Below are 60,948 nucleotides of genomic sequence, written 5' to 3' on the forward strand. Positions count from 1 at the left end.
TAGAGCTGCCTTCCTGTCTTCTTCCCAACTGAAATTACCAATTTTGAACATTTTAGAGTATATACACTTCAAAATAAAGGTTACAAACCTTACAAAAGGTTTTCACAACAATGCCATAAAAGATCCACTTTTGGTGAACTGTTCTTAAAAGAGCAATTATTTCTTAGACTGAGTAAAGAACATTTGAGTTAGGGCTGGACGATTAATCGAAAAATAATAAAAACCGAACAGCTGCAGTGTGGCACGAACACTCATATAAACCACGGGCGTAGATTTGGTTTGAACATTGGGGGGGTTGAAGTTTTGGTATGCCTTCTGATATTGTGATCATGGTATAAATATTGGGGGGGGGGGGGGGTTGTAATGCATAGATTTAAATATTGGGGGGGTTATCTCCCCCCTATCCCCCCCACAAACTACGCCCCTGATATAAACAGTAGCTGTGAAGATCGCGTGCACAGTGGAACACAGAAACTAGTTGTCAGCGCTGTCCTGTAGCGCACATGAAGCACAAGCGCGTGCATAGAGAGCAGCGGTCGGCTGTCGGCTGTCCGTTCTCGGACTGTTCTGTGTAGTTTAACTTTAGAAAAGGGTTGTTCCGAGTCGAAATTACGATACAGAAAACTACATCAGTATATCATCATAAACACAGCCGTTTTTGTCTTACGTGAACATAAACAGATGAGAAAGAAAACACACATGTAAAGTCGTGGCCAAATGTTTTGAGAATTACATAAATATTGTAAATTGGAAAAGTTGCTGCTTGAGTTTTTATAATAGCAATTTGCATATACTCCAAAATGTTATGAAGGGTGATCAGATGAATTGCATAGTCCTTCTTTTGCCATGAAAATTAACTTAATCCCAAAAAACCTTTCCACTGCATTTCATTGCTGTCATTAAAGGACCTGCTGAGATCATTTCAGTAATCGTCTTGTTAACTCAGGTGAGAATGTTGACGAGCACAAGGCTGGAGATCATTTTGTCAGGCTGATTGGGTTAGAATGGCAGACTTGACATGTTAAAAGGAGGGTGACGCTTGAAATCATTGTTCTTCCATTGTTAACCATGGTGACCTGCAAAGAAGTGAAGTGAAGTGACATTCAGCCAAGTATGGTAACCCATACTCAGAATTTGTGCTCTGCATTTAACCCATCCGAAAATGCACACACACAGAGCAGTGAACACACACACACACAGTGAGCAGTGGGCAGCCATTTATGCTGCAGCGCCCAGGGAGCAGTTGGGGGTTCGATGCCTTGCTCAAGGGCACCTAAGTCGTGGTATTGAGGGTGGAGAGAGAACTGTACATGCACTCCCCCCACCCATAATTCCTGCCGGCCCAGGACTCAAACTCACAACCTTTCGATTGGGAGTCCGACTCTCTAACCATTAGGCCACGACTTCCCAACATGGTTACCTGCAAAGAAACGCGTGCAGCCATCATTGCGTTGCATAAAAATGGCTTCACAGGCAAGGATATTGTGGCTACTAAGATTGCACCTAAATCAACAATTTATAGGATCATCAAGAACTTCAAGGAAAGAGGTTCAATTCTTGTAAAGAAGGCTTCAGGGCGTCCAAGAAAGTCCAGCAAGCGCCAGGATCGTCTCCTAAAGAAGATTCAGCTGCGGGATCGGAGTGCCACCAGTGCAGAGCTTGCTCAGGAATGGCAGCAGGCAGGTGTGAGCGCATCTGCACGCACAGTGAGGACAAGACTTCTGGAAGATGGCCTGGTGTCAAGAAGGGCAGCAAAGAAGCCATTTCTCTCCAAAAAAAACATCAGGGACAGATTGATCTTCTGCAGAAAGCATAGTGAATGGACTGCTGAGGACTGGGGCAAAGTCATATTCTCCGATGAAGCCCCTTTCCGATTGTTTGGGGCATCTGGAAAAAGTCTTGTCCGGAGAAGAAAAGGTGAGCGCTACCATCAGTCCTGGGTCATGCCAACAGTAAAGCATCCTGACACCATTCATGTGTGGGGTTGCTTCTCATCCAAGGGAGTGGGCTCACTCACAATTCTGCCCAAAAACACAGCCATGAATAAAGAATGGTACCAAAACACCCTCCAACAGCAACTTCTTCCAACAATCCAACAACAGTTTGGTGAAGAACAATGCATTTTCCAGCACGATGGAGCACCGTGCCATAAGGCAAAAGTGATAACAGTGGCTCAGGGACCAGAATGTTGAAATTTTGGAAACTCCCCAGATCTTAATCCCATTGAGAACTTGTGGTCAATCCTCAAGAGGCGGGTGGACAAACAAAAACCCACTAATTCTGACAAACTCCAAGAAGTGGTTATGAAAGAATGGGTTGCTATCAGTCAGGATTTGGCCCAGAAGTTGATTGAGAGCATGCCCAGTCCAATTGCAGAGGTCCTGAAAAAGAAGGGCCAACACTGCAAATACTGACTCTTTGCATAAATGTCATATAATTGTCGATAAAAGCCTTTGAAACATATGAAGTGCTTGTAATTATATTTCAGTACATCACAGAAACAACTGAAACAAAGATCTAAAAGCAGTGTAGCAGCAAACCTTTTGAAAACTAATATTTATGTAATTCTCAAAACTTTTGGCCACGACTGTACAGTATTTTTGATTAAAGAGACAACAGCCTAATAAACCCGCTGTCTGTCATTAATGTTAACCAAAGAACAAAAGAGAATCATTCACTGATCTTGACGGAATATATTTAATAACTTTACTTGATTAATCTTTATTTTATTTATAAAAGGAAACCTATGCAGTGTTTTAAACTTTTAATTACAGTTTCTGTACCTGAAATTTAGTTTAGTTTTATTTATGATATTGCTAATTGATTTGTTTGTTCCTATCTTTTTACTGACTGTTTACTTGTCTTTAACACTTTAATATTTGAAATTTATATTGATCTAGTTGTTTTTGCTATGGTATTTTTTTTTATAACAGGCAAAATTCCTCTTGCAGTGTTTTGTAGGCTGCTGATTTTTGCTCATGTTATTCAGCTGCAACAGAATGCTTTGTAAAAATGTTTGACATCTAAATGTTTGACTTTATTTTTTTTTATATTGGATTTTGTATCTTATTGAAATCGAAACTAGGAATCAATAAGAATCAGAATCTATAAAATTCAAACGATACCCAACCCCAGTAAGAAATGTTACGAACATAGATAAAATAACTGCTGATAGTCAATCATATTTACAGTACAAACCTTGTCAGTGAACTATGAGGGCAAAAAAAAAATGAAACAAAATAATCGTTCATTAATCTTAATCGATTTAAAATGTTCAATTAATCGAGGTTTTAATTTTAGGCCATAATCGTCCAGCCCTAATTTGAGTTATCTAAAGAAGCTTTTGTGGAATGGAATGTTTCCTTTGATGTTAAAGCGATAGTAACGGGGTGGTGTTAGCGCAGTGGATAAGACGCATGCCTGTGGTGTGGGAGACCCGGGTTCGAATCCACTGTGAACCGCCAGTGTGTCCCTGAGCAAGACACTTAACCCCTAGTTGCTCCAGAGGCGTGCGACCTCTGACATATATAGCAATTGTAAGTTGTTTTGGATAAAAGCGTCAGCTAAATGAATAAATGTAATGTAATGTAATGTAGTTCACCCAAAAACTATGGTCTTATTGGTTTGGAACAACATGAGGATAACTTTCATTTTTGGGTGAACTAAGCAATCGAATATTCCCACTGATGCCAATAAAGAGTCATGAGGATGAGTAATTAATGACAGAACTTTCATTTTTGGGGAACTAAGCCTTTAAAGATAATAAATAATATGCCAATAAAGAGTCTTTATTTTACAGTTTATGAAAGGCTGCCATAGAATTTGGCTGATTTATTGCTGTAGAATTATGCTTCCTATCTTTTAGAACAGCTTCTGTGTCGGATAGTGCATAGACAATGCCTTAAACTGCTTCCTACATGGGTAGCTCACTAGAAGATGGGCTTGTTTTGTAACGAATGTAAAAAGTACAGGAAGTACTCTTTGGTCTTGTATTGCAATGCACTGCTGTTTTGTTCCATAAGTGTTTTTTGAGTGTCCCTCTCAATCATTCTATTGGCTTGACTGAATTCTGGTTTATGACTGGCATGCTACAGACAGCTATTTTGGAAATGCAGGCAGCTGCCCAGTGATTCTGTTGGGCTGTATTAACTCACGCGGAGTGACTATAACAAGGCTGCCCCCTCTCCTGACCTTTACATACTGAGAGAGGCCTCTGATGAAAACCACACGGCTAAAAATCATGTCTAAAACAGGCACCTACCCACCAAAATGGCTACTGTAAAGTAAACCACATGTGTCTCTGTGTTACAGTTTAGTTGGTGATCTAAAGAGGATTACTCTTAAAAATAAAGTATACCTGAATGCACTAAACAATACTAAAGTACAAACAAGTACATTTGTGCTAAATAAAATTGTGAAAGCTAGACACTACAGAACTTCTGTGCACTTGAAAAAAGTATATTAAATACCACTGATATAGATTTTTGTGCATTGAAATAAAGTATACCACTACAAAAATCTACAGAGGAGTTTTATCAGTGTATTTCTTAAGTTTGCTCTGAATGCTTTAATAAATTATAAATTTAATAAAAATCAATTTAATTGTTAGTGCAAATTAATGCATTTATATTAAGTGTACTTAAGTACCACAGTTTACTTATGACTAGTACATTTTCCCAACTGTGGTACTTGAGTACACTTAATATAATATAACACTTGAATTGACTTTATGTGTAGTAAGATACTGTATACTAAATATATAGAAGTGTTTATGATGAGTATATTCAAAAGATGGGTTAATGTGTACACCAAATTCATTTTGAATACAGAGATAGTATGATAAAAGCGCATTTTAGTTCATACACATGCATCCATCCATCCATCTTCTACCGCTTATCCGGGGCCGGGTCGCGGGGGCAGCAGTCTAAGCAGAGAACCCCAGACTTCCCTCTCCCTAGACACTTCCTCCAGCTCTTCTGGGGGGACACCGAGGCGTTCCCAGGCCAGCCGGGAGACATAGTCTCTCCAGCGTGTCCTAGGTCTCCCCCGGGGTCTCCTCCCAGTGGGATGTGCCCGGAACACCTTCCCGGGAAGGCGTCCAGGAGGCATCCGGAACAGATGCCCGAGCCACCTCAGCTGACCCCTCTCAATGTGGAGGAGCAGCGGCTCTACTCTGAGCTCCTCCCGGGTGACTGAGCTTCTCACCCTATCTCTAAGGGATCGCCCAGCCACCCTGCGGAGAAAGCACATTTCGGCCGCCTGTATCCGGGATCTTGTCCTTTCGGTCATGACCCAAAGCTCATGACCATAGGTGAGAGTAGGAACGTAGATTGACCGGTAAATCGAGAGCTTCGCCTTGCGGCTCAGCTCTTTCTTCACCACGACAGACCGGTACATCGACCGCATTACTGCAGAAGCTGCACCGATCCGTCTGTCAATCTCCCGTTCCATCCTTCCCTCACTCGTGAACAAGACCCCAAGATACTTAAACTCCTCCACTTGAGGCAGGAGCTCTCCACCAACCTGAAGTGGGCAAGCCACCCTTTTCCGACTGATTCATACACATGGTCTCTCAAAATATCACAGTTGAGTACACTTTAAGATTAGCCTAAGTGTATTTTAGTGCACTTGTTTCACCTGGGTTGAAGAGTAAAACCGAAAGCAGACATCTTTTTCAGTACCAACTTTATCCAAATCACTATTTTATGTCTGTAATATGAGAAAGTAATCAAATATGCGCTTTTACCTCTCTTAAATATAACACTGGCAAGACTTTATATACTGAATTGGTTAATTTGGATGTTAAAGTGTACATTTTATCAGTCCAAGTTTAATGCTGTCACTTTAATCAAGATTCATTCATTCAAATCCATCGTTTCTGAGCGAGCTAAATACTTCTCTGATTAAATTATTAATTATATAGTCTTAAAGTTATGTTTTAAAAATATCACCCGTTTTAATTGCTTTAATGTACTTTTCTGCTTTTTGTTCGTAGCTTGTTGTGCATCTAACTGGTTTTTAATGAGTAGCTGCCCATCGATTAACTACTTTAAATCATGAGTTGCTTGTACAGTTTTAAAGTAGCTCGATCTGAAGTAGCTTTGAAAACCACGTTGCTGCACACCAGCTCTTTTGGTGAAATCATAAAAGGAAGGAAGGGGAAGGAAGTTCAATATTTCTTTCCATTCAGTGTGTGCATTTATCTCCATTGCAAACAGCAAAATGATGTTGAATTTGGGTTCTTGAGGCCCTTAAATAACCTCTCTTCACATTCAACTAAACTGTTGAGCAAAATAAGCTCAGAAAACATGGAAATGATGCGCTGTGAAAGACGAATGCACTGAGCGAAAACGGCGTTAAAGCCCATTTCCCAGTCCTTTAACAGCTTTTGACGTTCCAGAGCAGGGTTTGGGCGAATTATGAAACGCAAATATTGATTTCCTGTGGAAAATATAGTATCAAAATTGTTAACAAACATTAAGGCATAGATATGCCCTACAATAACAAATTAACGAGATCTTGGCAGATGTGTTGAAAGGTAATTTAACTGCTTGTGACTGAATATCTGGAGCATAACTTTTAATAGATTATGCAATGACATCTCAGTAGTTTATTCCACCGCGGCTTCATGCATAATGTATTAAAATTTGCATATTTTGCAAAATAGATTTCTTACCCAGCTCTTCTGAAGTACTCATTGTTTAATGCCGTTACTTCCTGTTGACAACATGTCTATGGGCTTCATCTGAGATTGCTTTTGAAAGAGTGACGATCCGTCATAAATGACAAAGTTAAATGCTTTTCAAACCTCAAATGTCATTTCAAAAAGACTTGTCAGTAATCGAAAGTAGTGGTTTATGTGATAGTATCAGTGGCAGTTGACAAGCATGTTTGGCTTTAATTATTCTCCTTGGTGGTGAATTATTAAAGTCAGAGATGGTTCTTTCCTTAGGTATGTTTTAAACAGAATAAGGTTTAGGAAGTGTGTTTTTCCAAAGGTTGTGTGTTTTTCCAGAGTATGTAGTGCATGGGGATTAACATATCAAGAACAACTTTTGAGGTCAACATATGACATGTTTTCTCATAAGTACGATTAAATATTATTATTATTTTGCAGATTTGTTGGCCAAGCTGTCATATGTCATTGCAAAATAATCAATAATTGTTAATAATTCAATGTTTACATGTACAAGGAAATAAAACCAATTTTTAGAGCGTTAAGATTTTTAAACTGACATTTTCGTGGAATTGAACATCTATTATAAGGAAAAATGTAGTAGTGCTTTTCAATTGGGCGGCACACCAAAACTGAAATGGGCATTATGTCAACAAAACTTCATCTCCAGCGTCCCAGAATTCAGTTCAAGGGCTCTAGAAGGTGTGAAATACCTTGATGTTTGTCTGAGGTAGTTACAAATATATTCCTCACTCCCTAAAGACTATTATTTGCTGTAATTTCAGGGCTGAAATGGTATTAGTTCATAACAAGAAAACACCCTTGAGGGCTCCTGTCTTTTTCGAATAGATGATTCCTTTCTCTGGTTGTCATCTTTCCAATTGTCCTTTTAAATTACTGAAATGAAAAGTGTTTCGGGCTGGTCTCTAGAGAGTGAGGTGCTATGGCGAAGACAGCCTTATTGTCACAGTGTCCATCAGCGGAGACGATTACTCTTGTCAATTATTCATTGCTATATTTCAGAAGATTTAAAGTTAATTTCAAAAGCTTCTGAATTATTTACATGATCAAAACTTTGAAAAACATTATTGATAGTCTTTTTCATCCAGTAAAAGCTCTTTTAGTGTAATTGTTTAGCTCATGCTTCAATTGTCTTTTTGCTCTCAAATCTTTGCTAATATTTATCAAGTCTCTCAATCATCATATCAAATCATGGATCATATCAAACTATATGAGCCATGAATGCCTGATGGATCAAATATGATAATCAACAAAAACATGTATGAAAATGTGAAAAATATTTTTTATATATTTCAGCATATAATCTCATATAGGCTTTACAGGGTAATAAATCTGAAACTACTTGTGTAAATCCTCCTATTTTTTAAGGCAGTAGAAAGAAAGGCAGCTTGCTAGGTTTTGAAAAAGAGCAACCGGAACATGTTTATAAAAAAAAAGGGTATTCATGTTGTAAAGTGATTTAGTCACATGTCTTGATCTTTTATTAAATGTAAATTGTATTGTCATGTCATCAGATTAATCAGACACGCTGATTAACTTTTAAAAACCACATTAGTCGAACTGGTCCAAATCATTAGCTCACTGTATAACCGATCAGTTCTGCAGTACTAAAATTGGTTCTTTTCCTCACAGTGCTCTGAATCCTAGGTTGTGAATTGAATAAATCATGAAAAAGAAGAGGCAGTCACACTGAGTGTGCATGGACTTTATTGAGTGCGATAGCTGGCAGGGATCCCTCCCAAACCAATTTATGACTCTGAACTATGGCTATTTTATGTGTCTCTCTCGTTTGACTTTAATCTTTCGTCTTATTCCATAGGTGAGGTACCGGGCCCAGCAGGGTGTCACTCGTCTGGCAGTGGTCAAGATGTTGGCGGTGTGGGTTTTGGCATTCCTCCTCTACGGACCAGCCATCATCTTCTGGGAACTAATGGTTGGAGAAAGCATCGTTCCGGAGGACGAATGTTTCGCCGAGTTCTACTGCACCTGGTACTTTCTGCTCTCCGCGTCTACCTTCGAGTTCTTCTCTCCATTCATCTCCGTGGCCTTCTTCAACTTCAGCATCTATCTCAACATCCAGCGGCGGAACCGGAGTCGCATGGCGCATGTGGAGGCAGAGAAAGAGGATGGCTGGAGGGTCATCGACGGACAGGCATCGTCCGTTTTCTTCGTCAAAACACGCAAGGTGTCTTCTAGCGAGCCAGCGACCGTTTCTGCCGTGATCAAAGATGACGAGGAGGTTTTGCCGTCGTCCAGTGGTGATCCCAGCAGCACCCACTCTGTGTCTTTGACAATGAAGACAACCGTTAAGAAGCGAGGGTTGCTCAGCAGATGGTTAAGGACGCACATAATACGAGCGCAGGAGGCATCAAATCCGTGCGCACCATGCAGAAGCGGAGGACAAGCGCGTCTCTTGAGAGATAAGAAGATTGCCAAGTCCTTGGCAGTCATAGTGTGCGTTTTTGGGGTGTGTTGGGCACCGTACACCCTCCTTATGATCATACGGGCAGCCTGCAGCGGTAGTTGTGTGGAACATCATTGGTACGAAGTCACTTTTTGGCTCCTTTGGCTCAACTCAGCCATCAACCCATTCCTCTACCCACTTTGCCACAGCAGCTTTCGCCGGGCCTTCGCCAAGATTTTGTGCCCCAAGCGGCAGTCTGTTCGGCCACACGAGGAAAGCCCTTCCTGCCAGTGACAATATGACAGCAGCTAAAGGGATTTTATACTTTCACACTGAGTATTGAAGGATGAAATAAAAGCACCAAGGCAAGATAGTGAAAAATTTCCACACAAGCAAATTCTGCAATGGAATTCCATTACTTGATGCATGTTTTATTCTTCTTTGATTAAACTTCCCAAAATAAGATTCTTTATGAAGATTTGACCTTTTATCGATGGATATAAACAGTGCAACTAACATTGCTGTTGTTATTTGTCTATCTTTTGTCTTGCAGTAACACAGGAATGGAGTTGTTTCACTCTTGTTAGCTAATATAAGTTGCATGTTCTTGGACATCTATGGTGAAAAAGTGATGCAGCTTGTGTTCAGAACATAGTCAGTTGACACATCACCCATATCAACATTATTGATTGACTGTACATTCTTCTCCATGGACACAGTTCAGTGATGAAGAGGTGATCTGTGAGATGGCATTACAACTCAAATGAGAATTGAAAAATATTAAGTGTTTTCTACCATTAAAAACATGAGCTTTACAGTCAGACTCTGAAATCAATATCACCTGCTATGAACAAGATTGAAACTAATAATGTTGTTGAATGGAAGTTTTGTGAAATGTGAATTAAGTTCTCATAATTTTTATAAGCTGATAATCTTGAAAATGTCAATCAATTCTTATATGAAAGAATTGGAATGTAGCAACTGTGTCATATGGACAATTTATACGGTGCTTTTTTTTGTTGTTGGTCATCAGCACTGATCCCTTTCTTTCAAGTGCTCTTTGGATTTCAACATCTTTTTTTGTGTTTCACATAGGAAAATCAGTCCTACAGCTTTGGAAGGACATACAATTTGACATTTGGGGCATATCTCTTTAAGAAGGAAATTTTTTTCTTCTTGACTAAATTCATGGTTACAGTGTCATTGTCGTCAACACTGAAATCTTTAAAATGGCTTTATGAGTATAACTGTATAACTTAGAATGTTTTAAAACTGGTTTACAATCATTGCAATGATTTTTTGTTGTTGTTGTTTTTTTTTGGGGGGGGGGGGGGGGTTATAAAATCAATGCACAAATATTTTGTGGTTTTGTATATGCCAAGTTTTGGAGCAGTCAGACATTCAATTCCAAAGTCGTCAAGAGACTTTCTAAATTATGTTCTTTATGGATTTAACCAAGTTATCCAACTGAGGCCAATTTCATATTTGTAGTTATGATTCAGTGCCTCCCAAGATCTTTGAGATTAATTTGACTGAATTTGTTCATATCACATGGATAATCTGCCAAAAACTCTAGAAAAAGTTTAACAAGATCCAAATGCACGGTTTTTGTTTCCCCCCAGAACAGGTAACAGAATTATATTTTATTTGATATTCAAACCATATTGGTCAATGATTATAGTCTGAATTAAAAAGGCCCAAAACACCTAGCAATCAAAATAGTATTTTGCATACACCTCTAAAAACTCAGGTCTTATCTCTGGAGCCACACTTCTGCGTCTCTGATCTGCTTTTTGCTTCAGTGAATTAGTATTTTTTTTTCATCCAGATGGCTTTGAGTGCACTCGATTTATCAGTGCTGTTTGGAGCTCAAGTTAATTAAACCCCAATAACAAGCATCCTCATCAGATCCTTGAATTTGAAAATCTAGAATCTCTTAACCAGGTGATGCTGTTGCACTATATGGTGTCTATGTAAAGTTAATGAGGGGACAGACATGGTTGTTTACATGATCAATTATTCGAGCATTAAGAGAGCAGCGTTTGAAGTGACTTCTTGATATTTTCTACTTGAGAGTTCAAGAAAAGATGCGGTTTAATGTATCATTCTTGCATGTTCCTTTTGTGGCTGTGCAGCAAATAAAAAAGCAGAAGAATGTCACAGCAGTTGGGAAGCGGCAATGTTGGTTTTAGATTATTAGGTATTGTGTATATGCACACAATTTTTTCAAAAACTATCAAAGAAAACTGCTGGGAACCATTGAAACAGATCAGCATGAACCTTCCCTCTAAGCATCCCATTGCTTACGGATGGTAACCTCCCACATAAATGTGTGGATGTCAGGCTGTCCTGAATTTACACTGATGGAATAAGACACACAGAAATACATTTGTGGCCAAACTCCTTTGAAGATGTTCCACTGAATTGCGGAAGTCTGACTGACTCTAGCTGTTAGCAGGAACCAAGCTTAAGGGTTTAACAGTACAATGCAATGTTGGGGACAAGTTTGATCAGGGGCTTATATCATAATTAACGCCCTTACAACTATAAGAAGGTAATTTACTTCACTGAAAAGACTAGCTTAGAACACTGCTCTTTAGGGGTGCAGGCTGGTTTATGCTAGTTTGGTGCTGGTCTAGGTATTGGAGCAACTGGATCAACCATGTTGATCACCTACAAAACTCATGTAAAACATACCAGCATGGTCTTTCTGATAAAGCTGATTTACCATGGTAGTTTTGTTGGCTATGCTAGTTCTGGCAAATGTTAATTCCAGCAAAACAGTCACCAGACAGAAGGAGATAAGTTAATATAAACCTCTCTCTGGTTTGATGGTTGGATGTACTTGATTATGCATTGGATTTGATCAAGGTTCATGTGTTTTTGACCATGATTTGCTGTCTTTAATGTGGTAAAATTTAACATCTTGAACCATTAAAATCACCTGCAAAACTTAACTGGTAAAACTTGTCTAACAGCATGTTTTTTCGAAAAAGAAGAAGCTAGTTGGCCATTTAAATCTGGCTGGCTATGCTAGATAGGTGTCTTGGGGTTCGATTTTTGTGGGTGATGTGCTCTGGCAAAACAGTCACCCAATAGAAGTATATTAATTAAAGTGAACCCATCAGGTAGCTTTTAATACTTGGTTAGGGTTAGGTTATATTTAGGTTTTTTGTGGGTAACTTGTGTAGTGTAATTAGATTAAACATATTTAGTTGATATAACCTGACTAGATGGGACTTAGGGGGTACATAGATCAAAACAGGTTGGGAAACACCGGACTAGATGCCTGTACTCAGATTACTAATACAAAAATGCTCAGTCCCTGGGCTTCCACAATCCCAAAGATTGTAACACCTAATTACCAGCAGCACCTGCAGCTCCTATAGATTATGACCCAGATTTTGTGAGACCTTTGCAGTGAATGTCACAGGCGTTCACCCCATTGTTCACCTTCCGGCACAGCAGGCACCACAACAGTCATTAAGGCTTACAGACAGCAGCATGATAAAGTCAGAGGCATGATAGGGCACTAAAGGACACAGTTTGCACCAATTTAAAATCATACACTCACAACAAACTCAACGGGAGAAAGCTGTCCTGCATAGCAACCTGCTGTGCTTAATGTGTTATCATTTTCATACCAATACATTATGCATTGTATTTTGTCAAGATGAATGTGTTTTTGACCGTAATGTTTTTTTTTTTTAATTAGAGCTTCTGAGCAGATGTGAGTTTCATTTTGGTGTCAGTTTGATTTCCTTCTGTCACGCAGTGTTTGCTGTGGTAAAATGCAAGTTTGATTAGATTCATGGTGGGTGATCGAGTTTTGCAAGTCTACACGTTTCAATTTCATCCCCCGAAAAACACATTTATGGAGTGTGGATCTTGTCAATGTGTGGCTATATTCCCCATCAAGAGAATTGCTTTTTAAGTTAAGCTCCAAAAATTAGAAATCACAGAAGTGCTCCAGATGTCTTACACTGTATTAAAACCATTCTTCAACTTTATGGCAGTGCACTAACGTCGTATTTTGAATGAATTCTAATGCAAAAAATGCAGATTGACACCATGGTAAGTAAATGTCAGAATTGTTGGATGTCAGTGTCGCTTGGATAAAAACATACTAAAATGACTGCTGGCTTCCAACTGTTAAAAGACTACTGGTATATGTATTTCTGTTTATGAATGATGGTAACTTATTCAGACCCCTTTACAAATGCACAAGATCTTCTACAAATCCATCCACCCTCCCACACACACTCTGCTGCAACAATTAAAAAAGAAAGAAACAGACTTTCTTTAGACAGATGGACAGTTAATTTGTTCCAGGTCTCTTTTGTTCTCTGTTAGCTACAGGTTAATCATTTTGAAAGATAAAAAAATGTTGTGAATCAGTGCTTTTCAGTCCTTTGAGGTGAAGTACCACCTTTGATCAAATCAGAACCTCCAAATTCCCTTTCATTTCTCAGCATTTACATCTTTTGTGTAAGCGTAGAGCTGATGCAAGTTTTAGTGTTAAAATACTGTCTTGTAATCTTAATATGCAGAGACAGCTACAAGTAAGCCTTTTGCAGGTGGATTTCCTCTGAAGTGTGGCTCTATCAAACCGTTGCTCTTTTACGTCAATGTTTGGGGGATGCGAATGTGTTTGTCCAGCCAGTGATAAACAGGGAGCACTGTTTGAAAAGAGTCATTATTTATGCATTATTTCCAGAACTTAATGTCAATGTTCTCTGGGACATTAACTGGGACATGTAATTGGACTTAAAAGTAAAAAAAAAAAGCTTACAGTATAAACTCTCTTGTGTGCGCATGGAAAATGTGTGCCATCCAAACATGTTTTATAAAAATAGCTAGAAAAATACTTGTGAACTGCTTTTAGGTTGTCGAATGTCAATGTACCAGCAAAACCTGTTGAAACTAAAATCATAGTTCGTTTACTTCATCATTAAGACTTGGGAGTCTGCATGACTTGACTTGGCCTGACACAAACTCTATAACTTCCACTGTCATACAGAGAGAGTTTTTCTCTCTCAAGGTAGAAAAAGGTGAAGACTTCGTCTTAACAGAGGACATGGTCAGATTTACTGTGCAATGGAGCGGAAAGTGGTTAAGTGCTATTCCAGAGAATACAAGGAAAATTAAGGAAATATGAATCAGAATGAGCTTTATTGCCAAGTATGCTTGCACATACAAGGAATTTGTTTTAGTGACGTAACATTTACATTTACATTTATTCATTTAGCAGACGCTTTTATCCAAAGCGACTTACAATTGGCACATATGTCAGAGGTCGCACGCCTCTGGATCAACTAGGGGTTAAGTGTCTTGCTCAGGGACACATTGGTGTCTCACAGTGGATTCAAACCCGGGTCTCTCACGCCAAAGACGTGTGTCTTATCCACTGCGCCAACACCACCCCACGTAAGCTTCCAATACACAGAGACAACAACACACAGACAATAAAAAAAAAAAATAGGCAAATAAATAAGTGTATAACCAATTGTGCTATAAATGATAATGGAATAGGATTGAGTAAGATGCAGGGATGTACTAGGATGGAGGGGTAACAAATAAATATAAGGATATTGCAAATTTTTATTGCATAAGCATAAGTGGGGAACATTTAACTGTTCATGAGGTAGATTGCCTGGGGGAAGAAACCGTTCTTGTGCCTGACTGTTCTGGTATTTGCGGCTCTGAGGCGCCGGCCAGATGGCAAAAGTTCAAAGATGGGGTGACTTGGATGTGAGGGATCCAGAGTGATTTTCTGAGCCCTTTTCCTCACTCTGGATGTATACAGTTCTTGAAGAGTGGGCAGTGGAGCACCAATAATCCTTTCAGCAGTCCGAACAGTTCTCTGTAGTCTTCTGATGTCTGATTTTGTTGCATCTCCTGTGACAGATTAAACTTCCTCAGCTGGCAGCAGGTTCCAAGGTATGTTGTGATAGCAGGTAAAAAAGGTTACTATACTGTTGTGTTGCGTGTCCACGGCGAACTTTCTCAACAGGAGAACTGTCCACAGTGACAATGGCAGAATTCGCTCCATGCTCTCGAGTGCAGCTATTTTTAGCACTGTGCTGCTGCAGTGAATTTTAAAATGGTTTTGGCTTGGTACTGTGCAAATGGTTGAATAACCAATGCATTTTGATTCATGGTCCTAAATTAATTCCCAGTCCTCTTTTTGGAGATTATGGAATGCCAATTTAAAGTTCATATTTAGATTTAGAAGAAATTGGTCTTATTTTCTGATATTGAGCCTTTAAGAGATAGGCTGTCTGAAATTGGACCTTTGGGACCAAAATGCAATCTGTGAGAGGCATTTGGTTGCAAAGCTCAGGATATTTGAAAGCCTACTGGATAAAAAATGGCATGAATGTGTGGAAAATCCCTTTTAGATGACCTTTATTGAGAGAATACATAATTAACAGTAACTTGTCAATAGCACTGAAGGTTAGAGAGCACCAGATGAAATGGGAGAGGGTAGAATAATGAATGGGATTGTGAAATAGTGTTTCGCTGTGTTGTTTTGTTGGCGAACAGCAGGTGAAAGACGCCCCATTCTCACTCCCAGTGGGGATTCTGTCAGTTGGTTGGTGGGTGTTCAAACTGGACAATTGTAGGAATGTGACAAAGACACAACACAATAGCATTCAGCTGAATTTTTGATGCAATTTGCAGCAAGATGCTGGCAGTCAACTAAAAGGCTCTGATGTTCTTTCGCTTCAGCTGGCATTAACAAGTAATTGGACGTTGGACGTGCACTTACAAATAAAACGAGCACAGTGACACTATGGATTAACCCTTGCAACTTCACATAGTACACACGTAATACTTAAAGGGGACATAACACACAGTTTCTGGGAGAGCTGGCCATAAAAGACATTCCGCCCTTTATGACATCACACAGAGCCATACTCGTTATTGGTAAGAACTTTTAACATCCATGGAACATTTCCATTCTTCAAAAGGTTCTTTAAATTTCTTTAAATGTTCTATTAAAGGGATACTCCACCGTGTTTTCATATTAAACTATGTTTTTCCCTTAACTAAGACGAGTTGATACATGCCACTCTCATCTCAGTGCGTGCACTCAATCGCTTCGTCTTGGCGCAGTAATATCTTCACTCGTGAAAAATCCTCTCACCGGCCCCCGCTCCCTCTAGTGAAGATATTACTGCGCCAAGACGAAGTGCTTACAAGCACTTGCCATGGTATTCCGCCATACAATATAGTTATCCATTTTACACGCTTAGAAAAGCGCAACGTTTTGTTTTGTGTTTACCGTCCTAGGTCGAGTTACACTACAAGAGTAACTGTATTTAAATAGGGAAACCGTGGAGGTGTTTGGTAGCTTCTCTGCTTGGCCCATATTGAATGAATGGGCTCAGCTAAGTGCTTTCAAAGTGTCACCGCGTGCCAAAGCGATTGAGTGCACGAACTGAGACGAGAGAGGCATGTATCAACTCGTCTTAGTTAAGGGAAAAACATAGTTTAATATGAAAACACGGTGGAGTATCCCTTTAAGAATTGTTTACTGCAAAGGGGTACCAAAAATGGTTCTTCTGTTAAATCGCTGTGAAAGCCCCCTTTTCAAACCTTTATTTTTGACAGTGTAGGATACTAAAATGGTACTACTATGCTGTTTGGACGTAGTACCAAGGTACAACAATGATATTAAATGATAATACCCCAACAATGATGCTCAAAAGTGGTCCAATCCTGCTCTTGAAGGGCCGTCGTCGTGCAGAGTTTAACTCAAACTCCAATTATGCACGTCTGAAACTGCTAATCAAGGTCTTATTAGGCATACCATAAACTTCCAGGCAGATGTGTTGAGGCAAGTTGGAGCCAAACTCTGCAGGACAGTGTCCTTCCAGGACCTAGTTTGTACACCCCTGCAAAGAGCTCATTAGATCAGCGGTTCTTTAGGAAACCCAAAATGATTAATCAATTGCAAGGGTCTCTAATACTGCTCCTGGAGAGCTAGGTCAAGGTCTTCAAGGTTAATTGATAATTAAATTCTTTATTTTTAACAGTGCATAGTAAATTCTGGGCATCTAACTAGCAATGGTACACACTCCCCCATTGATTTGTTTACTGTTAGAGACGCCTGGTACATGTCAACGCAGAGTACTTAACACGCTCTGGCTATCAGCGCACTGAGTGTGGGTGTTGAAACGGTGGGTGGGTGGGAGCCACAGCCAGCATTTGTTTGATTGGGGGTGGGTGGGAGGAAGAAAGAGAGAACGAAAGACCCTTCCTCACTGCAGGCACAACAGAAAGGGCTAGATGGCCGGGTTGCTCCTGCAGGCAGTGGCTCAGCACACTAATGACTGAGAGACAGTGGCAAGAGCAGAAATTGAGGTGTGCGTGGGCAGTCTGGTACAAACACACCACGCATGGAACTGAAAGTCCTTTTCTTCTGGAACACTGAAGACGAGCTGTTGATCTCTTTTCTAGCACTGTCTGTGTGAAGAACGTAATATTACAGTTTTCAGAGGCGTTGCTGGAAACAGCCCCCGACATATAGAGGTCACAGAGTGAAAACAGAAAGGAAAACAGCCAGAGATATCGCATGTGTCATCAACAGAGTGATCAAACGTTGGAAAACATGTACTTTAGGAGTATGGTGCACTCTAGTGGTGAACTGGCTTGTGGGTAAAGAGTAACCAGGTCAGACAGTAGCCTAATGCACAACAGATAAACAACGGATTGATCCTCGGATGTATGATATAATGTCGTATAAAATATATTTGCAATGCCTTAATTTAACTACGGCAAGAGTGTTTGGTGTATCTGCTTATTTCAAATAAACAGCAATTTCTTGAATTATTCATAACTGCAATACATAGATCCTTGAATGAATTCACGTAGAAGGCTCAATTTGAATGTCACAGGATCTCTGTAGATTGTGCCATATATCAGAACGACTGGAGTTTTTACCAAACAGTATAAAACTGATATTACCATCTCTATCCGTTGCTTCCATATTATAAAAATAAATAGGTAAATAAGCCAGCTCTAATTTTAAAACTTACCTGTTGTTCCACACGTTTTATAAATAAAAACCCAAATAATCCACTGAGGCTAACTTTACAGTGTAAAAAGTGAGTGTTCTTTGGCACACTAAGCAAAGTGCTTAAAAGCCTTTAAACTATGTTTAAAATTACAGCCAAGTGTTTCATTGCATTCATCTACCGTCCTCCCAACTACAAAAAATTATTTTGTTTTTTTTCAGTGTTTTGCAGTCATTCAGAGTTCCACAATGGCACAACTTAATATGTAAAACATTTATTGGATATTGCATACAAAAAGACAAATCAAAGTAAAATAGAACACAATTAATGAGACACTTTTGGCATGCGCCCTCCTCTTGTAGGCCTTCAAAAGTCTTCATACAATTTTCCCCCCAACAAATTGGATTCATAGTTCACAATTTATGGCTCAATTTTACAGCCTTAGACTCACGTTTGTGTGCTTTTGATGGTAGTTCAAATAGCAATTTTTACAATCCTGTAGATTATTACAACAGATTGACAATTTCATAGCCTATTAAATACACCAAAGCACATTGTATCCGTTACACAAGTCACAGCCCTGTCTAATAAAACCTGAAAGAACAAGGAAATGACTTTCCTCTCGAAAACAGTGTATGTAACTAAAAGAAGCTAAATTTTAAATTCACAGATGTGGACGTGTTTGGCAAAGAAAAGTTTCCATTCATATCACATGATGTTTAAATCTAAACAAAAAAGGTAGATTTTATTAGCTCAGAGGCCAAGTAACAAATGTACACAAATACAACTTTACTTGAGCTTAATTTCACTTCGATTTTACACAATTCTGTGCGCCCCAATTGAAACATTATCGAACAATTCGTTCTTGCACAACTTTCAAAAGAACCCTAAAAATTAAACATGCAGATAATGATAACCCCATAAAAATAACAAAATAGTTCTGCACTGCATTACCTTACAAAAGAAAAATTGTAAATGTTTTCTAGGTCAATTTTTTTCTTCTTCTACACACTGCATTGTATATATTCACAAATTTATAAGACGTTTAATGTAAATTTTAAATGCATTTAATAAGATTCTTGTGCACTAGGGTTTTAAAAATCCTGAGGAAAAAACCATCAAAAATATACGATTGTAGCTAAAAAACAAACTACAGTTTTACGTAGGTTGTCTGAAAATTTGAAACGTCAACCCTAGAGCTCCGATCAGTTTCTTATAAAAAAAAATGTTCTGCATGCATAATGGTCTGAGAAACATTTAAAATAAAAAGTAAGAGTTTTAAAACGTAAATGCAACAGAATCGACAGGGTGGATGGATGCAGATTACTCACTGGAATTGACAACTAAACGGATTTAGTTTATTCAGTCTCATGTTTGCAAATTGCACAAAGCAAGCATGAACTAAAGGGAAATTTGAGAAGTCAAATTGGTTTCATTCATCGTCCATTTCTTTGGTTAATCTGCACAAGCATCTGTGCTTTTGTAAAATTCAGGTCTAATTTCAAATGCAGAATTCAACAATCTTTTTTCGCATGCTAAATTCATTAAAATTTAACATTCAACACTACATTCAAACTGAATATTTGAATAAACTGAAAATGTTTTGAATATTTAAATGAACTCAAATTCCTTTGAATACTGAATTGAGCAGCTTCTCTAAGTCTTTTTACATTGTATTCATCAGAAAGCACCATTCTGGTTACCATTTGTGTGTTATGCATTTAGGTTAAGCAGGGATCTCAAAAATGGCTCTCTGATTCAAACATACATAATACTATGTAAAGCATGAATCAAAGCATGACGTTTAGACGGTCATTTAGAACAATCTAGCTTAGTTTCCACCCTGTTCATCTGGTTGGCGAAGCACAAAAACAAATGTACACTAAGCACAGCTGTCAGTTACGGGCTATAGTGCACTACAGAACAATAATAATTCCCCATTCATAACCCCACGGTGATCAGAAAGTGCATGATTCATTGACATGAATATGCAGATTCGTTAGTCACCGGCTCGCACAAATACTCTCTAATTTCTGGTCGGTTGACTCATTCTCAGATGGCATTCGCCAAAGTTACGTAATGGGATGTCGAAATTTCGTCGCAGCTCAAGATTAACTGGCTTTACAATTGAGGTCCGTACAAATAAAGGATGGAGGGAGGGGCATTATGAACTCATGATTTGAAGAATACAAAAGTAGTGGCTCTACAAAAAAAAAAAAGACTTGAATGGTGGGAAGGAAGATACTAAAGGTGTGCGGCTCCATCACATGACGGCACATTCTCTGGGTCTCCTTGGATCGCCCTGGAAAAAAAAAAAGACAAGTTTTGGTTAAGGACATAGCTAAACATCTCAAGATCGCCATTTTATAATCTTTATGATCTTCTTTAACCTTCTGATGGAAGAGATCTTCCTCTCCAAAGTCTCCCTCCTCGTCATCGCCATTCTCCATTTCAATCACGCTTTGCGTGACGGTTCGCTTTGCAACTTCCTGAAAACCAACGTTCACATTTCATAATTGGATTCAAAAACAAATGAAAAGCCAGAAACATGTGACCCTGGAGCACAAAACCAAGTCTCAAGTCTCTGGGGTATATTTGTAGCAATAGCCAAAAATACATTGTATGGGTCAAAAATATAATTTTTTCTTTTATACCAAAAATATTTAGGATATTATGTTAAGATCATGTTCATTTAAGATCTTTTGAAAATTTCCTACCTAAAACCTAATTTTTGATGAGTAATATGCATTGCTATTAATTTGGACAACTTCAAAGGTGATTTTCTCAGTATTTAGATTTTTTTGCACCCTCAGATTCCAGATTTTCAAATAGTTGTATGTCAAACAAATATCGGCCGATCCTAACAAACCATACATCAATAGAAAGCTCATTTATGTATCTTTGAGGCGATTTATAAATTTCAATTTCATAAAATGGCCCCTTATGACTGGTTTTGTGGTCCCAGGTCACATATAATCTTATTCTTCATACCTCTCCGCTGGAATTGACCAGTAAGGTGAGGATCTTCTCTCCGGTGCCCCAAGAGCTTTGGCTCTTCCACAGCAGGTCTGATGGAGGACTGTGGGACACACCGGCATCGGCGCTCCACACCTTTCACAGAAATCAACATTTTAACATCAAATCAACGTACTGAGGATGGACCTAAATGAAATGCAGTCCTGTTCGCTTACCGTCACCGTCTGGCCGGCCTTCAGGACAAACTTGGGACTGAATTTATAGACCATTTCCTCTCCATCGGCAATTTGTCTCTTTAGTCGCCAACTGCCCAAAGATTGATCCTAAATTAGGAATTAAAAAAATAAATAAAATAAAAAACCTTGACTAATAAACATCATAATACCATGGAAGCCTGTTTCTGCCATTGAACAAATTTTTTTTTTTTTATATGTAATTACAACTTATTTCGACTTTCAGTAACTCGCAATTTAGAGAAATTAGCAATTGTGTGAAAATGCCAGAATTGTGAGGCATACAAAACTCAGAATTGCAAGTTTATCTCTAATATTTCTGACTTTATAACTCACAACTGGGAGTTTACATCTCGCAATTCTGTGAAAAAAAAAAGTTATAATTGCTAGTTAATATCACATAATTGAGAGAAAAAAGAAGCCTTAAGTCTCTCGCAATTGCAAGAAAAATAAAAAGTCAGAATTATGAAATAAAAAAAGTTGCAACTATTATAAATATTTTTTAATTCAGTGGCGGAAACGTGCTTCCATACCATACTTCCCCAGTTGAATGATTACATTTCCTTAAATGTTATGTTTAAATATGTAAACGAGGCATTATCTAATTAAGTTTGCGCTAACATGCATTTATTTCCAGAACGTTAATGAATTAAGCCAGATTCAAAATTGATATTTAAAACAATAAGAAAATCTAAGAAATTACAGGAAAATCTACATTGAGGCTTAACATTTTATAAAGTCAGGTGACTGATATATGAACCAACCCCTCGACAAAAAACCTTCAGTATATAGATATAATAAAAGTTTGGTGTTCGTGCTGCTGAGGTGCAGAAAAAAAAAAAACTTAAAGTAAATGTACAAGTGCAATAACACTTGTTTTCCTTCTACGTCACGTAAAGCCTAAAAATCAAACCTGATCCACGCATAAGAAACCTGTACTTTTACCTGTAGCCTCTTCCCCTTAAAACATGAAGTGGAACTTGTGCAAAGAGACGTGTTTATTTTTCCCCACGGACCGAGCGTACCTTGTCAGAGTTGTTCCTGAGGGTCACAGACTTCCCCTCCAGGTCGATCTCCTCCACACTGACGCTGCCCGTGGCCTCGGCCTCCTGACTGATCTGCACTTTAGGAGCCATGGTGGACGCCTCCTCCAGCTCCACACGCTTTCTCTTGGCACGGGTGCTACATGAAGACATAGAGGTGCTGCTCGCTGTGCTGCGGGACACCGTGACCCGAGAGGACGGGCTGGGGGACAACTTCAGCCTACAGGAGACGGGGACGCATGTGTGTTAAATCACACATAAGATAGCAAAACGTAACAACAATAAATGGGCAACTGCACCATGAAAACATTAGTTTGTGAAACTACTCTGTCGTCTTACCTTTCCTTCCTATCATCTGTGCTCCAAATATCTCAAGTGCAGACTATCTTTAACTCATCCCAATCTTCAAGATGGTCTTCAAGTCTGTGTGCTAAATGAGCTCTGACCTCTCGTCTTTCGACAACGGCGCTATCAGTTCGCTCACGCACGAGCGAGACACATAATTATCATTCCAGCGTGACATTTTACAACCTACCTTACTCCTCCAGCACGCATGCACAGAGTATGTCGAGAACGAAGCGCAAAAATGTGAAGTGTGTTTGACGAGCGTTTCTGAACGGGTGTCCTTGAAGACGAACGATGATAATAACCAGCTGCCAGAACGCAAGACACTCAAAAACACCTTGTTTGTGCGCATCGCTGACTTAAATGCGTCACAAAACCCAGTGAGCTTCCTACCTTGATGGCGTTTTACACTGCATGCTTGTCCAAACCTAGTAATCTGAGTGTTCAAACAGGTTTCAAAAGCCAACAATCGGTCTAACAAGTCACCATTTATAGAAAAGCTACAGCACTCTTAGGTTTTCAAGCTAGTTTTGAAGCATTTTAGACATTAGAAATGTGCTCTGATGCCCAATATGCCAAAGCCTACCCAGTCAATTAGACAGTCATAAGTCATAGGGCCTTAAAAGCTTGGCAGCTCACTTGGGCTGCATTCCTGTCATTTGTTCCTGCCTCGAGTGACTCAAACATGTGTTTGGATGCTCACCGGTCCTCCTCGCCCTCCAGCAGCTTCCTGTAGGCGTTGATCTCCATGTCCAGGGCCAGTTTGACGTCCAGCAGCTCCTGGTACTCGTTGAGCTGCTGCTGCATGACCTCCCTCAGCTCGGCCATCTCGCGCTCCTTGGCGTCCAGCTGTCGGCGGTACTTGTCCCGGTCGCTGGACAGCATGTTCTCCAGCTCGCGGATGCGCTCCTCGGCGGCAGACGCCTGCGAAGGGACAAAAACAGGTGCTGAACGACAGGATGCTATTCAAAGGATCATTTCTGCTGCTCAGAGTTACAACAGTGTGTGCTGCTTTCCTGTAAAACTACAGAGAGAACAGATGTTTCAACTCAAAAGGCTTTCAACTTGGACATTTAGACATCAGCTTTGGCTTTCTGCAGATTTTGATCTAAAAGGTAGTTACATAAATGTAAAATGTATCAAATTGTCATTAACAAAATAAACAACTTAATTAGTACGATCTTTAACCTTTTAATTTTTTTTAAGACCCATGGTCACATATGCGAGTGCAAACTTGCACTCTCAAGTCATTATTACGGAAACACTGACAAAATCCTGCCTGAAACAGTTCATGTGGTAAAGTAGTGCACTGAAATGGAAACTACTCTAGTCATAGTGTGAAAACCAAGCACACTTGACTAATCAGGACGTGCACAGGAACTAGTATTATGAGTGATGCTGTATCTTTATAAAGGACACGGCTGGTCATGTGTACCTGCTTCTGCAGAGCACTGAGCTGATAGCTCAGGCCCTCGATCCTCATGTGGGCTTCCTGCAGCTCCTCGCGAGCCGTGAGCACGGCCTTGTCGTTCATGTCAGACGACACCTTGGCGTTATCCAGCTGCAGAGGGAAGATCTCAGTTAGCACACGAACCACGCTCCCAAAAGCAGCTTTACTTGTGAAGCCAGTGTTTCTGACCTTGGCCCTGAAGGTCTGCTGCAGCTCGTCCTTGTAGATCTGCACCTGCTCCTCGTGCTGCCTGCGCAGATCCTGCAGCGCCTGCGCCAGCTTGAACTCGTAGTCCTGCTGCATGCCCGAGTCCACCTCCACCGTACGCTTCTCACGGCGATGACGAGTCTCACGCATCTCCTGCAGCACACATTCAGGTTCAAATTATCAGCTCGTGTTTTCTTCTATTTTGAAAGCATGTGGGACTTTTATTTTGACATGGCATCATCTTTTGCGTCAAATCCTTAGAATTTCGTCAGTCAATTAAAACAACAAGACATTTGGGCTGTTACCAAGCAAATACAATCAGAATCAACAGTAGCCCATCAACACAACAAATGCCCTCCGCAGAAGCTGCATCTGAAGTGGCATTTAGACGCATTTACACACAGTTTAATGCAGGACATGAATGCATGTAAAGTGAAGTTACACACACAATGTTTAGATGTATTATACATAAGTTTAACACCGATATTTGACATTATTTAATGAAATGATCCTTTAAAAGTGAAACCAAACCCGTCAGTAGGTGGCAGTGAGTCAATGTTAATAAGTGAATCATTGCGATTGAACCGAATCATTTAAACGAATGACTCATTCAGGAACCAAACACCTTCAAGTTGCTCACAGATGCAAAACAGTGCTGTTTGCATTATTTTTTCGTCGAAATAGCGAAAAAACAGACAATATGGTGTCTAAAACTCAAGTCTCTTGTTTATTGAACTGTTCTAAAAAATAATCATGCTAATTTTAAGATTAATTTGATCAACTTTATGAAATTGATATAAATACATGCACTTTCCGCCCCCATATCTTCAATTTTGTGATAATTTTAAATGTATTTTTATAAACTGAATCATGCAGTGAAAGAACAGTCTAAATGCGCACAAGTTTAACCTACTAGCGTGCACTCTGTAGACGTGTTTTGTTTGGTTTACACTATATACTCGATAATGTCAAATCCCACATGGTTAAAACAATAATATATCTATCTATGGTAAAGCATGAGCGCAGTCTGATCGCACTGACCTCCTCAAACATGCTCTTCCTGAACTCCAGCTCCTCGTACAGACTCTGGCAGCGGTTCTCCACATCCACCCTCATCAGGGTCTCCGCCTCCAGCTGTTTCTTGGCCACGCCGTGAGCGTCTTCAGCCTGAAACAGAGAGAGAGAGCAGCACCTCGGTTACTCCGAAGCGCAGGAGGCTGGAAGGAGCAGTAGGGGACTTACTTTGGCCAGCTGAGCCTTCAGGTCGGCGAGGTCTGCGGAGAGAGACTTGTTCTCGCTGAGCGCCGTGTTCAGCGCCGCCTCTTTCTTGTTGAACTGCGCTTCCAGCTCCTTGATCCGAGCCTGAGCCAGAGCCAGGTCTCCATCCTTCTTCTTATAGCTGGAAAACAAAGTCAGACGGACGATCTTTGGGTGAATAAAGGATCAAAACCAATCTTTAGGAATGGCTGCCAGTGCATTACATTCATTATGACTGATCTATAACACCGCAATGTGCTTCCTAATGTCTTTTCACATCAACATCTATTGTGTTCGGGTTTAATACACTGCTTTTTTGTCTTTTTTTAAACATAAGACACAGAAAATGTCTGATAAAAATATGTTATTGATGCCAGAGATCGATAAAAGATGCTTTATTGAACAAGAAGTATTTGTTTATTATGTTAGTGCACTAAAAGAGTTTGATCTCGCTAATCCCAAAGAGTTAAGTGTTAAATTTAACAGCTGTACTCAAATATTCAATATGATAATAATGGATTAGTTATCAAAATTTAATTACATTAGCATCAATTTCCAGTAACTAATATAGAAGTTATGAAAATGTAAGTGATACAAATCAACATAAGTTACAGTAAAATATATATATATTACTAAATGTAAATATAAATAAAAAACTAAAAAACATGAAGTTATACAATTTAGGGTGATAATTAAATTACAAGGAAATAAATTACGATACAGAAACAAAACAATGTTAAACATGACCAAAAAAAATTTGACAAATAACAAAAAAATATAAAAACAAAAGGTTACATAAATAATATATAACGACCAATAAAAATATAAACTTTATAAATGGTATAAATAAAACAATGCTGTATTTTCCATACTATAAAATAATATTAGCGATAGAAATTTATGAAGTACATTAAAAGACATGAATTTTACAAATATTTAATGTAAATATAAATAATGCAAACCACGTAAATAATATACAGATAACACTATTCTCTCTTTATACTAAACTGAGCACACTATAGAAGTGTGTATAAATAATAATAATAATAATAATCCAGGCTGGGTTTGGCATGTTTCTACAAGCCCATCACTGAACAAAACATTTAATCTCTCCACAAATAAGTTCTTGTATTTTGTTCAGTTGCTACAACACAAGCCCCTAACGTTTCGTATGACGTGATCGAGATCTCCTCAGTCCTGCTAGAATAGATGGAAACCCCCCGAGTGCAGATAAAACTGGTGAAATCTGCGTGACAGAGGCAGGTCGGTGACACACTCCTGCGGTTAAAACAGTCACCACACAAACCAGCACCAAGCGACAGACTTCCTGTTTGCATTAGCAACCAGATCAACCGAACACGACGTCTGAAGCCAATGTGGAGACGAGGAGAAGACCCTGGTGCAGCAGATGGAGCGGATTTGAGTCGGGTTCGTTAAGCCCAACTTAAGTGTAAGACCACCACGGACTTAGAGCATTATGGGTAATTAACAGAGGATAACGGAGTGTGCTGGTCTTTGTGTCTATCACCAGTGTGTTTTTGAGAGATACTCACTTGCGGGTGACCTCCTCGAGCTCAGAGCTGGCTTTTCCCAGATTGATCTGAAGTTTGGCTCGTTCCCGCGCCGTTTCGTCAAGAACACGCCTGGCGTCCGCGAGCTCGGCCTCGTACAGAGCCTTGATCCCAGACACCTGAACCACAAACACACACCATCACAGAGTCATTATCGTTCAATAACAGCACTATAAAGACTGACGCTTGAAATAAAACACACATCAACTCAAACCATTTTTAAACGTAAGCTTATTTCAAGTTTATAAAAAGAATACGAGAAACACACTTGTTTTAACACTTAACATATTTACGTCAAGCTGAAGTACAAAAACAAAACAAAAAAACACTTTACAAAAAATACTATTTTTAAGTTGAAGTACAAACACTAAAATGAAAAAGATTAATAAATGCGATATATACACATTAAAACTTGGGATGTAACAATTCACTCAACTCACGATTTTATTAATGCTTGGACAAAATGCTGCACCTTTCTTTGTGGAAATGAAATATAACACTATAATAATAATAATACAGCACTTGCATATTATTGCTCTTTAATTGGTTTTGATTGCTTCTGTTGTCCCTATTTGTGTAAGTCACTTTGGATAAAAGCATCGGCTAAATAACCAAATTTAAATATAACGCAAGTGTTAATAACATAACCAAATTTAAATTTTAAAACAAGCCCCAAATCAACGAAATCTCTTAATATAAATAAACAAAATAAGGCTTTGTGTGCTCCTTGCATTTAAAATGAGAGGCAACCACTGCATTTTAATCACGATCCAAACAATTATGCTGCATGCATAACGAGCAGCTCTTAATCTGAATCAGATTGTATGGTTTCCAAATTTGAAGCGAACACAGAATGATTTGACTTCAGTTTTGTGAAACTTTACACCCTTATCCTGACATAAAAATGGGCGCCACCATTTGTAAATTCTGTGGGCCCAGCTTGATTATTTCTTTAGCAAAAGAAATGAAAAGTCATTTTAGTAAATATTACGTGAAACTTATTAAAAAAATAAATGGTTTTGCTCCCATTAAGCCCAGTGTGCCCGCTTTAAGCTCGTCCACATTGATCGTCTACGTAAATACTTCATAAACAGACTTATTATAAACTGATCACTTTCAGTAGATCTGTATCAAATGATAAATAACGTATTTTAACAGGCTTAAACACTATAAGACTGTAGTTTATGCCCAAAGAGGAATGAGGCATGCCATCAGAAACCTGTCCTATCTGTCCAGGAAAAACAAAAACTGACTAAAGGCTGGAATAAACTGCATGACTTTGAAAATGTGAACAGATTTTAAAAACACTAGGCTTCATACACTTGCCTGCTTTGTTAATAGTAACAAAGGAAAACACTACATGACTGAAGATCACCCAATTTTTATTGCTCTGTTGTTAGATTTTTGAATATGTATTTCTCAGCTGAATGTGGATTAGTCTAGGTGTTGCTTAAAAGAAACACCCACAACATGTGCACGTCCCAATGCATGTTAAACTGCATTCAAACTCTTTCTATTCGCGTTGAGTTTGACTTGGTCTCCGTTCAAAACAAAGGCAGCAGATGGTGCAGATTAGATTCAAATTTGAAAAGAGCATTTCTGGCCACTCCCAAACTCTGAGGAAAACGCCCAAGCACACCAGGACAACTCTCAAAGTCCGGGAATCACGCGAAACACACGGTAAACACACACTTAAGAGCGGTTTAACGCGCTTTTGCGTGCATTTTAACACACACGCGCGCGCGTGACTAAAGCAATCAACGCGTGCACAAAAAGAAAAATAAATTGCACTAATTAGAAGCACATGGACACCGTTCACTGGCCACTCCCTGAGAGCGTTTACTACAGCTCCCATACATTTGCTTTTAACGTTACATGGATTAATGTAGAGATTTGTGCGTGGATTTGCATAAGTTACGCAAAGCACGTTTCCCAAAGTACTGGGCTCGATTGTGTCAAAATGCATGACTTCCTCGCGCGATTTTTAAAAATGTGTAACACGCTTTAAAAGTTTTAAACACACATTAAAAGCACAAAATGAACGCTTAACGAAAGCAATGTCAACTAGAAGTCCATGTAGACAGAAAAACGCGACACCTCGCAGCTTTAAAAGAGTAAATGACACGCTCCGCGGATTAATTGACCGTGAAAGCAGCACAAAGGAGCGGCTCGGTAACGCGGTTAGTTACCTCTCGGGTAGTGACTTCCTCCTTCTCGGAGACTTTGACGAGCAGCCGGTCGTTCTCGAGCTCGAGGGAGCGCACGCGGTCGATGTAGACGGCCAGGCGGTCGTTGAGCGCGCTCAGCTCCTCTTTCTCCTGCAGGCGCGAGATGCGCGCGGGGCTCAGCGGGGTCTGCGCGGCCGACGCGCGGCTCTTCTCGCGGCTCGGGGTTGCGGTCGCCATATCGCTTCACGCTTATACAGCCACTTCAGCTCAGATAAACACTCCTCCGAGTTCAACTTCGGCCCGGTGTATGCAGCGGCCTCAGAGTCGCGCTTGGAACGGATCTCCGGAAGCGTTCGGGAGTTTTAGTTTGAGGAGTTTCTGAATGAAACTGTGTTTTGTAGTCCGAGAGCTGGTTGGCTGTCTTTGAAACGGAGGTGTGAGGAGAAAATGGCCGCTGCCAACGTAAAACCGCGCCAAAATTCAGCCCAAGTGCTCATGGGAGATGTAGTCCGACACTTAAAAAGACCGAGGAGACATGTGGAATATATTTAATCGTCGATATTTTTATACGGTTTTATTATTTTTTTTACTTTTCGAAGAGCCTTAGCAACTTTCCTTTTCCCGTTGTTTATTTTCATATTTCGTTTGTAAGTTTTCTCCGTATTTGTACATTTGTGTGTAGTTCATAAATCATGAACGAGGTATATATTTGTAATATTATATTATTATTATATGTTTTCCACTTTTTCTTTTAAGTTTTTTTTCATGTTTACATTTTGATGTTAGGGTTATATATATATATATATATATATATATATATATATATATATATATATATATATATATATATATATATATATATATATATATATATATATATATTATTAACCTCAGTGCAATTTGAAAAAAAAAATAGACTGGGTAACGTTAAGGCACTAAAGACGTTTAAAAATCTAAATATTTTATTATTAATATTTTAAGAATTACATTGCCAATATACAGCAAAATAATATAAACAAATAAGAATATAAAAATATGTAGAAATTTCCAAACGTGACATTTTCTGATATTTTTATTTCAATGGAAAATGTAGAAGGAAATTTGTCATATTGATTTTATTACTCGATCGAAAGGTTCTATTATTAAGAAGAAGAAGAAAAAATTCAAGTAGTCTCTTGCTGTTTTATAAATTCTTCGCTTCTAGGCGGCGCCACCTATTTTTCCCGCGAACTCCTCTCTTGTCGTCGCGTGTGAAAGATCAGCTTCCGCCTGACAGCGGTCCTTCCGGTTTGGACGCCATTAGCGAAACGCAGGTATGAATCTCCGGAGAATCTCACGCGATTAAATCGTATTAATATCTAATCCATCGCGTATCAAATCAACACAAAGGCGTTTGCTTCTGTAAATATAAACTATATGAATCCGTTTCCAGCAGCTATTGTAAACTTTAAGCTCGATGGTCGTGTGTTTTTAAGGCTTTCACTCTGAGTGGATGTCACTCAGCGTTCAGACGTGGTTCTCAAACATTGTTATTATAAATAAATCATAATATGTCTTCTCCACACCTGAAACGAGTAGAAAATGTTGATTTGTATTCGCTTGAATCATTCAATATTGCAATATAATGACTTGAAGCTGATCTACAGCCAGCTAACGCCTAATCTTTTAGCACACATGACCGAGTTTTCATATTTAATCTGTTTATGAACGCATATTAAATCTCATCCTTCTCCACAGACATGGCCATCAGGTATCCCATGGCGGTTGGTCTTAACAAAGGCCATCCAGTCACCAAAAATGTTGCCAAGCCCAAGCAGAGCCGCAGACGAGGAGTAAGTCTGTGTTTGACACCCTTATGAATACAGTTAATATGAATACTGCATGCTCTTCCTCAGTATTCATGTCTCGTTTTACAACTCTAATATCCAAACATCCTTAAATCAAGAAACCTGAGATGCAAATGAAGCGAGTTTATGCATGAAACAAGAACAATTGTCGGTCATAAAACAAATTTTGGCTTCGAATTAAGTTTTAAGATATTTGTTCTTGGTTAAATCATAAAAAAACTTGGTTTTGCTTAGCATATTTGATGATTTTTCAAACACATGCGTCTATAGACACTTGCACTGAAAAACGAGACAAAAATATTGGCGAAAGGTCATCAATTATACAGATATTTTAGTGTTATCAGAAGGTACAGTTAGTTATTTCCATATTCTAATGTTTTTCTGTTTGTAAAACAAATTAAATGGTAAAAAACCTATTGAAAGTAGCATTTTCCAACTTTTAAAGTGCTGGTGTGCTCCTTTACATTTACTTTATTTGAACCCAAATGTCCACAGTAACCATGGGGTTTCTCCCACTATGCATTGCCATATGCTCAATATTATATAATTGTTACGGTGTTTAATGTGACGTTGTTCTTGTGTTTCAGCGTCTGACCAAACACACCAAGTTTGTGCGCGACATGATCCGCGAGGTGTGTGGTTTCGCGCCGTACGAGAGGCGCGCTATGGAGCTGCTCAAGGTGTCCAAGGACAAGCGTGCTCTGAAGTTCATCAAGAAAAGGGTACGCCTTCAAACGGTCAAGTTTACCTAGTTTGGTGTTCCCAGTCAAAAATGACCTGCCTTTGAAAACTGCTTGTAAATTTCTCATTATGCTATATTACGACCAAAAATTGGATTCAGACTTTTGTCAACCTGTTATCTTTCAGTCAACACAGTTTGTGTTTGTTCTCAGGGACTGGTTGATTGTAGACCTCAATGATCTGACACACATTTTGAGTGAATAATCCCAAAATTATCCACACATGATGCTTTTATTTTCCCGTCTTTTATTATCTAAATAAAAATGTAATTTCAACTCTCACAGTTCTGACTTTATAACATGCAATTCTGAGGGAAAAGTCAGAATGGCAAGAAAGTCTGAAAGTTTTTCTGGCAATTCTGAGGAAAAAGTGAGTTCTGATTCTATATATCGCAATTCTGACTTTATAACTCGCAATTGAGTTTTCACACAATTCTGAGAAAAAGTCAGAATTGTGAGAAGTAAATAACCGTTTTTTATTATTATTCAGTGGCAGAAATGGGCTTTAATGCAGATCAGTGCAGCCTTCGCTCAAAAAAAATGAAAATCCAAAACCTGTGCTATTCAAAAGAAAAGTTGGCAAAAATGCTCTAATAGAGGATAATAAATGTTTTTGCAGGCCAGTCATTTTTTTTTTAAGTGTAACAAAGGGGGGTTTATTCATGTCAAGTTTATTTGTATAGCACTTTTTACGAAACCAATCATTGCAGAGCATTTGTTTTATCGCATCATATCACAAATTGTGCAGCATGACAGAAAATGTAATTGTCACATTATATCCCTATAGATTGATATAATTTGAAAGAAAACCTCTTTGAAACTACTTTAAAGTGTTAAGCAATTTGTCCGAAACAAAGTCAGAAAAAAAATTCAACCCAAATTTGGTTATGTTTTAATATAATTGATATACTAATATGGTTTGATTTTAATAAATTAAATCAATTTAGATCAGTTTTTTTTTATTTATTTTAAGTTTCAGTAATTGTGTAACATTCATATAGTTTCTTTAATTTACTGAAAGTTGAATTATTTTAGTGTATTAAATTAAATGAAAATCTGATATTTTAGCTGATTTAAAAACTTAATGTGTTTTAGATTTGGTTTCAGTTGTACAAGTTGTTTTTTCTCTCTCAATTAACCATTTTAGATCACTATAATAATACAACATCTGACTTTGTTTATGTGATGAAGCACTAAATGATATTTTAACTGCACGTAAAAGTGCTGTTGTTGAGGCAGGTTTGATTTCTGCTGATCCTCACGTTATCCTCATGATCTGTGTGTGTGTGTGTGTGTGTGTGTGTAGGTGGGAACTCACATCCGCGCCAAGAGAAAGAGAGAAGAGCTCAGCAACATTCTGGCCGCGATGAGGAAAGCTGCTGCCAAGAAGGAGTAGCCTGTGTAATGACAAATAAATGTTTGTGTAAAAACCAGCTTCTGACTCTTGAGCTTCATTGAAACCCGAGTACCTGATGTTTGCAGGAAGGCACTGCTGTGTGGATGTGTGTAAATATGATCAGGGTCATCTGTGCAGGAGATGAACCCAAGCGGCCGGTATTATACACTGAAATACATCGTGAAATCTACACTAAGTACTGTTTGAAATGCTGGTTTTCACATTATCACAATTTTTTGCAAGAAAACTCATTTATGTGTGTATAAACATTTAGTGTTTCAATAGTCAAAAAGATGTTAAATGTAGCTCAATACACCTGCTTCTGGGTGTTTTATAAATGCACAATATGTGAAGTTGTAACATTTACAGAGTAATGTAGAACACTATATTAATGGGAATAAGGTAACTGGCAGAATCTGATCATGTGTAAAGCACAAGATTGAAAATACACATCTGCTGTCACATGATTTTTGCAAAATGTGATCTTGATATGTCTTTATAGAGAAAATCATATTTGTTCAAATGAATTCTTAGCAATGCATGTTACTAATCCAGAATTAAGTTTGGATCTATTTATGGTAGGAAATCTACAAATCTTAATTGAACATGATCATTACTTAATATCCTAATGATTTTTGGCATAAAACAAAAATGGGTAATTTTGACCCATGCCATGTTTTTTTTGGCTATTGCTACAAATGTACTCCAGAGACTCGAGACTGCTTTTGTGCTCCTGGGTCACAAATGTTTAGTAATGTTGCATACCATTTTTTAATCTATTCCAACCTGTTCTTGCCATGAAAATAGACCTTTTTCTTTTATCTAATGATTTTATTCAGATCATATTTATTCCTGCGGAGTAAACATCCACTCAAAATGTTCCATTTTATATATATATATAGTAAATGATTTGAGAGAATAAAATTAAAGCAGTTATGTACAACTATAACACTCGAGATGAAATGAAACGGGATGTTAATATGAAATCAACACTAGAGGCTGGGTAGCAGCAATCTCGGCACCCCAGAGTCTCAAAGTTTAAGGAATCTTGACAGAAAGTGAAAAGAAAAGTGAAAGTAACGTGACATTCAGCCAAGTATGGTGACCCATACTCAGAATTTGTGCTCTGCATTTAACCCATCCGAAGTGCACACACCCAGAGCAGTGAACACACACACACACTGTGAGCACACACCCAGAGCAGTGAACACACACACACACTGTGAGCACACACCCGGAGCAGTGGGCAGCCATTTATGCTGCGGCGCCCGGGGAGCAGTTGGGGGTTCGGTGCCTTGCTCAAGGGCACCTAAGTCGTGGTATTGAGGGTGGAGAGAGAACTGTACATGCACTCCCCCCACCCACAATTCCTGCCGGGAATCACGAGGCGACCGACGACGAGCTACTTCTGTGTGATAAACACTCACAAGGACAGAAGGGGTTAACCTGGCTCTGTGTGCCTGTGCTCTCCTGACACGGAGGACTGCAGCGACCGAAAGATCAAACCAATAGAACAGATTATGTAGACCATGAAATGCACTTCTAGCCCTTCTGTGATGTACTCGGCCAGGTCTGAGAAGTCCTTTCTGTTTTCTGCAAGCAGGATGATGCAGGTTACACCAGCTCTCTTCGCCTGCCGGAGGAATTCACACATTTAAAGAAAAACTCAATGAATAGTAGCTGAAAAGTATCATTTTGAGGCGAAATTATATTAGCCGACATGTTTAGCCCAATGAAACAATCATATTTAAAAGAACAAGAAGTGACAGAGTGGCCTCGCTGTCTGGTAACTTACAGCAATGGTCTTCTTGATTCCTCCAACAGACAGGATCTTCCCGGTCAGGGACACTTCTCCCATCATGGTCACGTTCTGACGCACTGGTGTGTTCGTGGACAAGGACAGCAGAGCAGTCACTATAGTCTTTGGGAGTCGCACCCTAAACAGATTCCCAGCTTTATTTATTACAAGAAATTAACCGAAGCATCTGCCTCAGGTTTGTCATACTGCACTCCTGGAGGGACACCTTCCTCCAACACACCTGACCTGAACAAGGCGATCACAATCTTCAGGATTGCTAGTAACTTCCAGCAGGTTTGTTGGAGCAGGTAGAAGCCAAACTCTGTGAAGAATGGACAACTCTGGGAAAGATTGTCATGTTAACCTCAAGCAGTCATCGTTGTGCCAACTTTAGAGGATTCATGAAACAAACAGATCTTTAAAAGAATAGTTCACTCAAAAACCAAAATGATTACTACCCCTCAAGCCATCCTATAGGTGTATATGACTTTCTAATTTTAGACGAATACAGTCGAAGTCATAATGGCAATGAATGGGGGCCAAGATTTTGAAGCTCAAAAAAGTGCATCCATCCATCATAAAAAGTGCTCTACACAGCTCCGGGGATTATTAAAAGCTTTCTGAAGTGAGTAATAAAGTTTAAATATGGATATCTTTCTTGCACAAATACATCGATTCATTTCAGAAGGAATAATTAAGTGTGGAGCACTTTTTATGATGGATGAACACAATTTTTTGGGCTTCAAAAGCTCAACACCCATTCACTGAGCTGCAGTAATGTGTGTAAACACACAAACTGCATTTGAAGAGGCATTTATGTGTTTCCTCTGCATTGCGAAGGCGAATTTTATTGATATTGGTTTCATTAGCTTAGTTACAACAAATGTAAGAATTTGACTCAAAATTTACCACCACACAGAATGTGAAAAATATAAAAAAAACTTTAATCAGTAGTTGGTAGTCTTTAAGGTACCAGCTCAATAACACACTCTGATGGCGTTATTGATAAAAATCCCCAAAAATATCGAGATATAAAATAAAAACACACTACAAAACCATTAAATCTTTAAAGTGCCGCTATTATGCCATTTTAAAGGTAGCTAATTTGTTTCATGAGTCTCCTAAAACAATTTTATATGCATGCAAGGTTAAAAAAAACACGTTTGTTTTCTCAGAAAATAGATTTAATTTTACCTCATTTCTAAATGATTCGTCAACGACTCGTGCAAAGCAGTTCGAAGAATCAATCTTTCTAAATCCCTCCCTTTTTACCATGAGCCCTCTCTGCTGTGATTGGTCAGAGAGCACAGTCCTTTGTGATTGGTCCAGAGCCGTAGAGTGATCTCTCTATGTAAAAGAATAAGATTCACAATCCTGCACATTCCCAATCTTTTTCTATCGTGCACTGTTGGCTTCACAACTTTACAGATAGTGTATGTTCACATAACGCTACATGACACACTGCATGAAAAGTAATAGTCGAAAAGGCATAATAGGGGCACTTTAAAAAACAAAACTAAGAAAATAAAAGCTGATTCAAAATACTAATAAAAAGTATAATGACACTAAAGGAACACTGACCTTGACCTCTTCTGTGACCTGGAAGTCCTCGTGGATGACGTTGTCCACCATGAGGACGCCGGAGGGAGGAAGAGCCAGTTGAGCTACAGGAACACTAAAAAAATAAAAGGCACTAGAGTTTAATATAAACAAAACAGAAATATGAATATCTATCAGTTGATGGTGGTTCTTGCATGAGAGAGCGAGTTAAACCATAATTTCTAATCGAAAATTTCTAATCAAATTTCTCTTTATTTATTCCTTCTCTTTCTGTCCAAAACTTGGTATTACGAGCTCTTCTTGTGTCTGTTTGCCTGTTTAAGAAGAATCGCTTCATGTATCCCTCAACTGTAAGTCGCTTTGGATAAAAGCGTCTGCTAAATTGACTAAACGTAATGTAAAAATAAATCTGAAAATGGTTCTTTATTATAAATAAAGCTTTAAAAATTAGTCTATGGAACTATATCCACACTGTGTCTGTTTCAGTGTCTCAGTATCCTCAGTGTCTGTTTTTTTATATATATATTTCCCTGTAAAACAAAATATGATCTTATCTATGCCATATGTAAGATTTTACTTTGTATTTAAATTATATTTGATTTTAGCTATAACTCAAGTTAAAGACATATATACATACATATAAATATACATATGCATTTACAAATCCATTATTACTAAAATAATATGAAGAATTTACATACAAATAGTATATACAATGATCACACGCATATATATATATATATATATATATATATATATATATATATATATATATGTGTGTGTGTGTGTGTGTGTGTGTGTGTGTGTGTGTGTGTGTGTGTGTGTGTGTGTGTGTGTGCAAAACATATAAAACAATTTCCAATTTGAAAAGTGAGGAAATCTGAGGGCGCTGACGTCATAAGAAGGAGAAGATTCCATTGACGTCATCTCTAGGCGCCGCAAACACACACGTGTGGCCCGAGTGGAAGAGCGACGAGGTGGAAGCTGTCCTAGAGAAAAGCGAAGTAACTGGTGATTTAAAACAAAAATCATGGGTAAAAAACTGAAAGTCGGGAAAACCAGGAAGGACAAATTCTACCATCTCGCAAAAGAAACGGGTGAGTCGTGTATACGTGATCTTTGAGACGCGCGTGAGATCACGGCGTACAACGTTATTACCGTGTGATTTGGACGTTTATTATGATGATATCGGTCTTTATTCGAGATTATAGAGGCATGATATTCCTCAAAGTGTCAGATATAGGATGGTGATCATTCAGTAGCACCTGGTATCTTTGTTAAACGGTGTTCACGTCATGTTGTGTGAATGTACAGTGTTTATACTGAGTGTAATGTCATAATATCGGTCTTTATTCGAGATTATAGAGGCATGGTATTCCTCAAAGGGTCAGTTATATAATGGTGATCATTCAGTAGCACCTGGTATCTTTGTTAAACTGTGTTCATGTCATGTTGTGTGAATGTACTGTGTTTGTACTGAGTGTAATCTCATAATATCGGTCTTTATTCGAGATTATAGAGGCATGACATTCCTCAAAGGGTCAGATATATGATTGTGATCATTCAGTAGCCTCTGATGTCAGTGATAGACAGTGGTCATGTTGTGTTGTTTGAATGTACAATGTTTGTACTGAGTGTAATCTCTTAATATCGGTTCGGTTTGTAGGTTATCGCTCCAGATCTTCGTTTAAACTCATTCAGCTCAACCGGAAGTTCCAGTTTCTTCAGAAGGCTCGAGCTCTGGTGGATCTGTGCGCGGCTCCAGGAGGATGGTGGGTAAACTCACCTGCTTGTTCACGTTAAAAGCTTAACCAGGCCCTGTGAAACAAGTTTTATTTGATCCTAAATTTTTACAGATTAAAAAATATATATTTTCCATTTTATTTGCGAAATTTATTTTCCCGCAAATTCTGTTGAACTCTTACCCAAATTCTGTACTTTTCTGTAAAAGAACTATATCCTCAATGTCTGTTTCAGAAACTTACTTATGTACTAAATATAAATGCACTTTCATCATTTATAAATCAGAATTTGTTTATATTTTTCCCTGTAAAACAAAATATGATTTTACATCTATGCCAAATGTAAGATTTTATTTTGTATTTGCATTATATTTGATTCAAAAATTTGGTTTTATCCTTTCTCATTTACATTTTCTAAATTTTTAGTTTAGTTTTTTTCTTTCATTTAAATTTTTCTGAATTACGTTTTAATGGTTACTTTTTTGGTAACCAAAAAGTGTGTCTAATCAATTGAAATAATAAAACCTTTACAATTTACCAACATAGCAAATTATTAAAAACATTACAAAAATATTTTTTAGGGCCCTATGGAATCGGTTTATTTTCCCCAAATTGTCTTTTTCTTTCTTGTCTGGAATGCATTAATACTTTTTGTAAACTTCTAATAATCAAAAAGTTTGACGAATCAGTTTAGTGCATAAAACTTAAAGAACTTATTTTTTTATTATTATTATATTTATGAAATGTTTTTTTTCAGACATCGTGTTTTCTGTTATTAATATTCTGTAGTTATTTAATACAAATGTATTATCAAAAATGGTGGTCATTTTACTTATATTTTTATTCGTTAATTAACAAACAGTGCTGCACAACAGACGTTTATGGTAAATGATAAAATATGGAGAAAAATGATTTGACTTAAAGTTTTAATCATTTTATTGTCACTTTGACAAGTACATGTACAATGGTAATGTATTTCTGTTTAGCTGAGCTTTTATTTTGATGAGTTATTGCGAAGACAAGAGTTTTTGTTTAATTTATTCATCCAAAATTTGGCAGTTTTTGCTGGTTTTCTAATCTCTCTTTGATGTTCAGGTTGCAGGTGGCGTCGAAGTTCATGCCGGTCTCCAGCCTGATTATCGGTGAGTGGTTTTAAGTGAAGCGTCTGTGATTCAGACACATACTCCAGGTTTAACGCTGTTTTTTTTTTCTGTCAGGTGTGGATCTGGTGCCGATCAAACCCATCCCGAACGTGGTCATGCTGCAGGAGGACATTACCACAGAGAAGTGCAGACAGGTGCTTGTTTGTGCTCTTCAGCGCGTTCAGATATGCCTGATTCCTCGATTATATTTGAATATTCGAGGAAGAAAAACCTTGATTACATGTTGCCCGTGTCGAGTAATCGACAAAATTGGCGCATTCCACATTTAACAGATTTAAAAAACATAAGAGCATAATGCTATATACGTAGCTACAAACGCTATGATTTAAATTAAATAAAAACATGCAATGCAGGTTTAATATGCACTTTATTTATTTGCGTGTAGTAGGTTACGAACGTATGGCTCTGTTCACAGTAAATGCTGCACCGCACAAACATGTGTGGAGCATCTCAAACTCCGTCTTTGCATGTTGTTGTGAGTTTGGGTTTAATACAAAGTTTAAACCCTCACTGTGAGTTCAAATGTTTTGCTCAGGCTATCAGGAAGGAGCTGCAGACGTGGAAGGTGGACGTTGTGCTGAACGACGGCGCGCCAAACGTCGGAGCGAACTGGCAGCACGACGCCTTCTCGCAGGCCAACCTCACGCTGATGGCGCTCAAGCTGGCCTGCGAGTTCCTGACCAAAGGCGGCACCTTCATCACCAAAGTCTTCCGTTCCAAAGACTACCAGCCGCTCATGTGGATCTTCCAGCAGTTCTTCAAGAAGGTGCAGGCCACCAAACCACAGGCCTCCCGAAACGAGTCCGCCGAGATCTTTGTCGTCTGCCAGGGTAAATCCATGCGTTTCATACTGATCTCGTTTCATTTGTTCTATTGTTTGTGTTATCTATCAGTTGTTCTGTCTGTCTGTAGTTATAAAATTCAGTCTATCTTTCATTCTGTAGTTCTGTCTATATAGTTTGATCTATAATAATATGTCTCTCCTTCGTCTGTTATACAAGTATTTTATTCTATCATTCGGTTGTCTTGTTTTTGATCTAATGTTTGTTTTTCCTTTATATTCTATTTTGTCTTTCTATCTGTTTTTTTTCTACCTATTGTTCTGTTGTTTGTTTTTGTTCTAACGTTTTTCCTATTGTTTTTCATTCTGTTTGTTCGTTCGGTTGTTTTTGTTCTATTGTTTGTTTGTTCACGTTCTAGCTGTAATTTGCTTGTTCTATTGTTTCTGTTGGAGCTATCATTCACACGTTCTATTGTTTATAACTATTGTTTGCTTTATCAGTTGTTGTTTTTTTTTTAGCTATTGGTCGATTTTTGTTTCTTGTTCCATTCTAGCTATCGTTCACGTTCTATAGACTTCATTCCAGCTATCGTTTGCTTGTTCTTAGGGTTGGGAACGAAAACTGGTTCTTATTCAGAACCAGTTCTGTTTTTTTAAAAGAACCAGAACCGCATGCATTGCATTCTCCTGCATGCTTCTGAATGCATTATTATTTGTAAAATAGGGGCTTTATAGAGTGTGTGTATACATGGTTATATAACAGTGTAAAAGTTAATATTTCATTAATTTAGGGAATTAACAAATGTCTTGGTCCTCAATGGACTATTTGGCCAACCAGCTTATTCCTGCTTGAAAAGCTAAATGTTATTTATATAGTGTAAAAAACATCAACTTTGAAGCACCTGCTGATTGATGGACTAGCATTACTCAACATTACTTACTACCTTCCAGCAACACTGCGTTCAATGAATGTAAAATGGTAAAAAAAACATACGTTCGTTTAAAAGTTTTTTTTTCTAGCTATCGTTCACTTGTTCTATCTTTTGTTCATTCTAGCTATTATTCACGTTCTATCGTTTTTGTTCTAGCTATCGTTCGCATGTTCTAGTGTTTGTTCCATCATTAGATTTTGTTCTAGATATCATTGTCATTGGCTTGTTCTGTTGTTCACTTCATCTTTTGGTTTTTCTATTATTTGTCTCCCTATCGGTCGTTTTCTTGTTTATTCAAAATTTTCTATCATTCATTCTATAATTTTATCTACATAGTTTGTGTTTTGTAAATGTTTCATCATTTGTTCTATTATTCTAATTGCATTTGTTCTATCAATTAGTTTTTTGTTCTGTTAATGGTTATATTCATCTATCATTCTGTCGTTCATTCTACATCTCTATTGTTTGTTTCACCCATTATTTCTATTATCGGTTCTATAATTCTACTGTTCTTTATATCTGTCTGCTTGTCAACATGAATATAATTCTCTCTTCTTCAGGTTTTTTGGCTCCAGATAAAATTGACAACAAGTTCTTCGACCCCAAGTACGCTTTCAAAGAGGTCGACGTACAAGTCAAAACTGTCAAGGATCTGGTTAACAATAAAAAGCCCAAGGTATGTCTTATTACATTTTACTTCTGTTTACATTAATACATTTTAATGAAATTACATTAATATAATAAAAAAATTATGTTATAACATTTAGGAGTATTGTATATTATAATAAGTGTAATGTAATTTCCACTTTTTTTTTTTTTTTTTTACTTTATTTCTGTGTTGTTTCAGGCTGAAGGCTACATGGATGGCGAACTCATTCTGTACCACACTTTCTCAGCGACCGAATTCTTAAAAGCCGAAAACCCGGTCGATTTCTTGAGCAAAGCCAATGCGGTACGCTTTCAGACCGCTACACTTATATTCCAGACACCAGCGCATATGTTTGTCATGTGTTACTACATCTCATTTCCATCTGTTTCTGCTCCAGATCACCTTTGATAACCCCGAGCTGGAATCACACCCCCTTACTTCACCAGAAATCAAAGAGTGCTGCTGCGATATTAAAGTCCTGGGCCGGAAGGAAATGCGGTGAGTCACTGCGCATGTTGACCATATATGGAGAGTCGGTGTTCGTAGCCTGGAATCTGATTGGCTGTTGTGTTGTTAGTCTGCTCTTGTCATGGAGGTCCAAGCTGAGGAGGTTCCTGGCTAAAAAGCTGAGACAGGAAGCCAAGCACCTGGACCAGGAAATGAGGTGCGTCATTATTATTATAGAATTCACTTATCGTAGATTCAAATTCTCTTCGTAATTACGTCTTTTTTTGCGATGTTAGCTCAAATGATGATGATAGTGATATTGAAGAGAAAGAAGGCAAGAAAAAGAGCGCTGAAAAGAAAGAAGAGAAGACTGCGGCGGAAGAGGAGGAAGAGGAGATGGAGCAGAAGCTGGCGGAGATGAAAGCTGAAGAGATCGCCGAACTCAGACGGTAGATTTATATCACAGCACAACTGTGTGATTTTACTGGCATTTACATAATCCAATACAATTTGAACAATGTTATCAATATGCTTTCCCCATTTTAATTATTTTTAAGTAATTTAAGTGATTGAATTATGAATAATATTAACGTAATAAACTAAATTACGAATTGATAAATGTCTTTTTATCTAATCTAAACTATTAATAAAGTATGAACACGTAAATACCATTAATATAAATAATAAAATATGAATTGTGAATAATTTTACTTATTTTTTTAATGTTACTTAATTATAAATAATTGTATTCAGTCTTATATTTATTTAAATAATGTGAATATAATGAAAATATTTTCCTTTTTAATGTGAAGATTGTTTTAAGTTCACTTAAATTAGAAGTTAAAATCTAATAAATGTTAAAATTGGTAGCTCTTAATTATAATACTGATTGAATGTAGTCAATGGTTCAATATTGGGGGATATATATATATATATATATATATATATATTTTTTTTTTTTTAAGAAAATCAGTATTAATTGGTATCATTGATACTGTTTTTATAGTCATGAAAAGATACCATTTAGCAAATATTACAAATATAATGTTTATGTTGTTTGGACATTAATTCGAAGATTGAATGTGAAATTATTGAGAGAAAAAAAAACTAATGTTAGGTAGGACTAATTGTATTTAATAACGGTTAATTTCAGAAAAAATCTATGGTGAATGTGTGTGAAAAATGATTCACAGAACTAATAAACTTGTGTGTGTCTATGTATGTATGTGTGTATATATGTGTATAAAAAATTTTGTTACTATTTTGTATGACAGGTATTTTCTGTTTTGTTTTATCTAAACATTCATAAAATAGTCAATGTTTATGTAATTGATGAAATAAAATTTAAATTTTTTTCTATTACCAATATATTTACTTTTAATCATTGAATGGTAAATATTTTTATTATAGTTTAATATCTTGAAGTAGATTTCAGCTAATTTTGTGTAATTTTTAATAGGGCTGTCGCGATAACCGCAATATTGTAATACCGCTATTGACAATACCGCTATTGACCGCTATTGACAAGCAAACCGCAGAGGAAAGATAGCAATTGCAGAAACCACGGCAAACGCAGTGTTCAGGTTTTTTTTTTTTTTTTTTATGAGGATGTGGCCTTGTTGTTTTTTCAATTTGTCACTGTGCATTCAATGTTAAATAAATTAATGATACAATATGGTTACGACTGTAATTTTCTCGTGAGCCGTTGTAGCTTCATGGTTCACCGCTTGTTTTGAATAGGCCGGCTGAAACGATGGGAGGCGCTCGATCTGGTCCCAAAACCTAATGTCACGTCGCCAGTTTGGGAACATTTTTACTTTGAAGCCAATGAAAAGTGCGAGCCAGCGAATATAGATGAGGCAATATGCAAAATTTGCTGCAAAAAGGTTCCTGTGACGCGGCAATACATCTAATTTAAGGTCATCGGGACATTCTAAAACGCTTAACGTGAAAAACGCTTAACGTGGTTTAATGTACTAATACAGTGATGGTAACAGACCATACTCACTAAACATCATATTAATAAAGTATACTATCTACAAAAAATCAGATGATCCCTGAATATGAATTCAACGCGTTTAATAACACGTTAAGCCTTTTCCTCTCATAGAAAACCATAAGGCATAACGTGTTATTAAACGACTTGCATTCATATTCAGGGATCATCTGTTTTTTTTTTTTTTTTTTTTTTTTTTGTACATCGTATACTTTATTAGTATAATGTTTTTTTTTTGTACATCGTATACTTTATTAGTATAATGTTTAGTCAGTTTGGTTTTTAAAAATCACTGTCTTAGTACATTAAGCGTTTTCTTATAACGGTTTTCTATGGGAGGAAAATACTTTACAGTATGTTATTAAACGAGTTGCATTCATATTCAGGGATCATCTGAATTTTTTTTATAGATAGCAACTTTATTAGTATGATTTTTAGTGAGTTTGGTCTGTTAATATCACTGTCTTAGTACATTAATCCATGTTAAGCGTTTTTCATGGTAAGCATTTTAGAGTGTACCCTGTCATCCAGCGCAGCTGCCCCCTCAAGCATCAGGTAGCGGAGCAACATCAAAAAGAACAGCTGAGACCGGCCAACAGTTAGGAGTAGCTGAAGCCTTTGCGAAATCTGTAAAATACAGCCGTGAAAGTAACAGGCATACCTGCTGAAGTCACGGACAACCTCCGTGTCGGTGCCCATACCCAAGAGAGCGTGAGCAGATAACGAGCTCACACACGCTATCTGCTTGAGGAGTGCATCGACTCCAGCGTGAATCCACTGTCCTGGTGGGCCAGAGGTGGCGTGATAATCAGTCTAGATTTCCGCTGCTGTCCAAAGTCGCGTGCAAATACATGTAATACATGTTAGAACTTGATTTCTAAAAAAAAAAAAAATTATTGGAAAACGCATGTTCTTGTTGCTGTTTGGCATTTAACATTGGACAAAAATGTTTTAAAACGTGTCTGTCAGTTAAAAAAGCAACAATATATGCTACATAACTCAACGATAGAGCTTTGTATGCAGCAAAATCAGGATAGATTAGGTATGTTAAAAAAAAAATGGCGGTAATACCGCATATCGCGCTATTGAGCCACACATAATAACCGCAGGGGAAATTTCTTTACCGCGATAGCCCTAATTTTTTAATAAAATATTAATTTTTATATTTAGTTATTTTACAAATTTGGAAACTAGCCTATATATATATATATATATATATATATATATATATATATATTAAATAAAACTGAATTGAATTTTTTTTTTCATTTAGTTTTAATTAACAATAATAGCTGTATAAATGTTAACTTGGGGTCTTTGAGGCTGGTGTGTTTAACAGATTTGACGTGCATTTTTGTTGGTAAACAGGAAGAAGAAGAAGCTGCTGAAGGAGAAGCGGAAGCAGAGGGAGCGAGTGGAGATGAAGATGGATCTTCCCGGCGTCTCCATCGCTGAAACCACCGATTCCTCCATGTTTTCCCTCAGCGCCATCAAGAAGTCTCAGGTAAGAAAAGCAGCAGGCCTGGAGGACGATGAGTGACTCCTGAGCTCGACCTGATGGTGATGTCTGTAATCCTCAGGGTCTGAGTGAGATCACACAGGGAGACATGAAGGGAGCCGACGCTTTAGTGGACGACCAGGAGGAGGACGACCTGCACATCTCTGATGTAGATGAGGACGAGCGGATGTCTCTGGCCTCTGACCTGGACTCAGACGACCTCGAGGAGATCGAGAAGAAAGAGAAGGAAATCGAGAAAAAGATGCCTAAGAAGAAAAAGTATGGTTCTGTTTCCTTCCTTTTTTTATGTCATATGTTTAGTTTGGTTCGTCTGTTACATTAACACACATGAAATATAAAATATTAATGTTATACTGAATAAAAAAAATAATAAATTTTTTTTTTTATTTGTGTATATACTATAAATGTATAATATATAATTCAAATTAAGGTATATAAATATATATTTACATTAGTGCTGTCAATCGCTAAAAAAAAAAAAACTAATTAAAACATTATGTAACTTTATTTTAGATGTTTCATTTTTATTTGTTCTATATTAACTTTATAATTATTCAAATATAAACATAATATAAATAGTAATACATTTTCTTAAAAGGGGTAGCTAATAGCAGGTTCCTACATTTATTTTTGTACCAGTAATTGTAAAACCTGATATTTTGGCACTGTACTTACCTTTGTAATATTTCAGAAACTGTATTGTTTAAATGGGTTTTATGGGAGGAAATAAAAATAAATAAAAATATATAAAGATTAAATAGATTTACATTTATGCATTTAGTAGACACTTTTATCCAAAGCGACTTAGTGCATTCAGGCTAACAATTTTTACCTATCTTGTGTTCCCTGGGAATCGAACCCACAACCTTGCGCTTGTTACCGCAATGCTCTACCACTTGAGCTACAGGAACACTAATAAAATAGTTACAATAACACTTTAATTTTTGTCCAAGAGTTTTACAACTGTATATGAATTGTTGTTTCCAAGGAATTCACTGCGGTTTCTTGCATTTCTGCAGAGTTGCATTCGCTGCCAAGCCACAGGACGAAGGGGAAGAGAACGGTAACAAGTTAATTGTCGAACTGGAAGAAAAAGACGAGAAGAGAGAGCGCGAGACCAACATGTGGTTCAGCAAGGTGGGAATCGCGCATTTAGACTTAAACAAATCTGGTTTACGGTATCTTACTGTTTTCTCTACGTCGTGCAGGAGATCTTTGCTGAGCTGGATTTGGATGACGACACCGACGCCTTGAGCGAACTGAAACAAACCCAGCTGCTGCAGAGTGGAAAAGGCAAAAAGAGGAAAGCTGAAGAGGCAGAGCCTGTCGTGCAGAAACAGGAAGTCGCCGCCCCCTCACAGAAAGTGAATGTGGAAGAAGACAACAGTGACTCTGATGACGATGACAGCAGCGATGATGAAAAGTGAGACGAGTATATTTTTGTTAATACTAATGCTTAACTACTTGATTTAGGTTTTTTTTTTTAAAATGCTTTTTTTTCTGACAGCGAAATTGCACGAATGAAACACGCCTCGGCAACTGTCGACGCGAGTGGAGAGATGGATGACGACAACTTTCAAGTTGTTTCTGTTGAAAAAATAAGTCAGTTGAGAATCTTATTTAACATTCAGTGCCATTTAAAAATAGTTTCATTGTTAATAGTAGATTTGAATTTTTTTTCGCAGACAAACGTGCGCGAATTCTCAATGCAGAAGGTCTGGCGCTCGGCGCTCAGATCGCGACGTCCAAAAAGCGTGAGCGAGATTTGATCGATGGCTCCTTCCACAGGTCAGACTACGCTAATGACTTAACTATTACATTATTTGTGCATTTCTGAGGTAATAATATTGTCTTCATGCTGCTTTCGTAGGTTTGCGAATTCTGAGGATATGACTGAAGTTCCAGCCTGGCTTGTTGACGATGAAAAGAAGCACCGGAAGAGGCCTGTTCCTGTCACCAAGGAAATGGTGGAGGAATACAAGCAGAAATGGCGGGAAATCAACGCACGGCCAGTCAGACGCGTCGCAGAGGCCAAAGCGCGCAAGAAGAGACGGGTGAGACAATCCTGACATCTTCAACGCTAATAGAAATTCACAATTTATGACATTGTTTTTCTCTAGTTATATCAAAATGTTTAAAGAATCCTTATCCAGGAGAAAATGGTCCAGTCCTGGCTGTTTCTGGTGCTACAAAAATAAGTTGAATTCAGAAAACTCAAAGTGAATCTGGCCGTTAAATGCTTGTTTTCTGTTGTAGATGTTGAAGAAGATGGAGCAGGCCAAGAAGAAGGCCGAAGCTGTGGTAAACACGGTGGATATTTCAGAGCGAGAGAAGATGGCTCAGCTCAAGAGGTCGGCCTCGACATCAACACGTCCTCTTCATTTCATTTCCAACGCACTGAAGCCTAATTACTTTCTCTTTCCTTCGCTCACAGCATCTACAAGAAGGCCGGCGTGGGGAAGGAGAAGCGAGACCTCACGTACATCGTGGCTAAGAAGGGCGTGGGACGCAGGGTGCACCGTCCCGCTGGAGTCAAGGGCACTTTCCGCGTGGTGGACGGGAGGTTGAAGAAAGACACGAGAGCCGCACAGAGGAAGGACCAGAGGGGGCGTGGCCCTAAAGGAGGGCGTGGCCCTAAAGGAGGTCGGGGTCCTAAAGGAGGACGGGGCATGAAGGCAGGAAAAGGAAATGCGAAAAAGAAGTGATGGACGCCCGTCTCGTCCTCATTCAGTCTGATTGATTGAGCTGCTCGTGTCGTTTATGAGTCTTTAGCACTATATGCTAATCTTCTCATCTAGCCCAGCCCTTTCGTTTCCGACGACTTGTTGTTTTGCTTGGACTTTGACTCATGTGATCATAAATAAGGGTTTGAACCCTTATAGCAGTCAGACACGGTTCTGATGTTTTTCAGCATTGTTATAATGCTGTGTATTTCCATTCTAACGTATACTTTGTGGTATATGAACGTCAGGTGTATACGTGAACTTCCTGATATTTCTGAATTATGCCAATTTATGTGTGGAAAAACCTGCTTGGTTTGTTGGTAAGATTTTAAATAAATGAAAACTGAATGAAAAAACAATTGTCAAATAAAACTGAATTATTTTTTTTAATTTTAGTGATTTGGTATAGTTTTCATTTATATAATTTAAATATTAATAAATGTGAACCATATAAATGTTATAGTGCTTATATTTTTTAAATCTACAACATAATATATAAATATTAATATCGTTTAAGTTTGTTTTAAATGTAAAATATAAAATAATGTTTAAATGTTGTTTATATTTGCATTTTTAAAAATATACAATAAATGTAAATCAGAAAAATATTGTTTAAAATTAAAATGTATTTAAAGTAATAGAATTTGAAATGTATATTTATTTTGAAAAATTATCTAGATGTATTTGTAGTTGTAAAATATATTTTTTTTTTCTAGAATGTGTACTTACCATGTTTGGCTATTTTGTTTTACAAATAGATTTAGCAATGAATCATGATTCTCAATCTGCTCTCACAAAATTGATAAACACCCCGAATACGAAGAGAAATGTTTCATATTTTAATTTAATTGACGTCTACAGATTCCCAGCTAGTAAATTTAACTTCCCAGAACCTTCTAAGAACAGTTTGTAGTTCCCAAATATTCTAGCGTTCTCTGCCAGAAAAAAATTAATTGCCTAAATAGAATGTTCTCTTTAGGTGTGGAGAATATTCCAATATCATTTTTATTTGGCTTCCAAAAGTATAACCATATGGCAAAGTTAAGGTAATGTTCTCTGTTTTCTGACTATGTATTGCTTGTTCTTTTGAGTGTAGATGTGCTGGTGAACGTGCATCTTTCAAACCCTGTAAACCTCCAGTCAAAGACTTCTGGATCGATTTGACCAGATAACAAATGTTGGTTCCCAGAATGTTCAGCTACCGTTAGTTTCTTGTTCCCAGAACAAGCATCATCCAATAAACTTTGTTTACATTAATGTAACATTGCAGTAAGGTTTAGATATATTGCAACATTTGTGTTAGCCGACTATTTTGTTCATCCATTACATGGGTTTAATTTTATGTAGATGTTGTGTAGACGTTTCTTCATCCTTAAACCCCCCCCAAGTCCGAGAGTTCTGGATCAATTTGACCTCCAGATGAAGCACGAGGGCGTCGACGCGCGTCACGAAACGTCCCACGCCGCGGGAGCCGGTGACGCAGAAGACTGGCGAGATTGTGAGGAAAGGGGGAACGAGATGATGTGAAAGATGCGGATTACCTCACATCTCACATGTCTGACTGGATGATTCGCTCCATTGTTGTCCGAACAATGACGGCCCCGCGTAGTGGGTTTAAAACCGCTCGAATCGCGTGCACAGAGCAATCTTCGCGGGAGACAGGCACCAACCGTCAGAGAGGTAATATGAAGACCGATATTATGTTATAAACTTGATTCGAACCTTTTGACGCGCTTTTATCTACTTTATTAGGTTTTTTGAAAGTAAAGTCCGTGGCTGTCTGATGGAGTCTTGGAATGATTTGACCGTTACACGCTTGTTTTTGAATCCTTGATTGGCGGGAACAAAAGCGCGGTTTGTTCTCAGTGTCCATTTGCGATACGTTTAGAGCACGTGTTGTGAGTTTAATCGTGAAAGGCTCTCTTATTTGTCTCTGAATGAGTAATTTGTGGGCGCTGGGTGTGTGTGTTTGGCAGCGTTCAGCTGGAGTTTAAAATGTGCTGATCCAGTTTGTGCTGCGCAAACGCTTCGCATTCCGAACGCTTTTATGATGAACGGATGAAGTTTGATTGATTCGAGCCAAATGCTGATCGCACAGAACGGCTTTTGTTTATAAACGGGTCGATGGAGGCTGAAGGGAACCGCTGGAGGACCACAGCCGAGAGGTTTGTTTGTAAGAAGTAAGTGAACTTATGAAAAACGATTGAGTTTTACCCATAGACTGTATAAAAACAGGTTTTACCTCAGCATTAACATAGTTTTTGTAATAGTAGTCCTAGTTTAGTTTTTCTACTGTTTTTTTTTTCATTTAGCATCAGATATAGCTCTCCAAAAGTGCTTTTTTTTTATATATTTAATATGGCATTAATAAAGTGTTTATTAGAAGCTAAATAACAGGCGGATTTCTATGTTATGGAATATAACAATAAAATGAAAATGCTTTCAAACATCATGTTATTATGATTTAAATGACAAAGATATATCATTATAAATACAAATATTTATTAATAAATAGTTTAAACTAATAAAGAGTTTAAAGATGTATAAAACCATTAATGACACCTCTTAAAGGTAAATTTTGGTTTGTTATATATATTGAAAATATACATATTTTTATGTTGTATATTTATTATAAAAATTAAACAATTTGATTTAATCCATTCTATAATTTATTATTATTAGTAGTAGTAGTAGTAGTAATATTTACATGCCGTAGGCTATATTTATTATAGAATTACACTCATACTTTTAATCTGTCTTATTATTAATATTGTTTTTATGTTGTATATTTATTATAAAAATTAAACAATTGGATGTAATCCATCCTATAATTTCGTAGTAGTATTAGTAATATTTACATGTCTTGGGTTATATTTATTATAAAATTACACTCATACTTTTAACTAGTCTTATAATTTATTATAAATATTGTTTATATGTTGTATAATTGTTATAAAAATAAAAATAAACGTATAAATAAATAACAAATACATGTATTCTTTTATTAATTGTTTATATGTTGTACTTTATAACATATACATTTAATGTATCATATAATGTATTATTATTACTATTTGTTTATGTTTTAATGTTATTTATTTGTTATACATAAGTTACACATACATTTAATTTATCGTTTATTTTATAGTTTAATTTATAGTTTATTAGTATTATAGTTGTTGTTTTATTTACTAATATATCCATTAAAATACATTTCCTATTGTAATAGTAACAAATGAATTTTTACCAAAATTTCTACATATTGTATGTTTTAAAGTTTTTATCCTGAGGAAAAAATTAAAGCTGTATCGGGTTCAGTGTAAAAGGTTCAAATGTACTGTTACCAAAAATATGGTGTTTGTATGCACAAAACTTGCTTCGTGGTTGTCATGGAATGGCTATGGGGTTTCTAAAGCATTCTGATTGGCTGTTGGCACGTTGCCATGCGGTTGCAATGTGTTTTTGCACTCATTCGTGTCTGGCACTCAAATTGAAAGCCAGTTCTTAAGCACTAGTGTGTTCAGTACAGTTTTGTTCAGTTAGTTATCAGTTGTTGTTTCATTATCGTTAGTGTGTGTGTGTGTGTGTGTGTGTGTGTGCAGGAGGGCGTTCTGATCCTCTGATTGATGGTGTTCACTCTGGTGGGAGGGGCCTCTCTGTGTGGGGCGGCGGCCCTCGTGCTCCTCGTCATCTCAACGGCTACTGACTATTGGATGCAGTATCGTTACTCGGGGAACGCAGCCAATCAGGGCCTCTGGAGGTTCTGCATCAATCGCAAGTGCCACGCCCACACGCTGACAGTGGGTGAGTGCAGTTAAACCATGGTAGATAGAGCGGGGGAACTATGATGTCACTCTGAACGACTGTTAGCATTGCACTGGTTCCCTCAACAAAAAGCCAATAGGAGTTGGAATATCACAAAAAAATAAGCCCTATGTTCAGTAATAGTTCATGAAACTTGCATGTTTTGTCCATCAAGATAATCTTCGCAAAATATTATAACTTTAATGAAGCCTAAATAAAAGCGCCACAACTTAAAATCTAAACTTAGGTTATAAGCGAACTACAGCACCACAGTCGCTCGCCTTCAGCATCACCACCACCACAACTATTCAACCTTATTTTAAAGTGTTCAGTGAAAATGATTTACGCTGAACAAATTTTAACCCGCACTACACGAACCTTTTCATGATGATGTTTAATGTCTCCGACAGTGCCTGTAGTCCCATTTAGCAACTTGTTAGCTAACATCTTTTTTAAGAAACATACGTTTTTTTTCTTTTTCAAGAAATGTAAACGTAAAAAAAATCACAAATTGAGTGTAACTGTTGTGTTTTATGTCGTAGAATAAAACTTGAAAGTATCTTGCGCCTGTGTGAACCAAGGACCAAATTTTAGGGATTTAACCAAACTCTCATTCAAAAAAACCAATTGACCCTGGGTCCATGAAACCAGAAATGCTAAAATGCTGACTCGCTTCCGAGTTTTCGACTGCAAAGTGACATCATAGAGAGACAAGACAGCGGAAAATTGACAAATAGGGCAAAAAAAACTTATTTTTATTCATGTTTAGCCATGTAGATAGGTCAAAATTCAAGAATATACTAATTATTTAAATGTTTTTTTTTTTTTTTCATGTTCTATGACTATGGTATTTATTATTTTAGATTTTTAGTAAACATTTGTTTTTGTGTGTATATAGGCTATATATGTGTGTGTGTGTGTGTGTGTGTGTGTGTGTGTATGTGTGTGTGTGTTATTTCATTTCACGTTTTAACAAAACATAATAATCTTGTAATGCTAATTACTTTAATATTTCGTTAAATATTTGTAATATTTTCTAATTATTAAAAATAGAAAATGTATTTTCATGTTCTCCATCTGGTAATATTTGAAGTGTTTTGTATTTTTTATTATTTGTTTAATTTTTGGTCATTGTTATTAGAAGACTATATTATTCATCAACATTTTATATATATTTATACATTAATATATTTACTTATATTTAATCCTAAAATTTCACTTCATGTTCTTTCACAGTACTAATCTATATATATATATATATATATATATAATTTATTTAATTTTTTTAGGCATCTATGTAGGTCAATACTGAAAAAAAAAATTATATATATGTATATATTATTACAGTTTTAATCTTTTTTTTTTCAGATCCCTATTATTTTTCCAAATCTCATGTGTGTTTCTATGGTAGATGTAGTCAGTAATCTGCTTTAATCATGTTCATTGCTCCTCAAGGTTAGCCCACATATAAGTGCATTAATTGTGTTTGCCCCACAGCCTTCTGGGATGCCACGCGGGCCTTCATGCTGCTGTCAGTGCTGGGCTGTTTCATTGGAGTGCTTTTGGGCATCTCTGCGTCCAAACGGCCCCGGAGTCGACGGGTGCGGACCGGAGGAATCGCCCTGCTGCTGTCCGGTCAGAAACACACACACACTTCAGCTTCTGTGAATTAGAAAGTACAGTACATGTAGGAGATTTAGAGCAGATTTCTGCTTGATAAACACTGATGTCTGTGCAGTGATGATCAGCTCAGCAGCACGAGGTTCAGTGTGTGTTCACTGGTCTCTGCTCTGAAGCGCTCTTTTGTTTCTGCAGGATTTCTTGCGCTCTTGGCTTTGGCGATCTACACCGGCATGACCGTTAACTTCTTCGGCAAACGCTACATCGACTGGAGATTCTCGTGGTCCTATATCTTGGGTTGGCTCGGCATCATATTGGCTTTTGCAGCAGGTACATTTCATTATATAGCATGCTTTTTATATGCAGAAATTTTATATATATATATATATATATATATATATATATATATATATATATATATATATATATATATATATATATATATACATATATCAATTTTTTTCTGAAAAAGGAAGTAGGTTGAATGGAAAAAGAATACTTTAAACTAGATTTTCACAGTCTTATTTTTTTATTTTTTTGCAAAGTTGCAAAACATTTAGTAAGTATTCATAAAACAAGGGTCTAAATAAAGGTGCTTGTTTTTTGCATTTTTCATGTTACATAGTAATTATAAAAAAAATGTAAGATTCCTGCTTTTTTTCTTTATACAATAAATAAATGAAAAATATGCAGATGCAAATATGCATTAAAAAGTTTTTTTTATATATAAAACTCAATGAGAACAAGAAAAAACAGTTTTGAAAATCTTATAATCTTATTTAAAGAATTCTTAAATATTTCCAATCTTTAATTAAAAGAAATTTCCAGAAAGAAAATTGTACAAATTATTAAAGAGAAGTAATTTCTTTCTCATTCTTTTTTTGCATTTGTTATTTAGAAATAGCTTTATAAAAATATTGTAAATTAAAAAGGTTTTAACATTTTATTTATAGACTTTTTTTTAATTCAAAGAAAATTAATAATTTAATTCCAAAATAAATACCTTTAACAAATGGTTTTTTGTTTAAAAAAAAATTCTGAAATTCAAAACTTTTGTGCAAACATAACTTCCAATTTTTTTTAACTATATATATATATTATTATTATTTTTTTTTTTTTTTATATGTAGTCAGAAATCATAATAGTTCTTAATAACTTAATTAAAAATAAATAACAGTTGCTTGTTTTTGTTGTTCTCCATGCGTCATGGTAAATGTGTGTTTGTGTATGGTGTGTTTCAGGCGTTGTGCAGCTCTGTGCGTATCAGAGGAGCGCCTCTGAAGCAGCACCTGCGAGCGTCTCTGACAGCTGAAACCCCAACATCTCAACATGAAATAAATGGCTTTTGTTCTTTCTTTGGTAGATGACTTATTCCTCCCACAGGAGTTAATACTGGCATTACTGGTTAGGAGTTATGATCCTGTCTGTCCAATAGATGGCGTTCAGATACAGTACAGACGCTGACCAGATTTCATTTCTCTAGTTGTCAACTCAGCATGAAATGCATACAGAAAATCAGACAGCACTAAAGCTTTAAAAAGCACACACAAAAAGACCCTGAGTTATAGTTTGCCTTTTTAAGCATGTTCTGTAAACATGCAAAAATTAAATCTAGGAATAATACAACACTATACGATTTTTGGCAGTAATTTTTTTAGCAATTCATTTGTCTAGATGTACATTTAAAAAAAATGTTTTTTTGTTTTTAAAATGTAAACTGCATACAGTTACACAATTGTGGAGGTAAAAATGTATGTTAATAAAAATATCCATATCTATATTGAATACCAGTGTCAAATGTTACACTGATTAACACAATATATGTTGACATTTTATATTATTATTTTTATATTGAATGTATATAAACTAATGAAACAATTTTTTACTTAATGTTGATTATTTTTAAATAAAATGTTAACTTTTTTTAATTAACACACACACACATATATATATGCACTGAAGCATTAATGTAAAAAAATACAAAAATATATTTTGTACAAAAATATGTATAGAAATAAAACATGTTCATCTTTTATTGCTCCATAAACCATTTACAGATTTGACAAAATAAAAGATATGCACTACGAAGTTTAGTACAAAATTTAAACACGTTTTAATATCACAAGTGTCCCAGAAGTAATTGTGCGATTGATTGTGTTATAATCACACTCATATTCTTTATTTGTACTACTTTGTTCCGAGCTGCACAGTTTCCACGATATTATTGTGGCAAAACAATAACTGAAACAGTCAAGTGCAGTTCATGCTGGACGCACATCGCGCCGTGAACAAAATCTCGGGGCAAAGCTTTGTTTTCTGAAAACACTTCTTTTTTTCGGTTGGTCAACGCGATGGAAAGCGGTGCAGAACGAGCACGTGACCAGCCAAATGAGCGCGCAAACTACCAGCGCGCTCCTGCAACACAACATTTCCCGGGCTTTTAACGGATACTTGATGGCCGTGAAGCTGCTCACATACATGTTGGCGTAATAAACCGACACGAGGACGTCACACAACTCTTTGTTGGTTTGGTCCCAGAGTCGCGATCGATCTTTCCCAGGTGTAGGACATCATGAGAACGGAAAAAAGTCCGCGATCGCCATGTTAGTGATGTAGATGTTTATGTAGGTCCAGTCGATTCTGGGATGGAGGCAGAACGTCACTTAAGACGTAAATGTTTCTCGGGACACTGAGGATGAAGGTGAGAATCAGTGCTGTGAGCAATTAAAAATCTATTTAAAAAAGAAAATGGATGGAATAGGGTGAATTCTGGTAAAGTTGGCCATTGAAGTTTGATTATACTGTGCTCAATGGGTTTGCACTTTTAGAGCTTAACAATGGGTTCTTAATTAAAGGGACACTATTTCTCCAAAGATAATATAGTTTTGGTTGATGCAATGTCACTGATGGTAGTGGACATTTTCATTTCTTAATTATAAGGTTGCGCACTAAATGGAAACAAATATAATTGGGACAGTTCCTGCTGTTTTTGTTTCCACCAGTGGGTTTTGAAATAGAGGAGGCACCCTAATTGCACTGGTCTCGGGATCCCTGCCGATTGTTATTATTATTATTAGCTGTGCCTTCCACAACCAGCCGCCACTGGTTTCCACAGTTAACAAGAAAATGCCAAGGACAAAATGTTTAACATTTGTTAGTTTTCTTTTAAGGTGTTTTGGCTGGATGTGTTAGATAAAGTGGGCCAGTGGGATTCAGGTAAAGTGGGTTCACCTTTAAACTTCAGTTATTATACACAAATTTGTTAAATTGACATTTAACTAATAGTTGAGTTAACTGGTTATTTTATAGTTGACATCAAAAATTTACTTTTTTAGAAAGCAGAAGTCAGAACAGGAGTCAGCAGTCAGGAAATTCAGGTCAGAGATTGAGGAAAGGAAAGAGAATAGAAAGGAAGTCGAGTCAAGGCATGAAGTTCAATCTGGAGTGAAGAAGGGGAGGAGAAAAATGTAGATGCAGAATACAAAGCTTTAAAATTATGGACACAATTAAAGGGGTCATATGATGTTGCTATAAAGAACATTATTTGGTGTAATGAAATGTTTATGCGGTTTAAGGATTAAAAAAACATTATTTTCCACAAAATGTATATTATTGTTTCTCCTCTATGCCTCGCCTTTCTGAAATGCGTAAACTTTTACAAAGCACTTCAGTCTGAAAGGAGGAACAGCCAGTGTCTTTAACGGCGGGGGATTCGATGAAGGAGCGAACAACCACATGTGGCGACAACGGGATGGACTCTGCTTCATCCACGGGGAAACCCAATCCAGCGATCTACAGCCGAAGTTGATTTATTTCCTCAGCAACCAGCACGGATCAGCTCCAGGCATAACGAAGCGAATATTGTTCTCTTTAGAAAGGCCAAACAAAGTAGTTTCACTTTCACAAGGAAACACAGCTTCTCCGAGAAATGCTGCTGGCGGCAGCAAAGAGCATAAAAGTTACGCCGGCTTTCTTTTTGTTAACATTTGGGCAGTGTTTTGCAAATCTTCCCACATAGTGACACAGACATGTGGGGGTGTGTTTAAACGAGGCGTTTCAGGGGGGCGTGGACGAGTCTTAACTTTTATAAAGAATATCTCTTTGGATTTGAGACTTTAGTCTAGATTTTTTTTTCTTTTCACATATGGTTACCATCCTCTTATTAATTTTTTTAGATTTTATTGTTGATTGTGTTTTGGTCACTTCATTTTTTATATTTTAGAGTTCATTTTATCAATATTCTGAATTATGAATATTCTGACATTTAGATTTAAAGGTGGGGTAAGTGATTTCTGGTAGCCAATGTTGACTTTTGAAATCACCAAAACAAACATGCCTCTACCCCAAAAGGGTCTCGCCCCTATTTTGATAGCTCCGCCCCACACATAGATAGGCAACCCAGGCAACGATTAGTTCTGTGAAACAAAGCAAAACCAATGTTATCCCGTGTCTACACTGGACGCGAGTGGCGCAGTGTGACAAAATACTATGGAACCCATTATTATTATTTTTTTTTATTTTATTTTTTTATACAGCAGACACAACAAATCCCCACAGAAACCGATATGTACATGGGTCCTACTTCTTGCCTTAAGCCTTCTTAAGCCATCTCTACCACAGAAACCGATATTTACACGGGTCCTACTTCTTGCATTAAGCCTTCTTAAGCCATCTCTATCTTTCTCGATTCTAATGTCCTTGCTGTGCACTAAGTGCTATTATCTCCACATCATTAGTAGACACGCCCCATACTGCTGATTGGCTACTAGTTTGTTTTACTAGTTGGCCGAACCAGCTTTCTAAATCGTTTTTGAAAAATCGCTTACCCCACCTTAATCCAATTTAATATCAATACATGTTCTTTTAGCTGTTTGGGATTCCACACATGAATTGAGATGAGGATTTAAACATGGCTTATTTTACTCATAGACACAGACGGTTGGTCTGGGAACGCCCCGTCACGTGATGTGAATTTAGCACGTGGGGGAAAACATTGCCTTGGTGCCAATTGAAATACACGGGACAATCATGCCGAAGAGTTGCTGTGTCGTTTTCTGTACCTCCAATAATTTACAAATTATGAATTGAAGTTCTACATCCTTTCTAATAAACATACAGAACTGGAAAGGATGACAAAATGGCTACAAGCAATAAGTTGTGAGGATGATCAAGGGAAGTTGTGGAATCCCAAGACTAATGTGTGCAGTCGGCATTTCATCACAGGCAGGCTACGTTAACATTGTGTTCATTATTAACGTTATCAAAACCATGTAAGGTTGTTTCAGAAAGTGGCATGTATATATAATTAGCCTTATCATTCTACCTGAAGCAAAACTATGTAACGTTAGCCTAGTGTCGAACATAAACTCGCATGAAAACGCTTCTGCTAAGAGGTGTAGTCTACGTCAGGGGTTCTTAACCTTTTTGATGTCGGGGTCCAAATTTTACAGTACAAAGTGGCCCAGGGCCCAATCAAATATTAGCACTGTATTGGTTTATTGATCTCAGCCTTGGTTTAAATTGTATTCAATAACTAAATGAAATCCACTTGCAGTTTAACAGTTTATTATTCATGTGTATATAAACCTGCACATAAAAACAAGATGTCAAACACACAACAATTCATGGAACAAATCAATCTGCATCAAGAACAAGTTTAAAAGGCTCAAGTCAGGCATATTAACACAAAAAATCTGTAAGATTTGACAGATTTTACTTACAAAAAAATAACATATAAAATAAAAACAATAAAATGTTTTGCTACAATAAATTCAAAATAATATTTTTCAAATTAAATAAGTTGTAAATGAAAATTGAAATAAAGTGCAAATGAAAAAATATAGGCACACTGACGGATCGCTCCTGGAACGCACTGACAGACCTCAGCCGCATGCAGTGTGAACACTGGAATCCTTTAACATGGGTGCGTAAAACAAAACATGCAACGCATTAGCACTTCAGACGGAGTATGTGTGAAACAGCCGTAATTCAGCGCATGCAGCACATCAAAAATAGACTCGGTACAGGCGGATCAGAAGCACAGTGGTAGGATTCGCGAGACCACGTGATTTGCCTGTCCAACACTACAGCCTATGGTCCAACATTGTTTTTCTTGATTTCTGTGTGATCTAACATGGTTGGCTAAATGTTAATGTTTTGTCCGGTTTAATTATGTTTATTCTAGTCACGCAACTCCTGCAGTTAAACTCCACACCACTTCCTTTTTTTTTAATTGTCCTTGTAAAAGGGATCTGTGGTGTCATATAATAATGTGAGGTTTTTCAACTTTAAGGATGAACCTCTTGTCATCTATTTCTGGCCGCAGCATGGATATAGCGTGAAATACGATTGGGAGTCTGCACAGGGTGTTTATTTTGAAATGCAGATTATAATTTTTTACCTCTATTTTGTATTTGCTGTGCGGTTTGGACCCGGGGTGCGTCAGAAATAGACTAGGCGCCTATCTTTAGCGAAGCAGCGCGGAGAGCTACTTCTGGGACGCTTTTGAAAAGTGCTGCAGAACATCTGGTGTAAACACAAGCATAGACTAGAGTGACTGCGAACAGCTTCGTTAGCCGCGTCAGAGCCGTAACGCGCCGCAGATGTGTGCAGTGGAAATCAGGGGTGAAACGGGCGTAACTTTTGCTTCAGGCTACGGTTGACTGAGTGTCTTCTTCTGCTTATTAGCGTTTGTTAAACAACTGAGGCATTACTGCCACTAGTGGTGGGATGGTGTATTGTAACTGTCTCATGTATAACAGTGGTCATTCTGGTGTTTTCAATTGATAACTTGTTTGGTCCCGTGGCCCTCGCGGCCCACAGGTGAAAAACGTAAAGTTTTTTGCGGCCCTGCAGGT

At 37.5% G+C, this 60,948-nt stretch overlaps 5 protein-coding genes across 7 annotated transcripts in view; 4 read left to right on the top strand and 1 right to left on the bottom strand.

The window, feature by feature from the left end:
- LOC132159040 (histamine H3 receptor) overlaps positions 1–10,378 on the top strand; it is a 14,135-nt gene extending 3,757 nt beyond the window's left edge. The window contains exon 3 of the mRNA XM_059568659.1: positions 8,517–10,378. Within this exon, the coding sequence (XP_059424642.1) occupies positions 8,517–9,395 (879 nt within the window). The 3' untranslated portion in view covers positions 9,396–10,378. The remainder of the gene's footprint in view (positions 1–8,516) is intronic.
- Positions 10,379–18,382: 8,004 nt separating this feature from the next.
- Positions 18,383–29,810, bottom strand: LOC132159456 (lamin-B2-like). Its single transcript, XM_059568954.1, has 12 exons — positions 29,396–29,810; positions 27,189–27,325; positions 25,621–25,777; positions 25,420–25,545; positions 24,361–24,531; positions 24,157–24,282; positions 23,425–23,645; positions 22,359–22,596; positions 21,316–21,423; positions 21,116–21,235; positions 20,515–20,613; positions 18,383–20,426 (listed from the first exon to the last, which is right to left on the bottom strand). Exons 1-12 carry the CDS (start codon positions 29,609–29,611, stop codon positions 20,388–20,390), a joined length of 1,758 nt encoding a protein of 585 aa, XP_059424937.1. The 5' UTR covers positions 29,612–29,810; the 3' UTR covers positions 18,383–20,387.
- A 742-nt stretch (positions 29,811–30,552) lies between these two features.
- LOC132159041 (large ribosomal subunit protein eL36) lies at positions 30,553–33,394 on the top strand. The gene is made up of 4 exons (XM_059568660.1): positions 30,553–30,687; positions 31,112–31,206; positions 31,809–31,943; positions 33,268–33,394. The coding sequence occupies exons 2-4, from the start codon at positions 31,114–31,116 to the stop codon at positions 33,355–33,357; spliced, it is 318 nt and encodes a 105-aa protein (XP_059424643.1). The 5' UTR covers positions 30,553–30,687; positions 31,112–31,113; the 3' UTR covers positions 33,358–33,394.
- A 4,243-nt stretch (positions 33,395–37,637) lies between these two features.
- ftsj3 (FtsJ RNA 2'-O-methyltransferase 3) lies at positions 37,638–49,026 on the top strand. Of its 2 annotated transcripts, none has more exons than XM_059568955.1 (19): positions 37,638–37,812; positions 38,382–38,487; positions 39,553–39,599; positions 39,675–39,754; positions 40,156–40,450; positions 41,894–42,009; positions 42,181–42,285; positions 42,380–42,480; positions 42,560–42,646; positions 42,726–42,878; positions 45,794–45,929; positions 46,006–46,202; positions 46,964–47,081; positions 47,153–47,367; positions 47,452–47,546; positions 47,630–47,732; positions 47,815–47,998; positions 48,201–48,295; positions 48,379–49,026. In XM_059568955.1, the coding sequence occupies exons 1-19, from the start codon at positions 37,746–37,748 to the stop codon at positions 48,647–48,649; spliced, it is 2,571 nt and encodes an 856-aa protein (XP_059424938.1). In that variant the 5' UTR covers positions 37,638–37,745; the 3' UTR covers positions 48,650–49,026. The 2 variants fall into 2 exon arrangements, with proteins under 2 accessions (XP_059424938.1, XP_059424939.1); XM_059568956.1 differs by having other exon boundaries at positions 42,744–42,878.
- Positions 49,027–50,178: 1,152 nt separating this feature from the next.
- On the top strand, positions 50,179–55,446 carry lim2.2 (lens intrinsic membrane protein 2.2). Of its 2 annotated transcripts, none has more exons than XM_059568661.1 (5): positions 50,179–50,347; positions 52,270–52,471; positions 53,969–54,106; positions 54,287–54,421; positions 55,333–55,446. In XM_059568661.1, exons 2-5 carry the CDS (start codon positions 52,294–52,296, stop codon positions 55,401–55,403), a joined length of 522 nt encoding a protein of 173 aa, XP_059424644.1. In that variant the 5' UTR covers positions 50,179–50,347; positions 52,270–52,293; the 3' UTR covers positions 55,404–55,446. The 2 variants fall into 2 exon arrangements, with proteins under 2 accessions (XP_059424644.1, XP_059424645.1); XM_059568662.1 differs by lacking the exon at positions 50,179–50,347 and adding an exon at positions 50,644–50,832.
- The last annotated feature ends 5,502 nt before the right edge of the window (positions 55,447–60,948 follow it).

Source organism: Carassius carassius, chromosome 16 (assembly GCF_963082965.1).
Source record: "Carassius carassius chromosome 16, fCarCar2.1, whole genome shotgun sequence".
NCBI lineage: Eukaryota > Metazoa > Chordata > Actinopteri > Cypriniformes > Cyprinidae > Carassius > Carassius carassius.

Excerpts from the sequence above, each read along its gene's own strand:
- LOC132159456 (XM_059568954.1), bottom strand. The coding sequence starts at position 29,611 with ATGGCGACCGCAACCCCGAGCCGCGAGAAGAGCCGCGCGTCGGCCGCG. Across the intron at positions 24,283-24,360 it reads AGCAGACCTTCAGGGCCAAG|CTGGATAACGCCAAGGTGTC; the intron begins GTCAGAAACACT and ends TTCCCTCTGCAG. Across the intron at positions 23,646-24,156 it reads TCAGTGCTCTGCAGAAGCAG|GCGTCTGCCGCCGAGGAGCG; the intron begins GTACACATGACC and ends GTCCCTTCGCAG.
- LOC132159041 (XM_059568660.1), top strand. The coding sequence starts at position 31,114 with ATGGCCATCAGGTATCCCATGGCGGTTGGTCTTAACAAAGGCCATCCA. Across the intron at positions 31,207-31,808 it reads AGCAGAGCCGCAGACGAGGA|CGTCTGACCAAACACACCAA; the intron begins GTAAGTCTGTGT and ends CTTGTGTTTCAG. Across the intron at positions 31,944-33,267 it reads TGAAGTTCATCAAGAAAAGG|GTGGGAACTCACATCCGCGC; the intron begins GTACGCCTTCAA and ends GTGTGTGTGTAG.
- ftsj3 (XM_059568955.1), top strand. The coding sequence starts at position 37,746 with ATGGGTAAAAAACTGAAAGTCGGGAAAACCAGGAAGGACAAATTCTAC. Across the intron at positions 46,203-46,963 it reads AAGATGCCTAAGAAGAAAAA|AGTTGCATTCGCTGCCAAGC; the intron begins GTATGGTTCTGT and ends GCATTTCTGCAG. Across the intron at positions 47,547-47,629 it reads TGTTTCTGTTGAAAAAATAA|ACAAACGTGCGCGAATTCTC; the intron begins GTCAGTTGAGAA and ends TTTTTTTCGCAG.
- lim2.2 (XM_059568661.1), top strand. The coding sequence starts at position 52,294 with ATGGTGTTCACTCTGGTGGGAGGGGCCTCTCTGTGTGGGGCGGCGGCC. Across the intron at positions 52,472-53,968 it reads CGCCCACACGCTGACAGTGG|CCTTCTGGGATGCCACGCGG; the intron begins GTGAGTGCAGTT and ends TTTGCCCCACAG. Across the intron at positions 54,422-55,332 it reads CATATTGGCTTTTGCAGCAG|GCGTTGTGCAGCTCTGTGCG; the intron begins GTACATTTCATT and ends GGTGTGTTTCAG.